The sequence below is a fragment of the Mauremys reevesii genome, unplaced genomic scaffold (assembly GCF_016161935.1).
Source record: "Mauremys reevesii isolate NIE-2019 unplaced genomic scaffold, ASM1616193v1 Contig24, whole genome shotgun sequence".
In the NCBI taxonomy this organism is placed as follows: Eukaryota; Metazoa; Chordata; order Testudines; family Geoemydidae; genus Mauremys; species Mauremys reevesii.
In genome coordinates, this window is record NW_024100834.1 from 377,585 (window position 1) to 449,673 (window position 72,089).

At 45.4% G+C, this 72,089-nt stretch overlaps 4 protein-coding genes and 1 pseudogene across 4 annotated transcripts; 2 read left to right on the forward strand and 3 right to left on the reverse strand.

Moving 5' to 3' along the window:
- Positions 1 to 10,560: 10,560 nt before the first annotated feature.
- LOC120393574 (olfactory receptor 6P1-like) lies at positions 10,561 to 11,541 on the reverse strand. The gene has a single exon (XM_039518205.1). It carries the CDS (start codon positions 11,539 to 11,541, stop codon positions 10,561 to 10,563), a length of 981 nt encoding a protein of 326 aa, XP_039374139.1.
- Positions 11,542 to 23,643: 12,102 nt separating this feature from the next.
- LOC120393575 (olfactory receptor 6N1-like) lies at positions 23,644 to 24,585 on the forward strand. The gene has a single exon (XM_039518206.1). The coding sequence runs from the start codon at positions 23,644 to 23,646 to the stop codon at positions 24,583 to 24,585; it is 942 nt and encodes a 313-aa protein (XP_039374140.1).
- Positions 24,586 to 28,859: 4,274 nt separating this feature from the next.
- On the forward strand, positions 28,860 to 44,644 carry LOC120393576 (annotated as a pseudogene).
- A 2,290-nt stretch (positions 44,645 to 46,934) lies between these two features.
- LOC120393591 (olfactory receptor 5V1-like) lies at positions 46,935 to 47,861 on the reverse strand. The gene has a single exon (XM_039518221.1). It carries the CDS (start codon positions 47,859 to 47,861, stop codon positions 46,935 to 46,937), a length of 927 nt encoding a protein of 308 aa, XP_039374155.1.
- Positions 47,862 to 63,194: 15,333 nt separating this feature from the next.
- On the reverse strand, positions 63,195 to 64,136 carry LOC120393577 (olfactory receptor 10A7-like). Its single transcript, XM_039518208.1, has one exon. It carries the CDS (start codon positions 64,134 to 64,136, stop codon positions 63,195 to 63,197), a length of 942 nt encoding a protein of 313 aa, XP_039374142.1.
- Between the last annotated feature and the right edge of the window lie 7,953 nt (positions 64,137 to 72,089).

Consider the following 72,089-nt stretch of genomic DNA (forward strand, 5'->3'; position numbering starts at 1 on the left):
GTATAGATAATAGGGCAGAAAATGTCATGTTGCCGCTATATAAATCCATGGTACGCCCACATCTTGAATACTGTGTGCAGATGTGGTCACCCCATCTCAAAAAAGATATATTGGAATTGGAAAATTTCAGAAAAGGGCAACATAAATTATTAAGGGTATGGAATGGCTTCCGTATGAGGAGAGATTAATAAGACTTGGACATTTCAGCTTGGAAAAGAGACAGCTAAAGGGGGAATATGATTGAGGTCTATAAAATCATGACTGGTGTAGAGAAAGTAGATAAGGAAGTATTGTTTACTACTTCTCATTACACAAGAACTAGGGGTCACCAAATGAAATAATAGGCAGCAGGTTTAAAACAAATAAAAGGAAGTATTTCTTCACACAATGCACAGTCAACCTGTGGAATTCCTTGCCAGAGGATGTTGTGAAGGCCAAGACCATAACATAATTCAAAAAAGAACAAAAAAAAATTCATGGAGGATAGGTCCATCAATGACTATTAGCCAGGAAGGGCAGAAATGGTGTCCCTGGCCTCTGTTTGCCAGAAGCTGGGAATGAGCGACAGGAGATGGATGACTTCATGATTACCTGTTGTGTTCATTCCCTCTGGGGCACCTGGCACTAGCCACTGTTGGAAGACGGGATACTGGGCTAGATGGACACTTGGTCTGACCTAGTAGGGCCATTCTTATGTTCTTATGTTCTTCTCTCTCCTCTCTTTTAAGCAAATGTAGATCAGAGAGATTCCCTGAATTAAAAGAGATGCAGGGACACTAGGATTTGGACCATATACAACAGCATCTATCTATCTATCTATCTATCTATCTATCTATCTATCTATCTATCTATCTATCTATCTATCTATCTATCTCTAAGAGAGAGAGAGAGAGAGAAAGAGAGAATAATTGTGGAATAGATATATGGATAAAGCATAGGATGTTCTTGCCACTATTATTCATGCAGGTCATAATTTTTATTGAAGCAGCAAAGAATCCTGTGGCACCTTATAGACTAACAGACGTTTTGCAGCATGAGCTTTCGTGGGTGAATACCCACTTCTTCGGATGCATCACTGGCTTGCATCCGAAGAAGTGGGTATTCACCCACGAAAGCTCATGCTGCAAAACATCTGTTAGTCTATAAGGTGCCACAGGATTCTTTGCTGCTTCTACAGAACCAGACTAACACGGCTACCCCTCTGATAATTTTTATTGTAAGTGATGAAGAAGAGATAAGGAAAAAATAATTTGATTTGAATTTTTTATGGAGTACCATTCACAGCGTAGAGATCATGGCAAAAATAAATAGGGCTGGGTGAATTTACCAGTCCCATGACCCTCACAAGTTGTGAGCCTGGTTCTACCACTTTTACTCATGATGGGTGGTCTCATCCACTCTAAGTGATCCCACTGCCGTTTGGTGGCCATTCTTTGAAATATTGGCCTTTTACCTTTAACACTAGGGATAATTCAATGGTGGAGCAATTTGACAGATGAGTTAGTTGATTCTCCAGCAGGTAAAACCTCCAATCAAGACCGGATGTCTCTCTGAATGATATGCTCTACCACAGCAACACATTTTTTGGAATAGATTCAGAAATTATCGGGCGGAATTCTATGGCTTGCGATATGCTGGACATCACAATGGTTCTTAAAACTACAATACCCACCTGCTGAAGTGAAAAAACAGATTGACAGAGCCAGAAGAGTATCCAGAAGTCACCTACTACAGGACAGGCCCAACAAAGAAAATAACAGGACGCCACTAGCCGTCACCTTCAGCCCTCAACTAAAACCTCTCCAGCGCATCATCAAAGATTTACAACCTATCCTGAAAGACGATCCCTCGGGAGACAGACCAGTCCTCGCCTACAGACAGCCCCCTAACCTGAAGCAAATACTCACCAGCAACCACACACTACACAACAAAAACACTAACCCAGGAACCTATCCTTGCAACAAAGCCCGATGCCAACTCTGTCCACATATCTATTCAAGTGACCATCTCTGGACCTAATCACATCAGCCCCATCAGGGGCTTGTTCACCTGCACATCTACCAAAGTGATATATGCCATCATGTGCCAGCAATATCCCCCTGCCATGTACATTGGCCAAACCGGACAGTCTCTACGCAAAAGAATTACTGGACACAAATCTGACATCAGGAATCATAACACTCAAAAACCAGTAGAAGAACACTTCAGCCTCTCTGGTCACTCAGTAACAGACCTGAAGGTGGCAAATTTGCAACAGAAAGACTTCAAAAACAGACTCCAAGGAGAAACTGCTGTGCTTGAATTGATTTGCAAATTAGATACCATTAACTCTGGCTTGAATAGAGACTGGGCATGGCTGAGTCATTACACTACTTGAATCTATTTCCTTACGTCTGTTAGTCTATAAGGTGCCACAGGATTCTTTGCTGCTTTTACAGATCCAGACTAACATGGCTACCCCTCTGATACTTATTTCCTTACAATAACTATCCTTACACCTCCTGTCAACTGTCTGTAGTTGCCCATCTTGATTATCACTACAAAAGTTTTTTTTTCCTGCTGCTAACAGGTCATCTTAATTAATTAGCCTCTTAGAGCTGGTATGGCATCTTCTCTCTCTCTCTCTCTCTCTCTCTCTCTCTCTCTCTCTATATATATATATATATATTCTTCTTATATGTTCCATTCTATGTGTAAGCAGAGTCAGGATGAGCTCTACCCTGACATCTGGTGGTAAATTATGAGGAGTGGGCAAAGGAATTTCAAGAATGTGAATTGGAGTGGGGAAAGGAATTTCAGGAATGTGCATTTGCATTGGCAAACCCACTCCACTTAGCATAGCTCACAGCATCCTGGGATGGTTATTTTCACAGCTGTGGGATCCCCAATTTCTTTGTTATTGGGGCAGGAGGAATAAAATGTTGTCACCCTGATTAAGTAAATGAGGAACTACAAAACTGTCTTATGATAAAGGGTTTCATTATCAACTAAATAGTACTTGCTAGACAAGGGACATGGGTTCCAAATCCCAGTGAATTGAGAGAGGCTGGGGACAGGTATCTGTACCTGGTGGTGCAGGCTCCTTGAATGAGCTGGAAGCACCAGCCCCACCTATGCCTCTCTCCATTGTGGAATATCAGAATTGATTTTTGATTCCCTTAAGAATCTAGATACAGGTTACTGAGCTCAACTCACTTTGGGCTAATGGTGCACTAGCACTGGGGCTCCCCTACTGTGAGCTGAAATCACTAAAGTGCTGGAATTGCTGAGCTGAGAGCACTGAGTACTGTGCTAACTAGTGGGGGAGCCTGAAGCTATACTGCAGAGCGGAGTGGAGCAGTTTGTGGAGCCACGGAGTGAGTGGAGCCGAGCAGTTTGCGGGGACGGCTGGTGGACCAGAGCAGCTGGCAGAGCGGAGCAGCTGTGTGACGGGTGGAGCAGCCCACGGAGCGAGTGGAGCCGAGCAGTTTGTGGGGACGGCTGGAGCGGATCACGGGACGGCCGGTGGAGCAGAGCAGCTGGCGGAGTGGAGCAGTTTGTAAGGACGGCTGGAGGAGCAGTTCATGGAAAAGGCGGGAGCAGAACCCCACGGACCACGTAAGGTGCCCCTTTCCACCCAGGCTGGGGGTGGGGACAGGGACCTCTGCAGATAGACTCTCGAACTCTGGGGCGGCACTGACCCGGGACAGAGACTTTTGGATTGTGGGATTGTTGGGACTGTGGGTGATCTTTGGGTTACTGGACTCTAAGGACATTTGGGATATTGGACTTTGGAGTCTTGTGGTGATTTGGGGGTTGCTGGACTCAAGAGCCCGTGGAGAAAGACATGGCCCAATTTCCTGGGGTGGATCTTTGCTCACGGTTTAATCTATGAACGCTAATTGAGGTGTTTTCTCAATTTAATGCTTGTGTTTATCTCATGTAATTAAACCTTTTCTGCTACACCGAGACTCTGTGCTTGCGAGAGGGGAAGTATTGCCTCTTCGAGGCGCCATGGGGTTTGTGTAAGATTTTCCCAGGTCACTGGGTGGGGGCTCGAGCTGGTTTCGCATTACGTTGTAGGGAAGGGACCCCTATGTATTGAACCCGGCCCTTGCTGCTATCAATTCGGCCTGGCAGAAGGGTTACATATGCATTCGATGAAGTGGGCTGTAGCCCACGAAAGCTTATGCTCAAAGAAATGTGTTAGTTTCTAAGGTGCCACAACTACTCCTGTTCTTTTTACGGATACAGACTAACACGGTTGCTACTCTGAAACCTGTCACAATAGCTTGTGTTAAACATTCAAACCCATGGTTTTGGCATAATTTTAAATTAAGGCCATGGTGAGTTATCCTAGTGTTAAGTATCAGAGGGGTAGCCGTGTTAGTCTGGATCTGTAAAAGCAACAAAGAATCCTGTGGCACCTTATAGACTAACAGACGTTCTGCAGCATGAGCTTTCGTGGGTGAATACCCACTTCTTCAGATGCAAGTGGTGATGCACTTGCATCTGAAGAAGTGGGTATTCACCCACGAAAGCTCATGCTGCAGAACGTCTGTTAGTCTATCCTAGTGTTAAAAGTTTTAACCCACCACAGGAACCTTTTATTTATTTTTTTTTGTAGAAAATAAAAAAATTCCTGTTTAATAATAGTACTTGTTTTTTACAGCACTTTTAATCCATTGATCTCAATGGACATTACAAAATTTGTGTATGATTTTATATGAGGTTTTATGTCTTTCATGGATATCTTGCATGGTTTTTTTTCTGTTTCAAATGTGTAAACACCCAACGCCCAGACATGCTCAAAATAACATATGTACACAAACACACTCAAATGTACAAGCACACCATCATGCACTCTCACAAATCCATACATACTAAGAAAAACAAAATACATACCTTCATAAAGCGAAACACATGCACAAACACACATTGCAGGCCGATCCTCAGGTGGAGTAAATCACTGTCGCTCCATTGACTTTCCTCGACTGGAGAGTTGACTCTCATTGTTTTGTTGTGTGTGTTTGTGTTTGTGCGTCTATGTGCAGTGTGCTTGTGTTTGTGAGATGTGGGTCTTACGAGTGGATGTTTGTGTTTACAGAAGATTTACACAGAAGTAGCCATGAAATGTAAATCCAAGCTCAAAACCTACCACACCAAAATACTGGATGGTGTGTTTCACTGATCCATTGACCTTCATAGAATCATAGAATGTCAGGGTTGGAAGAGACCTCAGGAGGTCATCTAGTCCAACCCCCTGCTCAGAGCAGGACCAACCCCAACTAAATCATCCCAGACAGGGCTTTGTCAAGCTGGGCCTTAAAAACCTCTAAGGAAGGAGATTCCACCACCTCCCTAGGTAACCCATTCCAGTGCTTCACTACACTCCAGGTGAAAAAGGTTTTCCTAATATCCAGCCTAAACCTCCCCCACTGCAACTTGAGACCATTACTCCTTGTTCTGTCATCTGCTATCACTGAGAACAGTCTAGATCCATCCTCTTTGGAACCCCCTTTCAGGTAGTTGAAAGCAGCTAACAAATCCCCCTCATTCTTCTCTTCTGAGACTAAATAATCAGCCTCTCCTCATAAGTCATGTGCTCCAGCCCCCTAATCATTTTTGTTGCCCTCTGCTGGACTCTTTCCAATTTTTCCACATCCTTCTTGTAGTGTGGGGCCCAAAACTGGACACAGTACTCCAGATGAAGCCTTACCAATGCCAAATAGAGGGGAACGATCACGCCCCTCGATCTGCTGGCAATGCTCCTACTTATACAGCCCAGAATGTCATTAACCTTCTTGGCAACAAGGGCACATTGTTGATTCATATCCAGCTTCTCATCCAGCGTAACCCCTAGGTCCTTTTCTGCAGAACTGCTGCCTAGCCGCTCGGTCCCTAGTCAGTAGCAGTGCATGGGATTCTTCCATCCTAAATGCAGGACTCTGCACTTGTCCTTGTTGAACCTCATCATATTTCTTTTGGCCCAATCCTCTAATTTGTCTAGGTCCCTCTGTATCCTATCCCTACCCTCCAGCATATCTACCACTCTTCCCAGTTTAGTGTCATCTGCAAACTTGCTGAGGGTGCAATCCACGCCAACTTCCAGATCGTTAATTAAGATACTGAACAAAAATGGCCCCAAGACTGACCTTTGGGGCACTCCGCTTTTTACCAGCTGCCATAGACATGGAGCCATTTTTCACTACTCATTGAGCCCAACAATTTAGCCAGCTTTCTATCCACCTTATAGTCCAATCATCCAGCTCATACGTCTTTAATTTGCTGGCAAGAATACTGTGGGATACCGTATCAGAAGTTGTCAGTACTCTTGTGTGTAGTGTGGATTACTCCGGGGTCAGATCCTCCAGACCTTAGTCGGGTAACATTACAATGCCTGGATCTGGGACTTGAGTGCCTCACAGTGGAAGACAGAACCGGGCTCCAAACAAGTTATGCTTCAAACATCTCTGTATGTTCTTATACCATAACATTGTCATGAAGCACCTCGGAGCATGTATCATAGCAACACCAGTAGAAAAGAGTTTTGCAAGGAGTATTTGGTTTTTAAAAAAATCTAAGCAAAAATAAAATGTTAGTAAAACAGTCTTGGGTGTCAGAAATATGCCTGAGATTTTCAACAGCATGAAGATTAATGGTGGATGAGAATTTTACAAATTATGATGAGAAACAACAGATTTTATCTCATTTTTTTTTTAAATGAGAGATACAAGGTGGGTGAACTCTCAAGCTACACAGCTCTCTTCTTCCTGTCTGGAATAAGCAATCAGAGTGTCCCAATTTATAACCTCTTTTGTCCAATGCCTGCACAGATGTTAATTGCTTACTTCACTCTGATTGGTTTCCTGCAATATGGTAACCCCTTACCTTTATCAGTTTGACCCACATTGTATTTAGCTGGGACATTCTGATTAGTTTGTCCAGACCTGAAGAAGAGCTCTTTTTAGCTCCAGAGCTCATCTGTTCCATTGAAATTGGTTCAATACAAACTATTAAATCACCCATCTTCTCTCACTCATATCCTGGGACCAAGCGGGTTACAGCACCACTGCAAGCATCACTTTATATCTATATATATATATATATATATTATTTTGGTTCCCTTCCCATCTTCCCTACTTAATTTCAAGTGCATCTGTTGAAGTGTTTTGTACTTTGAAAAATACTGTCATATTGTCCTGATAAAGAATCACAGAATCATAGGACTGGCAGGGACCTCAAGAGGCAGGACTAAATATTATCTAGACCATCCCTGACAAGTGTTTGTCTAACCTGCTCTTAAAAATTTCCAATTATGGAGATTCTGCAACCTCCCTAGGCAATTTACTCCAGTGCTTAACCACCCTGACCATTAGGAAGTTTTTTTCCTCATGTCCAACCTAAACCTCCCTTGCTGCAATTTAAGCCCATTGCTTCTTGTCCTATCCTCAGAGGTTAAGAACAACAATTTTTTCCCTCCTTGTAACAACCTTTTATGTACTTGGATTATTATTATTTAAGGTATATTAGAATGTTATGAATATAAAATATAATCAAACTCCCCTGGTTTCTATGAAACGACTGCAAATGATATCAGGCTAGACTACATGACTTTCAGAATCCAGATCTCTGAAATGTCCTATTTTACCTGCATTTCCTGTATGTAACCCCAGGAACTTTGTGTCCTCATGGTTCCAAGCAGCCAAATCCATCTTTACATAATGATCTATGGCTCAGGATGTGGGTCTTTTGTAGGTGTTAAAGTCCCACCACTCTACTTTCATTTCGGACAAAGGAGGCTGCTGTTATCGGATTTGAAGATTAATAATTTATTCCCAGAGGAGTCATGAAATAGACATTTATTACATTAGAGATTTGATGAAAGGAGTTTCTTGTTCTTAACTAATTACAGGTATTTCTGATTCAGTAATTAACCAAAAGTTTACCACTCATTTATCTTGGCACTTATACAGCACTGGCTCCCACCTTGCAGAGTTGGCGTAGGTAGTGTTACCCTGAAGAGCTTCAGCAGCACAGTTACAGCACTGCAAATGTGCCATAGGAACATTTCAAGTGTAGCCAAGCTCTGAGCCTCCCATCACCTCTAAGCAGTCAGAATATTATTATCATCTTCATCCTCATTTTTAAGGGAAAACTGAGGCACAAAGGGCCAGATATTTTACAGGTATATAGGCACCTTGTGGTATTATCTAAAGCACCTAGGCACCTAATTGCCATTAAAATGCTTTTGAAATTCCCACTTAAGTGCCTAAATATCTTTATAAACTAGGCCTGACATGACCTATTAAGATAACACTGTGACTGTGCTGGAGATGAGAATTGAACCCAGAATCCATTTGATCCCCAATACACTGCACTCTTTACAAGATGAGTATTTTTTCCCTGCTTGTGACTCAGATAGTTAAGGTCACTGAATGTCCATAAACACATTAGTTATGGCCTGCAGCTAGGAAAAAAATGCAACATGCATCACTCAAAGTTATTGCTGGGAGGCTGTCTGCAATCCAGTCATGTGTCTGGATCACTCTGCGCCAGCTAGCTCATCACATGGCTTGCTATTCATTCTTCACCTGCAGAAATTAATAAAGAAATTGAAAACCTCAGCCAGTTACAAACTTGCTCAATAAAAGAAAACAGATAGGTGTTTTCTCTCTGTTTAAGACAAGACTTGTAGATCTAGGGTGCTTTCTGAAGGGCAAGAAGGGGGCGCATTTAACTCTGGTGTTAACAGACACAACTCTTTGAAACTCCATAGAGTTACAGCCACTCACAGCAATGGCCACCTCAGGCCTGGAGAGCTGCTCTCTGAAACGTGTGCTCTCATGCCACAGCTGAATTAACTGGGGTTAGAGGCTGCTGCTCTGATAATGATACATGGGGATAGATTCTCAAAGGGACTTAGGTGTTTTGATACTGAGCTTGACAGCACCTAGCTTGTAGGGACCTAGAAAATCACTGTGATCCCCAAAGCCTGGGTTAGGCACCTCAGCTCCCTCTCCAATGAATGAGGAGAGATAGCTGCCTCAGAGCGGGATTCACACTAGCCAGCATGCTAGGCAGGGAGCCATCTAACTTATCCAATGGGAGATGTCAAGGAGGGGGTAGGGGGTGCCTCTGGATCAAGTGAAGTCCACCCTCTATCTGAGGGGAGAAAGGAGTAGAGGAGGAACCTCCCACCTCTGGGGTGGGTGTCCCAGCTAGAGGCCTATGGGATATCCTGCTGTGGGTTTCCCTCCATCTCTCTTGTTGAAGCTGTTTCACAGGCAGGTTTTGTACTTGGAACAGCTCAGCCATGCCCCTGCTGCCACTAGCAGTGCTGCTATGGCTATACTGCTCTTTATACTCCCGCTAGGGGAACCACACTCTCAACTCAGGCGGCAGATCCACCCAAAGAGAATAACTTAGTCCAGGTGAAATCATGCACCAATAGGCCTTAATGGGGCTAGGATTTCACTCAGGATTCCCAGATGATACGTTCATAGACACATTAGAAACAGAGAGAGAGATTGGCTAGATGATAGATATATTTATTCATTTACATTTATAATTGCAAATGACTTTTACAATAGTTAAAACATCTGCTTGTATACATAACTGTTTAAACTATGCAATATGGTATAACAATGCAGGAGAAGAGAATGGTCCAGCAGGGAGGTGTTCAGGTATCATGGGTGCAGTACAAGATCCTGGATGGACTGAGAGAAAGAGGATAGTCACTGTCTATGAAAGGATAGTGGATAGATTAGAGTGGCAGACAATAGACTGGCAGACAATTGAATAGATACAAGGCCAGATTTTTAAAGACATTCAGGAGCTCATGGGCTTTTCAAATGCACCTAGGCATCTAATACTAAGGGCTTGTCTTCACTATGGGGCTAAATTGGCGGTGCTGTGATTGATGTAGCAGTGTTGATTTAGTGGGTCTGGTGAAGATGCGATAAGTTTCTGGGAGAGCGCTCTCGTATCCACTTCGGTACACCATCTCAATGAGAGGCGGAAGCTATGCCGACGAGAGAGCCTCTTCCACCAACATAGCGCGGGGTAGACACTTCGGTAAGTCGATGTAAACTATGTCGACTTAAGTTATACAAGTTACGTAAGATACATCAAGTTACCCTGTAGTGTGGACAAGGCCTAATTAAAATCAATGACTTTTAGGCAGCAAAGTGCTTTTGAAAATCCTGCTATTTGCCTAAATATCTTTAAAGATATGTCCCTTGGACACTACAGAAAACAGGTTAGAAAGTCAGTGTGTGCATGTGTGTGTGGGGGGGGATATTTGCTTGGTGATAGATAGATAGATAGATAGATAGATAGATAGATAGATAGATAGATAGATAGATAGATAGATAGATTTTTTAATGCCAGATAATCATTATGATCATCTAGTCTGGCTTCCTGCATATGAGAGAGAGAGAGAGAGAGAGAGAGAGAGAGAGAGCACATAGTAAAATTAGTTAAGTTAAAAGGAATGAAACATATTGACTTAGAGGAATACTTATTTAACATCACATGCACACGTACTACCTGCCATACTCAGCTTCACCTTCCCCTCTATTACCAGCCCCCGTTAGAAATGCTCCCAGCCTTGGGCAGCGGCACACACCTTCCCATCACTGCTTTCCTCAGAGCTTCTTTAACCTCCTTGTTCCTCAGGCAGTATATAATGGGGTTGAGCATGGGCGTCACCACCGTATAGAACATGGACACCAGCTTGTTGAAGTTCACCGAGTCGTTGGAGTATCTGGAGGTCGGCCGCACATACATGAAGATCAGGGTGCCATAGAAGATGGCCACCACGGCCAAATGGGAGCCACAGGTGGAGAAAGCTTTCCAGCGCCCCGGGGCTGAAGGGATTTTCAGGATCGTCACGATGATGAGAATGTACGAGACCACGATCAGGAGGAAGGAGCTTACAATGATGCTGGTGGCCACAATGAAATTGACTGTCTCCGCCTCGTGGGGGTCCCTGCAGGAGAGTTTCAGCAAGGGTAGGGCATCGCAGAAGAAATGGTTGATCTCGTTAGGCCCACAGAATGGCAGCTTGCAGAGGGAGACCAGAGGTGGAACATTGACAACAAAGGCACCTACCCAAGAGCATATGGCCAGCTGAACACAAACCCTGTTGTTCATGAGGCTCGGGTAGCGCAGCGGGTTGCAGATGGCTAAGTAGCGATCATAGGCCATGATGGCCAGGATGAAGCACTCGGCAGTACCCAAGGTGATAAGAAAGTACAGCTGGGTGATGCAGCCGGCATATGAGATGGACCTGTCTGTGGCCAGGAAGACCTGCAGCATTTTGGGAACGATGTTGGAGGTGTACCAGATCTCCAGGAAGGAGAAGTTGCTGAGGAAGAAGTACATGGGGGTGTGGAGGCGGAGGTCAAGACGTACTATTGTGATGATGACAATATGTCCAGACAAGGTCATGAGGTAAATGATCAAGCCCACAAAAAAGAGCAAGAGCTGCAGCTTCTGGAGGCTTGGGAAGCCCAGGATGATGAAGTGGGTTACTAGTGTTGTGTTCCAACTCCCCATAGCTACATAGTGTCAGATCTGTGGGGTTAATACAAAGAAAAATACACAATGGCTTATTAGAATTAAACACATGATTAATTAAAGTGGCAGGAAAGTGGGCTGGAGAGAGAGAGAGTAGTAATAGTAGTAGTAGTAGGAAGAGAGCCTGAGACATAAGCCCTTGTATTAGAGGCCTGGTATGAGGCAGGACCTGCTTACAGAATTTGGCAAGAACAGGTTTGATATTGCAGAACTACATATTTCTAAGAAGTGCTAAGCACAGAGTACTTACGCTAACACATTCCAATATTAAGTGGTACGGGAACATTCTGATATCAAGGATGGTACAGAAACATTCCCCAAGGATAACAGGAACACACTGACCCCTCCTAAAAGACAAGGTCAGGATAACAGTATGTAATACAAATGTTTTAATTGAACCCACATGTATAAGGTGATGAGTAATAACTAACCAGGTCAGGGGGCAGTAACTAATCTGATTGTTTTGTCCAGCTGAGGGGGGAATGGAAAGTCCCTCCATTCACTGAGCTGTGTCCATTGTCACTGCCATACATGTCTTAGTATCCTTGTACAGTCTGCCAGGTACTATTACCATGCTTTGGCAACAATAAACCTGGCCTGGTGCTTTCGTACCTTAATGGATCTTGTGGTCATTGGGCGGTTTGCTCGACATCTGCTGTGCCGGCTGTCTGCGCAGAGCTGGGGCAGCACACAAAAAACACAAAACACGCAGCCAAACATCTAACAACAGAGAGAGAGAGAAAGAAGCGGGGTGGGGGGCATGCAAAGAGATAGATAGATAGATAGATAGATAGATAGATAGATAGATAGATAGATAGATAGATAGATAGATAGATTTGAAGCATTACACTCTTTCAGTAGGTAATGGAAAGAATGGATATCACTCTGTCCAGTCAAAACCAATCAACACATCTGATTCTTTATAATGAGTACCTAGATAGACAGATTGCTGCGAACTTAATTTCGTCTAAGACTAGAATCAGGCTTTTATCCACAACAGTGGTGATGTCATTCACTTCAGCGACTTCAGTGAAGCTATTCCTGATTTATAGCAGTGTAAATAAGGGCAGATTCATGTGCTCTGAATGACTGGTAGCAATTATATGAAGAATAATTCTGAATAACAAATCTACTCAAGAACACAGTTATCTGCTTGCAAAATAGGTTAAATTCTCTAAGGCATAAACTCTGCACTCAGGTATATCAGGTAAATCTGGAGGAATGTTATCAATTTCAGTGGAATTACTCCAGCTTTACATTGGTTTGACTGTGGCTAGAATCTGATCCTACATCTTTCCCTGAAGTCTAGATTCTTTCTCTCACAGTACGTTTGCCCTGGAGTAACCCATTGATTGCAGCTACACTATTCACAGGTGTAGGTACTACAGCAATGTGACTGAGTGTTGAACCTCTTCAGCTGTATACCCCTGTAATTCCATTGAAATCCCCAGTGCAAAACTGCAATAGTGGAGCGCTGGATCAAGTCCTTTGTGACAAGTAGGGATTCGGAACGTTTGTATTTGGAGATTTCATTTTCAGACACTTCTAATTTATGGGAAAGCACAGTAAGTATCTTTTTGTCATATCTTCTAACATTACATCCAACCATCTACAGTTCAGTTCTGCTTAGACTCTGCAAAGGGGAAGAAAAGCGTGAATAAAATCATGATCAGGAATGCAGGAATGCTTCATGGGATTGATTCTCATTTTAATTACCCTGGTTTACTTTGGGACTGTCGAAGGAACCTCTCAATGAGATTTAGGTGCTTAACTCACTGAAACGGCTTCAAAAATTGCAACCTTCATTGACTAAAGGCATTTTTTTAAAAGTATTTAGGTGCCTAGTGGGATTTTTAAAAAGCACCTTGGTGCCTAGCACCTGTCCTAGATGCCTTTGAAAATTAGGTCCCTAAATATCTTTTAAAAAGTTGCCATAAGTCTTTACAGAGAGATAAAACATACATTGCACCATAGTTTAGATTAAACGGAACTAGAAATATCAAAAAGCAGAGTTGCCAATTTAAGTACCCAGGCACACCTTTTGCATGTGTTGTGCAGATTTCCTTTGAGGATGAGGACCGATGGGTTGAAAATGGAGTGATCCCTTTGTGAAAAGTGTTCACCCACAGGCGATGTGGTGTTTTTGTCTTTTATCATTTTCCTGTGTGAGTTCATGCAAGAGCCTAGCAATTACTTGGTTTCACCCACACAGTTTTTATTGGGGCATTTGATGCACTAGAGGAGAACACCACATGGATATTGAAAGATGTGTCATGTGGGGTGTTGAGCCTAGGAACCTAAATTCAGAACTCTGCTTCACACTAAAGGGCATGGGCTGAACAGAGACACTGGCTTTATGGCTCGTTACAACAATTTGTAGCACACCTCACTGCCTGCAAACCATTAATTGCCCTCTTCGGTTCAAGTGGTCTCTTAAAGCTTGTGTGAACTCCTTATGTTTAACTATCTGTCCCACCTTGTATTCAGCTTGGACACTCTCGTTACCTTCTCCAGACCTGAGGAAGAACTCTGTAAAGCTCGAAAGCATGTCCTTTTCACCAAGAGAAGTTGGTTCAATAAAGGATATTACCCCACCCACCTTCTGTCTCTCTAGAAGTTCTTTGACTCTCTCCAATAATCAATATTCTTTAAAGCCTGGTCTACACAAAATTATAGGGCTACTATAGGTATGTTGATTAGAGGTCTATTTTTTAACTGATACAGTCATAGCTGTACAGCCCACAATATGGGTGCAGCTATACCAGAATAATGGTGATTTATACCAGTAAATCTTATTCCCCTTCCTGTGTGGCAATATCAGGTATATATAGAATATATACAATAATGGTGTAAGTGCATTTATACTGCTATAACTGCATCCACACTTGGAGTTGAACTGCTTTAATTATACCACTGTAGACAAAGTCTAAATTTCCCTTTCAAAACTGTCCATTTACTTCAATGGCCATTGGATTGGACAAAAGAAGAAGAGATCTAGGAAATGAGGTCCAGTGAACACTTACGCTTTCCACAATTTCTAAAGATCAGCTATCTTGCTGCAGTGTTGTCTGTCTCCCAAAGATGCACCTAAATAATAATAATAATAATAATAATAATAATAATAATAATTCAAAGACAATGAGGAGTTTTAACATCAAGAAGCATGTAATAACATCAGGAATTGATCAGAAAGGTTAGGAAAAAGTCTCGCATTCTCGCAATGGTGAACTTCAGAGAGAAACAATGGACATCACTTTGAACTATAGTATTCAGGCATAATTTAAGTGAAGCAACTTTTGTGAATAGAGAAGGTCGATGTTTCCTATTTAAATCAAAAGGAAACTGTCCCTTGTATTCAATGGCTGTTTCACTGGATTAAAAAAATGATGTTTTTAGAAAATGTTGTCAAGTGAATACTTACTTTTTTGAAAATTTAACAGATCAGATATTTTGAGGCAGTGTTTTATGCTTCATGAAGATGCACCTATAAAAACAGTTCAGAGCAAGGAATTTCTTCAAGAAACATGTAATATCAGTAACAAATCAGATAGGTTAGTGGGGGAAACCATGTATCCACATGATGTTGAATTTCAGAGCTAATTAAACAGGAGGCTTAAGAGATGATTACAGACCTTGCTACACCTAATTTGAAGTGACAGAAATGGGGAGCATATAATACTTTTTCTTCTAACTTCCCCTTGGGTCCCTCGTTCCTAAAGCACCATCGGATCATCATAGGAGGATCTAACAGTTAATTAGCTGTCCAATCAATGGAGAACACAGAGGGGCGGATTCTGAGCTCAGTTGCTCTGTAAAGACCCAGTCCAGTGTCTGCTGGAGCCAAAGCTCGTCCATCCATCTAAATCAATGGGTGTTGGAACAGCCCTAAAATCAAGAATAGCTGTGCTAGTCTCACTCACTTACTCCAGATTTATGCAAGTGTGAAAAGGCTCACTACAGGTGGGTGGGTGGCATCTAAGGGCCAGATTTTCCTCTAACTTACAGTGATTCAATACCACTACTGACCCCAGTGGAGCAACTCCTGATTTACAATGGGGTGAGTGAAAGGAGAATGAGAGACATCATGGTATCCTCCTACTAGATTTCTGCCTCCTGGACTGACTTGTGGACCTTTTCCCCAGTTAAACAAGCCAGCCAAGAGTAGGAAACCTGTGAAGAGACTGGTGGGATGTCATCTCAGCTACCCTGATACTTTCACTGGGTTTAGAGCCTTCTCTTCCCCCAGTATGATGTGTGAGATAATGGGAATGAAGGCAGAGAAGAGAACTGTCCTTGTGTGAAGGGGCATGTTAGTGGATGTGGGCATGGAGACATTCCATCCAATAAACTTACCAATACAGTACGGCTTAGTTCCAATGTATGTTTTATGTTCCTAAAAGCTTATGTTTCAGGGTTTCAGCCAGCCACCTGCAGGGGTCAGGAATGATTCTTTTTCCTGCAATGTATTCTGGGAGAAGGTTTTTTATTTTTAGTCTCCTTCCTTTGAAGCATCAGTGATGGCCACGGCTGGAGATGGGACATTGGATGGAGAAAGCCATGGCTCTGAGATCGCACCGAACATTCTCTCGCTCAGGAGCTGGGCTGGCTGGTTCTTGTTCACATGCTCAGGGTCTAACTTTTGGCTCTTGACACAGTCCCACATGATATTCTCATAAGTAAGCTGGAGAAAGGTGGTCTTGTGGGAACTACCATTAAATGGATAGATAATTGGTTAAAAAACTGTAAACAAAAAGAAGCTATTAATGGAATTGTGTCAGATTGGAGGGAGGTCTCAAGTGGGATTCCACAGGGATCTGTTCTGGGTCCAGTGTTGTTTACCATCTTTATTAATGACCATGTCGTAGGAATAGAGACTATACTGATCAAATTTGCATAGGACACAAAGCTGGTGGAGACGGTGAAAACACTTTGGAGGATAGAGCTAAAATTCAGAGGGATCTTGGTAAATTGTAGAATTGGACTCTAGACAACAAAAGAAATTTAACAAAGACAAATGTATGGTACTGCACTCAGGGAAGAAAACACCAAATGCCCAAATACAGACTGGGGGGTAACTGGCTTGGCAGCAGCACTGCAGAGAAGAATCTAGGAGCTGTGGTGGATCACAACCACAAAATGAGTCAGCAATGTGATGCTGTTCCAAAAAAAGCAAATGCAATTTTGGCTTGCATTAACAGAGTCATAGCATGCAAATTATGGGAGGTGATAGTATCGCTCTGCTTGGTGCTTGCTAGGCCTCAACTAGAGTACTCTGTCCAGTTTTGGTCACGAATGTATAGAAAGGATGTAGAGAAACTGAAAAGATCCAGAGGCGAGTGACAAAGATGATCAAAGGGATGGAATTCAAGCTCTATGAGCAAAGGCTGATTGAACTGTATGTTTAGTTTGGAAAAGAGGAGAATAAGGGGAGATATGATAGCAGTCTTCAAATACTTGAAAGGCTGCCATAAAAAGATGGAGAAAAAGTGTTCTCTCTTGCTACAGAGGACAAGACAAGGGGCAATATGTTCAAACTACAGCACAGCAGATTTAGATTAAATCTCAGGAAAAAATTCCTAACTGTAAGAACAGTAGGACAATAGAACAGAGGCCTCGAGAGGTCCTGGAAGCTGCTTCACGGAAGGTTTTCAAAAGGAAGCTGGGCAGCCACCTGTCTTGGATGGTTTAGACACAACAAATCCTGCAATTTGATTTTGTGGCTATGTCTACACTGCAATAAAAGACTTGTGACAAGTCCGCGGTTGGCCCGGGTCAGCTGGCTCAGTCTCTCGGAGCTCAGGCTGTGGGACAATAAAATAGCAGTGTAGCCGTTTGGACAGGGGATGGAGCCAGGGCTGTGAGACCCCCATGAGTGGGGAGGGGAAAGGGGCAGATACACTATATATGGAACAATATGGGGAAACAAATGGGAAAAGAGGGGAAGAGGCAGCTATACTGTATAATGGGCATGAGAAGCAGCAGAAGGTGAGGGGTGAGGAAGGGATGGCTATACTGTATAATGGGCACTAGGGGCAGCAGAGGGTGGGGTGGGGAAGAGGCAGCTGTACTGTATAATGGGCACTAGGGGCAGCAGAGGGTAGGGGTGGGGAAGGCGGCTATACTGTATAATGGGCACTAGGGGCAGCAGAGGGTGGGGTGGGGAAGGGCAGCTATACTGTATAATGGGCACTAGGGGCAGCAGAGGTGGGGGTGGGGAAGGGGCGGCTATACTGTATAATGGGCACTAGGGGCAGCAGAGGGTGGGGGTGGGGAAGGGGCGGCTATACTGTATAATGGGAACTAGGGGCAGCAGAGGTGGGGGTGGGGAAGGGGCAGCTATACCGTATAATGGGCACTAGGGGCAGCAGAGGGTGGGGTGGGAATGGGTGGCTGTACTGTATAATGGGCACTAGGGGCAGCAGAGGGTGGGGCGGGAAGGCGGCTATACTGTATAATGGGCACTAGGGGCAGCAGAGGGTGGGGGTGGGGAAGGGGTGGCTGTACTGTATAATGGGCACTAGGGGCAGCAGAGGGTTGGGGTGGGGGAGGGGCAGCTATACTATATAATGGATACTGGGGCAGCAGAGAGTGGGGGTGAGGGAAGGAATGGTTATACTGTATAATGGACACCTGGGGGAGGCAAAAGAGGGTGGAGGTGCTCCTCTAATTTCACATTGCAATATTTCCCTAAGAACAGTATTATTATAGTTTCATTATTTCAGTATTACTATCCATGTCTTCCACCACTTCTCTTTGGTCAAAATGATTCTATTCAGTTCAATGGAGCTATACCAGACTCCATTAGCCAGCTCAGTATGATTAACATCTAATTAATGCCCAGGAGCCTTTGGGTCTGTAAGTCTCTGGAGCTGGTCGTATATTTTCACATCAGCCACCTGCAGAGGCTACTTATCCCTTGAGCGCCTCACTTTCCTTTGGGAGGCAGGTGGAGATGGGGGGGGGGCAGTCAAGGGATGGTCATAAATGGTGTCAAGGGATTGAATTCTTCCGTTCCTGCCATTGTTAGCATGAAGCAGTGTAAATCCCTGTTGGCTGAGGCAATGACCATCCTCAGAACAGTTAAGAAGAGTAATTAATATCAAGAGAATTAATTATTCTAACAACATAGCTGAGCTGTTTCCCCTGCATTTGTGAGTGTGGCCAGGGCAAGAGACATTCCTGGACCTGGCATTGTCCCTGGTCATCCGTCCACTGTTCATATGGGCCCTGGTGTTGAGGCCTCATTGACTTCAATGGGAGCTGCAGCTGTTCTTCTGGAGAAGAAGGGCATGAATAATTCCCTGGGGGGAGCAGAATCTTTCCCTTCCCACAGTACTCCCAGGGTGTTTCATGTAGAACAACAAAGATGATGCAATGTTCTTTAGCTGTCGCCACTCAACATTTCCCTGCCAAGTTGTTGCTGTACTTTGTATCTCTAAAAACCAGCAGATAATCCCCTCCCTGCTCTTCTGGGTTTATTTGGAATCCAGAGATCATGTATGTTTGTCTCTGAAATTCACATGACCGTATCTGTACTTGCTTCACCCTAAACACTACAGTCACATCTCACTGGTCTGATTAATATTGTCTTGGGTTCCCATCACACAGGCAGTGGCAGGTCCAGGCTCCAGTGCTCCAAGCGCATGCCTGGGGCGGCAAGCCGCGGGGTCCACCCTGCTGGTCCCTGCGAGGGCGGCAGTCAGGCAGTCTTCGGTGGCTTGCCTGCGGGAGGTCCGCTGGCCCTGCGGATTTGGCGGCAAGTCAGTGGCGGGTACGCCGAAGCCACGAGACCAGCGGACCTCCTGCAGGCAAGCTGCCGAAGGCAGCCTGCCTGCCATGCTTGGGGCAGCAAAAAAGCTAGAGCCACCCCTGCACACAGGACCACAAAGCACTTTAGCAATGCATCAAACTGAATGTGGAATAGAAATGTACTTGGTGGTCTCTGGAACCGAGCCCTGAAATGCAGCCACCTCTTATGGGCAAAGGTAGGATTGCCAATTTGGGTTGGACATATTCCTGGAGGTTTCACCCAATGACAAGATCTTTAATTAAAGATTAATCTTTAATTCCTGGAGACTCCAGGACAATGCTGGAGGGTTGTCAACCCTAGGCAAACCAACACAACACTGTTAAATAGATGATTAAAGCAGAAAGGTGAGAACACCTGATGCAAAGTGGGAACTCTGCCTACTTCTATACTGAACATCTGTGGCTGGCCCAGCTCAGCTGACTCAGGCTTGCGGAGCTTAGATTATGGAGCTGTAAAATTTCTGTGTAGACATTCAGGTTCTGGCATGTCTACACATCGAGAGGATCCCAGAGCCCAGGCTCCAGCCCCAGCCCATACATCTACACCACAGTTTTTAGCCCCACAAGCCAAGCACCGGGAGCCTGAGTCAGCTGACCCAGGCCAGCTGTGGCTGTTCTGCAGGGCTTTTATTCCAGTGTAGACATATCATTGTCGCCCCCTGCTGGAAGAAACTATTACAAAATGCTGCCAGTAGCCAGTGCACACCGCTACACCTGTGAATAGCATAAGAGAAAACTTGGTGGCAATAGATGATTTTGCATTACTGTATCGTATCTAAGCCATATAACTTCCACCAGAAATAGCACTGTGACAGCATGGACCAGCATGTTCCAAACTGAACCCTCCACCCCCATTTCCTACAGCGCTCCACTGCCTGGAATGGTGCTGGGATGCTGACTTCAGCAGGCCCCAAGAGAGGGGAATGCCCCCAACTGATAGCAGTCTTCATCTACCTGAAAGGGGGTTCCAAAGAGGATGGACCTTGGCTGTTCTCAGTGGTGATAATTGACAGAACAAGAAGCAATGGTCTCAAGTTGCAGTGGGGGAGGTTTAGGTTGGATATTAGGAAACACTATTTCACTAAGAAAGTGGTGAAGCACTGGAATGGGTTACCAAGGGAGGTGGTGGAATCTCCATCCTTAGAGGTTTTTAAGGCCCGGCTTGACAAAGCCCTGGCTGGGATGATATAGTTGGGGATTGGTCCTGCTTTGAGCAGGGGGTTGGACTAGATGACCTCCTGAGGTCCCTTCCAACCCTGATATTCTAGGATTCTATGCTTTATTTACACACATACACCAGTTCTGGAACAGAGGTGGGGAAGCAGCATGCAGGGCCATTCCTTCTCCCAGGAATCTGGGTCCAAGAGCAATATCCAATACCCAGGGAGCAACTCCACCTCAAGAACTGACTTTGTGCCCAATGCACAAAGCAAACTCTCCTGCTCATGCAGTTCTTTCTCTCCTAAAGTTGCCTTCATGCCAAACCTTGCATTCCCAACCTTGTCTTCCCAAGAGCCAAAATTTGCACACACGCTAAGGAGAAGAAATTGGAAGACTATGGTGATGCCTGACATAAAATTTGATGATGATGATGATGATGATGATGATGATGATGATGATGGTAGCCCCTAGGAGCCAGGACCCCGATCTAGTAGATGCTGTACAAAAACAGAAGCAAAAGTCTCAAAGAGCTTTCTGTCCAATGTGTAGCTGGTAGAATCAAACCACCTTGTTTATGTTATTTAAGCTTCCATATACAAAGCTTTAGGGATTGTGTCTCCAGGGATGCTGATGATCTGAAAAAGATGCACTCCCTATAAATAGCTCAGATGACAATAGAATATCAATTCCTACGTGAAAGTGTTGCCATTTGTTTCTGAACACTGCTGAGAACATGTTGCAAAAATTCTGTGCTGTCTCCTTTTACATTTCTGTCCACCTCTCCCCACCAGAGGAGGTCACCTAGATATTCCTTCATTACCGGTTCCTAAAGAGTTTTCATTTCTTTCCCAGGGCAGATTGCGAAGCACAGCACCGGGTTCAAGTTGTCTATCTTGAAGCAGTTGTGGAATGTGAATATGTAAGTAATGCTGCATCCCTATGAAGAAATTTAAGAGCCTTGAACTGTGGTCCTCACCCAGCTAAAATGCTTTTGGGGACTTTTCCTTGGTAAGGGATACAGCATCAGGTCTTGAGTGAAGTAGAGTGGGGCGGTGGGGTGGAGGAGGTAGGGGTAGTCACTTAAGAAGACCAGAATAAAAGTGACTTATTTAGGCTTGGGGGAATTCAATTTTTATTTTTATATAACTGTGATGAGAAATACTGATGTTTATTTTTAAGCATTCCCTTCCCCCCGCCCCGTTTTTACTGATTTAAATTTTCACAGTTGTGGGAAGTTAGGGTGGGTCAGATAATAATCACTGAATGTCAGTAGAAGCTGAGTGTGACAGGGTGGATCACAGAAACCCCCTTTGGGACTGCCACCTGATGTGCTTTGACTACCTCTGAGCCTGTTTTCCCTGCCAGCTTAGGACTTTACTGCCCTGCCTGGTTTGAGCTAGATATGGTTGCCTGTCTCAAACCCAGCCCCAGGTCTGAACCATGTCCCCTAAAAGCTGCAGACTTAACTGAAAACAGCTTAAGAAGTGTTCCTCTCTCCAACACTCAGATGCCCAGCTCCCAGAGGGGTCCAAACCCTAAATAAATCCATTTTACCCTGTATAGAGCTTATACAGGGTAATCACATAAATTGTTCGCCCTCTATAACACTGATAGAGAGAGATGCACAGCTGTTTGCCCCCCCCCAGATATTAATACATACTCTGGGTTAATTAATAAATAAAAAGAGATTGTACTAAATACAAAAATTAGGATTTAAGTGGTTCCAAGTAATAACAGACAAAACAAAGTGAATTACTAAGCAAAATAATATAAAACACGCAAGTCTACACCTAATACAGCCAGACAATGATTACAGATGAACTCTCACCCTCAGAGATGTTCCAGTAAGCTTATTTTACAAACTAGCCTCCTCCTAGTCTGGGTCCAGCAATCACTCACACCCCCATGGTTACTGTTCTTTGTTCCAGTTTCTTTAAGGTATCCTTTGGGGTGGAAAGGCTATCTCTTCAGCCAGCTGAAGACAAAATGGAGGAGTCTCCAGGGGTTTAAATAGACTTTCTCTTGTGGGTGGCGACCCCCTCCTCTCTCCTATGCAAAATCCAGCTCCAAGAAGGAGTTTTGGAGTCACATGGGCAAGTCACATGTCCATGCATGACTCAATTTTTACAGGCAGCAGCCATTGCCCACATACTATCTTGAATATCTCCAGGAAGACTTCTTATGTTGACTGGAGTCTTCCAAGATCCATTGTCAGTTAAGTGTTTCTTAATTTGCACATTCCTTTCTCAAGAAGCTGACCAAATGCTTTACTAAGGCTACTTAAACTCAAACAAGTACACAGCCAATATTCATAACTACAAATACAAAAATTACACATGCATGCAAATAGGATGAATATATTCAATAGATCATAACCTTTACAGAGATATGTTACATGACATATGTAGCATAAAACATAATCCAGTTATGTCATATTTTCTTTCATACGCATATTTCCATAAAGCATTATTGGGGTGCAGCGTCACACTGAGATTCAAAAAGTTAAAAATTTATAATAATTAAAACACAAATTGTCAACATCACATGTCAAAATGTATTAAGTAAATATCTTTAAATCAAAATCTGCTAAATTCTCAAGCAGCATTTTATTTTTTTACTTTTCCTGTCTGTAAATTTTTATTATTATAGATGGAAAGATTTTTGTTGGTTTGTGTTCATACAGTAAAATTGATGTTTACCAAAAAATTCTAATTCTTCCCAGCCTGGCTACATTGGAGTAGTTCTCAAACTGTGCTCCATGGAGACTTTCATTTCGGTCCATACAATGAAACCTTGTGATAAATAAGTTGTGTTTGGAAGGCCTGGTTTAGCAGAATTAGATTATAACCCACTAGATTCTCCTCCCCTCACAGAGCTGGTGATGGAACCCAGGAGTCCTGATTCCCAGCCCCCCTCCTTCCCCTGGCTCTAACCCACCAGACCCCACTCCCCTCCCAGAGCTGGGAAGAGAACCAGAAATCCTGGCTCCCACTCACCCCCACCCGACTCAACCCTATTCCCTTCCCAGACCTGGAACAATATTAACAACTCTACCACATTTACACCGGCCACTCTCTTCATTTCTCCTGCAGGTGACATAGTCAGAGTAAGATGGAATGGGCAAACCAGTCCATTGTGACTGAATTCATCACCGCTGGGTTCCCCAACCTGAAGAAGATCAGGGTCCCGGTTTTCTTGCTGGTCTTGCTCATGTACACGGTGACCATGATGGGAAACATGGTCATTATCTTTCTCACCAGGACTGATCCCAGCCTCCGCACCCCCATGTACTACTTCCTGGGCAACTTCTCCTTCCTGGAGATCTGGTACACCTCGGTCACAGTGCCCAAGATGCTGGCTGACCTGTTGGTGGAAAGGAAGGTGATTTCCTTCAACGGCTGCATCTCCCAGCTTTATTTCTTCCTAGCCCTGGGTGCCACTGAGTGTCTCCTCTTGGCAGTCATGGCTTATGACCGCTACTTGGCTATATGCTGCCCCTTGAGGTACACAGCTCTCATGAGTGGCACGGTGTGCATCCAGCTCACCATCTGGTCCTGGATCACCAGCTTCCTCCTGCCCTTGGTGCCAGTGATCCTCATCTCCCAGCTCCGTTTCTGCGGCCCCAACGTGGTGGATCACTTCTTCTGTGACATCTTGCCCGTGCTGAGGCTGGCCTGTGCCAACACCCACCTCAACGAGATGCTCAGCTTCTTCCTCTGCTCCTCAGTCATCCTGTGCTCCTTCGTGTTGACCATGGCCTCCTATGGCAGCATTATCACCACCATCCTCAGCATCCCCTCAGCCGCTGGACGCAAGAAAGCTTTCTCCACCTGCGCCTCGCACCTGACGGTGGTGGCTGTCTTCTATGGCTCAGTGACCTTCATGTACGCCCGGCCCACAAGGGAATTCTCCTTCCAGCTGGACAAGATGGTCGCAGTCTTCTACTGCGTGGTCACCCCGCTTCTCAACCCCATCATATACAGCCTCAGGAACCAGGAGGTGAAGGAGGCCCTGAGAAAAGCCCTGTGTGGCAAAGGGAGAGCCCTAAAATGACACCGACAGAGGCAGAAAAGGCTGAACCAAATATGGGGAAATTGCCGAGCCTGCCAGTAAGGAGTGGAGGGTATGTCTGCTTTGTATGGGGAGTCCATCATGGTTTGCTGGTCTGACTGCAGACCCACCCCCCAAGCTGGGTGTTCCAAAGAAGCCTAAGGGAATTAGGAGAGTAGCTTCATTGGAATTTTGGTACTTAACTCCCTTCTGCTCCATGGAAATTCCCAACCTTCTTGCCTGGATTGAAATGTTTGTTCAGGCAGTATGACAGCACTGCCTTGCACTAGTCCTGCCTCAGCATGACAGGGTGGGCTAGACAACTTCTTGAGGGCCCTTCCAACCTTTCATCGCTGTGATCCTACAAAGCAAAGAGCGGAAGGCTAGTCCGGTGGCCTGGGCACTAGGATATGATGTAAAAGGGTTGGCTTCAAGTTCCTGCTGCTGGTGACTAATGGGAGTTAGGGACATAGGTGAAAATGCCACTGAGTGCCTAAATACCTTTAAAAATCTGCCCTTTGGGGGGCCTCACTTCCCTACCTCCTAGGGATGTTGCGAGGATAAATATGTTAAAGATTACAAGGCACTCAGGTATACTGTAATGGGGGCCAAATAAGTACGTTAGCCAGATATAACTATATTGCAATAACCCTCTTGTTATTTTTAACATCTAGTTCTATTGTCCTTTTCTACTTCTGCATATATATGTGCATATATGGTCTACAATATATATAACCCATCCCAGGTGGGCTGTTAATAAAGTTTGTCTCTACATTTGTTTTGTCTCTTCATTTGTTTTCCCCTTTGTTCTGGTGGTGATTAGTTTAAAATATCAGTAGCAACCCAGGCTGGAACTTTCAAAGGGACTCTAGATCCCATTGACAGTAAATAGGAGTTGGGGGTGGAGGCTGGATTCACAAACTAACTTTTAGGCACCTAGAAAATCACTGGGCTTCGCAAAGCCTGAATGAGGGTTGAATGGAGGGTTGAAATGAATCAATATTTTTTTTTCCCCAAGATTTTTACATTTGGCCATGTAATGATTCACTCGGCTCTAAGTGAGGGCTCTGGAAACTGGCTGTCTCAAGAAAGAGAAGGACTATAACAATGGTTCTTTATTTTCAAGTGGGAGATTTTCAAAGGTCTTTAAACTTCCTTTTTTTTTTTAAATTCCAGCCTGGAATTCCTGGTCTCTATTAGTTGAGCGAAAGCAGGTCTCCTTTAGCTACCAGCAGATCCCTTATTCTCTTCTGGGTCCAGCCCACAGAAGGAGACATACCGCAATTATGAACATATGACACAGTCCTGGCAGTTATGAAAAAGGCTAATATCAATCTGGGGTGTATTAACAGAAGTGTCGTACATAATCCACGGGAGGGAACTTTCTTGCTCTACTCAGCACTAGTGAGGCCTCAGCTGGAGTCCTGTGTCCTGTTCTGGGTGCTGCACTTAAGGGAAGATGTGGATAAATTGGAGAGAGTCCAGAGGAGCGCAGCAAAAATGAGCAAAGGTTTAGAAAGCCTGACCTGTGAGGAAAGGATAAAACAACTAGGCATGTTTAGTGCTGAGAAAAGAAAACTGAGGGGAGACCTGAGAACAGTTTGCAAATATGCTAAGGGCTGTTCTAAAGAGGACAGAGATCCAGGGTTCTCCATGTCCACTGAAGGCAGGACAAAACCCAATGGGCTGGATCTTCAGCAAGGGAAAGTTAGGTTGATATTAGTGAAAACTTTCTAACTCTCATGGAAGTTAAGCCCCCAGATTCTGGTGTGCTGACACAGGAAGGGTTAATGCTGTGCACTGCCTCTCCATGGGGCCACCTGGGGCAAGGCAGGCTCCTGGACGGTCTGCCTGGAACTAGGGGTTAGCTTCACAAAGGGACCTAGGCATGGGGATGCTGAGAATCACCCCAACTAACTTCTAGGTGCCTAGAAAATCACTGGGATTCCCCAGAGGGGCTTGATCTGGCAGGCGAGCTCAGAGCATGCTTATACGATCGGGCCTCACAGGTGAATAAGGTAGAGGAACCCCTATATTATCCTGTCACTCTGGGGCTCAGGCAGCTGGATGCCTGGCGAGGGACTGCAGTTCACATGCCCAGAGGCAGAAACATAGGTGCTGAGGGAACTTTCACTGCAAAAATTCAGATGCTAAGGGTACGTCTACACTACAAGACTATTTCGAATCTACTTAAGTCGAATTTGTGGAATCGACCTTATGAAGTCGAATTTGTGTATCCACACTAAGGACACTAATTCGACTTTATGAGTCCACACTAACGGGGCCAGCATCGACTTTGGAAGCGTTGCACTGTGGGAAGCTATCCCACAGTTCCCGCAGTCCCCGCTGCCCATTTGAATTCTGGGATTCCCCACAATGCATGCTGGGGGGAAAAATGTGTCGAGGGTGGTTTTGGGTAACTGTCGTCATTGAACCGTCAATCACGCCCTCCCTCCATGAAAGCGCCGGCGGGAAATCTGTTCGCGCCCTTCTCTGGTCGGTTACAGCGCGGACGCCACAGCACTGCGAGCATGGAGCCCGCTGCGATCATCGCTGCACTTATGGCCGTTGTCAACTCCTCTCACCTTATCGTCCACCTCTTCCACAGTCAGATGCTGAGAAATCGGGCGAGGAGGCTCCGGCAGCGCGGTGAGGAGAGTGGCGCAGACCTCTCACAAAGCATGGTACGCCGCGCAGTGGAGATCATGGTGGCAATGGGTCAAGTTCATGGTGTGGAACGGCGATTCTGGGCCCGGGAAACAAGCACGGACTGGTGGGACCGCATAGTGCTGCAGGTCTGGGATGAAACACAGTGGCTGCGAAACTTCAGGATGCGTAAGGGCACTTTCCTTGTACTCTGTGACTTGCTGGCCCCTGCCCTGAAGCGCCAGGACACCCGGATGCGAGCAGCCCTGACTGTGCAGAAGCGAGTGGCCATAGCCCTCTGGAAACTTGCAACGCCAGACAGCTACCAGTCAGTAGCAAACCACTTTGGCATGGGCAAATCTACCGTGGGGGTTGCTGTGATTCAAGTAGCCCACGCAATCGTTGAGCAACTGCTCTCAAAGTTAGTGACTCTAGGAAACGTCCAGGTCGTCAGAGATGGCTTCGGCGTGATGGGATTCCCAAACTGCGGTGGGGCTATAGATGGGACTCACATCCCTATCCTGAGACCAGCCCACCAGGCCAGCCAGTACATTAACCGAAAGGGCTACTTTTCTATGGTGCTGCAAGCACTGGTGGACCATAGGGGACGTTTTACCAACATCTACGTCGGGTGGCCGGGCAAGGTTCATGACGCGCGTGTGTTCAGGAACTCTGGTCTGTTTAGACGCCTCCAGGCAGGAAGTTTCTTCCCGGACCACAAAATAACAGTTGGGGATGTGCAGATGCCTACAGTGATCCTCGGGGACCCAGCCTACCCGCTAATGCCCTGGCTCATGAAGCCCTACACAGGCGCCTTGGACAGTGAGAAGGAACTCTTCAACTACCGGCTGAGCAAGTGCAGAATGGTCGTGGAGTGTGCTTTCGGACGTCTCAAGGGGAGATGGCGGAGCTTACTCACTCACTCGGACCTCAGCGAAATAAATATCCCCGTTGTTATTGCAGCTTGCTGTGTGCTCCACAATCTCTGTGAGAGCAAGGGGGAGATCTGTATGGCGGGATGGGAGGTTGAGGCAAATCGCCTGGCTGCTGATTACGCTCAGCCAGACACCCGTGCCATTAGAAGATCCCAGCGGGAAGCGCTGTGCATCCGGGAGGCTTTGAAAGCTAGGTTCCTCGGAGAGCAGGGTAACCTATGACTGTCCACTTGATTTACAGAGAAGCTGAACCTGAGCCTGTTTCGGTGACTGTTGACTTCGATCTGCGGTTACATACCCCGTTCTCCGGGTTTTCCCCCCTTCCAACACACGTTTTAAAATAAAGTTAATGGAACACAGATTATTAACAAAGTTTTCTTTAATTATGAATTCCTGTTCTACGGTTGAAACATGGACGCAGACTGTGCACAGATGTACAGACCGCTTCTACACTAGAGGAATGACAGACTCCTGCTCCTACAGTGGTCTCTGGGGGGAGGACGGTTGTGGGTGGGTGTGCAGGAAGGGGGGTGGGTTTGCAGGAAGGGGTGAGGGGTGCCGTCTTTGGGACGGAGTTTGGATGCAGGCTCTGGGCTGGGGGTTTGGGCGTAGGAAGGGGTGAGGGGTGTGTTGGAAGGGTGAGTATGTGTCCGTAAATGAGGGCTCTTGCTGGGACTCAGGGCATCGGAGAGGGTCATGGCTAGGGAGGAAGGGCATGGTAAGGCCAGCCTGCCTTGCCATTTGTGGATGGCAGGCGCTAGGACCCTGGGGCGGCATACACCTCACAGACTGACCCGGGGCAGCATACACCTCCCAGACTGACCCTGGTGCCTAGTGACTGCGGTCTGTGTGTGTCCTGCTGTTGATCCTGCCCCCAAGTCTGTACCCTGGTAATACCCGTTTTTTTCCTATGCAATTAAAAAAACCCTCCCCCCCCCTTCACACAAAGTCTTATGACAAGAAAAACGGGACGGAAACAGTGAATAACAACAAACTACTTTTAATACTCAACTACACAGTGGGGGGATGAAACTTGGATTTGGGACTGGGTGATCCAGGAAGGGAAGCACTTCTCAAAATTTATGGCATCAGAGCTGTGTGGTACATGAGCGCTCTGCTGGGGTGCAGTGACAGTTTGCACGGCCCCTAGCGCCCCTCCTTCTTGTGATTTTGGGTGAGGGGGGGACAGGACTTTGTGGCGGGGGATTGCGGTTGCAGATACAGTGCAGGGGGGCTCTCTGCTCCTGCCTGCGGTCCTGCAGAACATCCACAAGGCGCCGGAGCATGTCTGTTTGCTCCCTCATTAGCCCAAGCAGGGTTTGAGTCGCCTGCTGGTCTTCCTGCCGCCACCTGTTCTCCCGTTCAATGTGTGAGCGCTGGTGCTGACATAGGGTCTCCCTCCACTGTCTCTGCTCGGCCGCCTCGGCTCTGGAGCAGGCCATCAGTTCCGAGAACATGTCGTCCCTAGTCTTTTTCTTTCGCCGCCTAATCTGCGCCAGCCTCTGTGAGGGGGATGGCGGGGCAGTTCGTGAAAGAGCCGCAGCTGTGTGATGGGAAAAAGGAAGTGATTTCCTTGAAAAGATACATGTTTGCGAACACTGAACACAGTCTACTCAGTTTCTGTGAACAAGACCATACAGGGCACCTAGTCTCACGAGCTCTCAGGACAAGTTCGAGATTTCGGAATACGCTTTCAGTGGCTGCGGTCTTGCACCGGAGATCGGACAAGCGGGGCGGTACAGCTGAATCCGTTTATCTACCAGGCCTGGTAAGCCCTAGACTATAGGCTGCTTAACAGTTAATGGATAGCTGTGCCCTCCCGCAGAAGGCAATCAGGTAAGCATAAAGTCTGACCCCGTTCCAGCCCCTCGTGGCTGTGCCCGGGAAAGATCACTGTATGCTTTTCCTGTGCGGCCTCCAGCACGTGGCTGTTAAACGAAGGTCTTTGCTATGCAAAGTAAAACTCAAGCATTCACAGTAGTAACAGTACACTAATTGCCCTACTTAGATGCAGCAGTCGCCGAACGACATTACCCTGAGGCGGGTCACTCGGGCAGAGAGAGAGAGGATGCTGAGAGACTCCCTGCACAGACCAGGACCGTATGCAGCCATGCTGGTCGAGGCAATGATTCCTTTCTACTTGAGGATGGCCTGGCGCGGAAGAGTGTGCTTCAATGGAGCACCACATAAGGTACCTCTCCCCAGGAACCTCCTGCGGAGGCTTTTCGAGTACCTGTACGATAGCTTCGTGGAACTGTCCCAAGAGGATTTCTGTTCAATCCCTATATGTGTGGACCTTCTTTTTATATAGTTTTATATGGACAACTTTTTAGCTAGTTTTTATATAGTATATATTCCTGTTGTTTAATAAAGAAATGTTTCCATGTTTATAACACTTACCGACTGATCCTTCTCCTGATTCTGAGTCCATGTTAACGGCCGGGGACGGTTGGTAGGGGATCTCTGTGAGGGTGATGAAGAGATCCTGGCTGTCAGGGAAAGCGGTATTGTAAGCGCTGTCACCTGCGCCGTCCTCCACAAACCCTTCCTCATCTTCCCCATCGGCGAACAACGCCAAGGAACTGCCCGTCGACAGTATGCCATCCTCAGAGTCCACTGTCACTGGTGGGGCAGTGGCGGCAGACCCACCCAGAATGGCATGCAGTGCCTCGTAGAAGCGGCATGTCTGGGGCTGGGCTCCGGAGCGTCCATATGCCGCTCTGACTTTTTGGTAGCCTTGTCTGAGGTCCTTGATTTTCACGCGGCACTGCGTTGTATCCTGGCTGTATCCTCTGAGTGCCATGGCTTTGGAGACCTTCTCGTAGGTCTTTGCATTCTGTTTGTTGGAGCGCAGCTCCGAAAGCACAGACTCATCGCCCCACACAGTGATCAGATCCAGGACTTCCCGGTCTGTCCATGCTGGGGACCTCTTTCTACTCTGGGATTGCATGGACTCCTCTGCTGGAGAGCTCTGCATCGTTGCAGGTGCTGCTGAGCTCGCCCCGATGTCCAACCAGGAATTGAGATTCAAAATGGCCAGACAGGAAAAGGAATTCAAATTTTCCCGGGTCGTTTCCTGTGTGGCTGGTCAGAGAATCCAAGCTTGGACTGCTGTCCAGAGCGTCAACAGAGTGGTGCAGTGTGGGATAGCTCCCGGAGCTAGTAAGTTCAATTTGCATCCACACCTAGCCTAATTCGACATAGCCATGTCGAATTTAGCGCTACTCCCCTCGTCGGGGTGGAGTACCGAATTCGAACTAAAGAGCCCTCTAGGTCGAATTAAATGGCTTCCTGGTGTGGACGGGTGCACGGTTAATTCGAATTAACGCTGCTAAATTCAAATTAAAGTCCTAGTGTAGACCAGGCCTAAGTGATTTTAGGATCCTACAGATTTCAAGGGTAGCTGAGTGGGGGATTTGTGAATCCCAGTGGGGCTTGCTTATGGGATTTAGGCACCTCTCATGGTAGTGAGGTGCCTAATTCCTTTTGTGGTGCTATCCCTTGGTGCCTAATTCCCTTAGGCCCCTTTGACCATGACAGCCATACAGATGTCACACTAGTAACATGATTAAAGATTACCCCTAGGCGGAAAGGTTACAGAATCAATGTCTAACAGTGCTTCATAGCTGGTGAATGTCAGAGATTTCATTGAGGCTACCACTAATTTTAACTAGCTAGGAAGCTGGCCCATTGATACTAATGATGTGACACCAATGTACCCCAGTTGGGGTTCTGGCACCATTTACTCCAATGGAGCTACAGCTTATGGGATCTGGTTTCACTGATTTACACCAGTTTAGAATCTGGTTTATTAACATCAATGGAGTTTTGCTGTTTTACACCAGCTTGGGATCTGGTTCACTGCTTATTTTCTTGTCTCTACCCAGTTTTCAGATGAAGAATCTATGATTCTTTAGGGAGCTAGTCCCAAAGCTTACTCAAGAGCATAGATATACTCAGCATTCTGTCAACACAGTAGTCCTTTGAAAAGAGAGGAGGGAGGCTTCCTTGTTCCTACTTGAAGGTAGGTTAAGCATTTCTACCTTCCACACACAGCAGGTTCACTGGAATTTGCTCTGCTGACCTGTTCCTCCTTTCCTTGCATCTCATGTGCTCATTGACATCTGTGCAAAGTGGGTGGAAAACAACACCAAGTGAGAATTCTACCCTCATTTCAGCCACAGGAAGCATTTTATGATCTCTTTGCAAAGATGTACATGACACTGCACGGCAGAAAGTAATGAAGAATCATTGGCCCTATTCTTCTTTTAATTGCACTGAAGTAATCCCGGAGTAGTTCCATTAAAGTCAGTACATCAGATCCGACGTAAATCAACATAGCTTTATTTATGTCAATGGAGTTAAGTTGACTTAAACTAGATGAGGATCTGGCCCAAAAGATTTACTCCAGATTTAGGAGGTCATACCTACAGAATGAAGGACTGTATCCTGGAAATTATGACCTCCGAAAAGTATTCAGGGTCATAGTGGACAAGCCACTCAACATGAGCTCCCAGTGTGATGTTGTGGCAAAAAGGGCTAATGCAATCTTTGGAAGTACAAGCCGGGGAGTAGGAGCAGGAAGGTGATTTTACCTCTGTGTATGGCATTGGAAAGACCGATACTGGAATACTGCATCCAGTTCTCATGTCCACATTTTTAAAAGGCTGCTGAAAAAGTGGAAAGGGAACAGAAAGGAGCCACAAAAATGTGTGAGGGCTGGAGAACATGCCTGACTGACAATGAGAGACTTAAAGTGCTTGATCTAATTAGCTTATTGAAAAGATGGTTGAGCAGTGAATTGATATGGTATGCGCTTTTATGGGCGGGGGGAATACAGGGTACTAAAGCCTCATTAATCTACCAAGGAAAGGTACAACAAGAACCGATGGCTATAAACCAAATGTAGACAAATTACAATTAGAAATTAGGTACAATTTTGAGAGCAGTTTCTTAACCACTGGAACAATCTACCCAGGGAAGAGGTGGATTCTCCACTTCTTGATTTCTTCAGGTTCCTTTATGGAAGCCATGCTTTAGTCAAACCCAAGTTTTTAGATTCAGTAGAGTTGTAACTGGGTGATATTTAATGGCCTATGATATACAGGAAATCAGACCAGGACCCTTCTGACATTAAACTCTTTGAATCCATGAGCTTACACTGAGATCAGATTCTAGCCTTAAATGTTTTAAGAAACAGGATTTACTCTGGAATTACTCTAGTGTCACTAAGAGTGGAATGCTGCCCAGAATAAGAGTCAGACCTTGGGACTAGATCCTAAACCGGTGTAAAAACGCCTAGTGCCACTAACTTCACTATACCAATTTACAGCAGATGAATGAACATCTGACCCAACCAGCTGAGGATCTGACCCATTAAGTCTAACGTCTATTTTTACTCATCTCTTTCATAGCAGTGAAATATTTATACATAGTGGGCCAGATTTTAAAAGGTCTAAAGATGCATATAGATGCCCAGTGAGATTGTCAAAAACACCTAAACAGATTAGGCACCTAACTCCCAATGAAATCAAATGACAGTTACGCATCTTATCTGCTTGGGATTTTTAGAAATCCCACTAGGGCTCTATCTGTATCTTTAGGGGCCAACCTACCTTTGGAAATCTGGCTGTATCGACATATGTTACACAGTGGTGAAATATATAGTACCTAGAAAATTGCTCTGAACTCCAGTTAAGAAACAGAAGTAACATAAAGGAACCAATACAGGTGGAATTACAGGCCTGAGCTATTGGAAAAGATCCTTAGCTGGTGTAAATTGCAATAGTTCCATTGACCTCAGTGCAATAATGCTGAGTTACACCAGCTAATGGCCCAATATGGGAAAATGTTGAAAGACACAAATGAATTAGTTGCCCAACTCTCCTTGAACATTGATGGGAGTTGGAGGACTAGCTTCCCATGGTACCTTTGGAAATTTCTCTTTGCTCGAATCACGGTAGCGCTTTGAATCTCCCACCAAAAGGAGAGCTCTGTCCTAGGCATTGCACTGATCCAGGATAAAAGACAGTTCCTCTGTCAATGATTTTCATTGAATCATAGAAATATAGGCTTGCAAGAGAGAGGTAATCAAGTCCAGCCTCCCGCATTGAGGCAGGACCAAGTAAATCTAGATCATCCCTGATTGGTGTTTGTCTAGCCTGCTTCCTCCAATGACAAGGATTACACAACCTCCCTTGGAAGCCTTAGCTTTTATGATCTACTTCCTGAACTACATGGGCAAAGCTCAAACATAGGCCCCTAATGCTCAAGCTAAGGCTGGGAAATTCAGTGGGATTTGGTGGTTTCACTCTCTTAGGCTCCTTTGAAAAATCAAAGCCTGTAGTGTTAAGGTGGGAGCAGCAGCAGACTCATAAAGCTTTTATGTGAACTAGCCACTAGAGAAGGATGAAGTTGCATGGGTTACAGCAACATCCACGTAACCCGAGTACACCCCGTACCTGTAGTAGGATGTATTGATTTTATAAGTAAGGAAATATAATTAGCAACTACCTCTCTCTCAGTTACAAGAACAAACAACCTACTTTGCACATTGTATATAACCAATAAATACACAGGCATCATCCATCTTAGATACAGTACACACAGAAGGCATGTGAAAGAGCAACTAATTGGTATGAATGGTCCAGGGACTGGGATATTCTAGTCTGGCCCTTGCTGTAGAATACATATTGAGTGCAGTGGTCACATGGCACGGGTTACTGAAAGAGCAGAGAATCAAGCAATGATGAGTTATTTCCTTCTGTATCTGTCATTTGTTCATGCTAAACATTTTACAGCCATAGCAACTAAACAGAAAAGGCGAGCATGAGAAACCGATTCAGTGCTCGACTTTCATCTGATTTTTGGTGCTTATTGTTCACTTTCATGCATTTTCTTCTTCCTCTTGTCCATAATTTACCTACAGATGCCATATAAAAAAGAAGAACTGAATGAAAGCCAAACCGTTCTCACCGAATTCACATTTGTGGCTTTCTCCTACCTCCAGGAGCTTCAGGTTCTTCTGTTTCTGGTGTTTCTATTGATCTACCTCCTCACCATCATGGGGAACATAGTCATTATTCTACTGATAAAACTCAGTCCTTCCCTCCACACCCCCATGTATTTCTTCCTGGTGAATTTGTCCTTCTTGGAAATGTGTTACACAACCAGTGTGGTCCCACAAATGTTGGTGCACCTCCTTGTAGAGCACAAAAGAATCTCCATCGTGGGTTGTGCAGCCCAGATGTATGTCTTCACCATCCTGGGCCTCACAGAATGCTGTCTCCTGGCGACCATGGCTTATGACCGCTATGTTGCCATATGCCATCCCTTGCAATACACGCTGATCATGAGCAGCAGGGTCTGTGTCTGCCTGGCTGCTGCCTCTTGGGTCACTGGTTTTCTGGTGGAAGTAGCACAAACCACTTGGATCTTCACTTTGCCCTTCTGTGGCCCTCAACAAATTCACCACTTCTTTTGCGATATCCTGCCCGTGGTGAAGCTGGCCTGTGCAGACACCTCCATGAATGAGATGGCGCTGTTTGGGTTGTCCATGCTGTTCATCATGGGGCCGTTCCTGCTGATTCTGGTCTCCTACGTCCGTATCATCTCCACCATCCTTAAGATGCCCTCAGCTGAGAGCTGTCACAAGGCCTTCTCCACCTGCTCTGCACATCTGATGGTGGTGTCATTATTTTTTGGAACAGCCCTTTTCACCTACTTGCAACCCAGGTCCAGCTATTCGCCAAACACCGATAAGATGATTTCCCTGATGTACACAGTCGTGACACCACTGTTAAACCCTGTAATATATACCCTGAGGAATAAAGAGGTGAAGGGAGCCTTGAAGAAGACATTAGGAAGAAACTTCTGTCCCTGGCCGAGGTAAAATCAAACCCTGATGTTCCTCACTGCTAAGAACATTTCTATTAGGCACCTTGTACATGCAAATCCACAGAATAATAATGGACCAAATATTATTATTATTATTATTATTATAGCACCTAGAAGCTTCAGCTGAGAGCAGCGCTTCATTGTTCTATCCACAGTACAAACACACAAATAGTAACAGGCAGTCTCTGCCCTAACACATTTACAGTCTAATGCTTTGATTTCAAAAGTGTCCTTTATAAATTAATCAATGTTGAGTCCAGTAGTGATAATTAGATCAAATCTGTCCTGTGTAACACAGACCATAGGATTTCATCTGATTAACCCTGTATTGAACCTGAAAAATTGTGTTTCAAAAGCATACAAAAAGGCATCCTGTCTGCCTTTCTATCCATAAAATTCATTCCCTCCCTTTACACCCCCATGTATTTCTTCCTGGTGAACCTGTCATTTTCAGAAATGTGTTACCTAACCATATGTATTTCTAAAACATCAAGAGATGGGGAATCCACTTCCCTTGATAGTTTGTTCTGATGGTTAATCACCCTCCCTGTTTAAAATTTGTGCCTTATTTCTAATTTGAATTTGTCTGGCTTTAATTTCCAGCCACAGTTTCTTGTTATGCCTTTTCTCCATCAGATTAAAGAGACCTTCGTTACTCAGTATTTTCTCCCCATGAATGCGCTTGCAAATGGCAATCAAGTAACCTCTTGGTCTTGATTTTAGTAAACTAAACAGATTGAACTCCTTAAGTCTCTCTCCAAAAGAGATTTTTTTGCATCCCTCAAATCATTATTGTGGCTCTTCTCTGCACCCTCTCCAGTTAATGTGATTTTTAAGGAAACCTGTCTGAGTTAGGTGCCCAACTCTTGTTGACTTTGAATGGGAGCTGAGTGCTTAACTCCCTTAGGCTTCTTTGAAACATCCCAGCCTGGAGAGAGAAAGGAAGGGTGAAAGGAAGAGCATATTACTATTCCTTGTCCAGAGAAGGGAAATAGGGATTGAGCCCGAGATTTACAAGGACCCTGGAGGGATTTGGATGCTCAATTAATAGAAAGTGGGTGTCCAAATACCTTAAGCGAAACTCTCATCTAGCTAAATTCTAATGTGGATACTCTCAGCTCCATTCTCCCTTGCTTTGCTGCCTGTGTTGTCACTTGCATTTGTTCAAAGTGAGCACAAAGTGGAACTGAAAGCCTGGAATGGATGAGAGGAAGAATCTTCCCATTCTGGCACCATTTTAAGAACTACATGTCACTGATGTAAATTATCCCATTTGTGGATAATCATTTGTGGATCATCGGCAGCAGGGACTGGACTAAAGACCTCTGGATCTGAAAACATGAGGCCCCATTGCCTGAGCAAAAATATTCCACTATTAGCTAAAAACCAGCAGCAGATTCATATACCTCGATGTGGTCCAGCCACTAGAGAAGGATTGAGGCAGGGAGGATGGAACAGATCCACACTGTAGAAGTGTAACTCACACAAACAGTGGATAATCAGGTCCCAAAGTCCAGTGGATAATCAGGTCCCAAAGTCCAGTGGTTAGGGCAGTCACCTGAGAAATCCCCATTTAAATCCCTTCTCCCCCTCAGACAGATAGAGATTTTGAACTCGTGTCTCTCACATGAGTCTCCCAACCACTATGCTCAAGTTTATGAAGGCGCTCCACCAGCCATTTCACATGGAGTTAGACCTGGGTTTCACATTCCAAGGTGCAATCCAGATCCATGAAGGGTTGTGTCACCCTCTGCCTAGCTACACTGGGTGCCTCACAATCCTGTGCTGTTGTAGCTCCCACCTGGGGTGCTCACAAACAGCCTAACAGCACCTTTAGTGTCTGGTGAAACTGCAGTCCTGGTCCAGCAACTCTGACGCCTGCAGTCTCTGAGCCACACTCCATTCACACTCTGACCTCCGCCAACCTGGATTACTACTTGCAGGTTGACCCCAACATACTCTCAGTCCTGAATTTTCCCATAAGTGTGTTCTGCATTGTTCAGCCCTCTCCTGGAAAGTTCAGGTATTAAAGATCCATTGCCTCTGTGAACGGTCAATATTCAGCAGTCTACTTCTACAACGGGAATTACCAAACAGCTCAGTTTAAACACAGCACTTCAATTGTTTGGATAAAAGGAGAAAATAAATTAATTAACATAAAAGATATAATGGTTACAAGAGAAATAAAGATAAAACACTTTCTAGGAGCTTAAACTTAACAAGCTACACTTGGTTCAAGGTAAAATCCTTTCCACCAGTTCCCAGCAGCCTGGCTGACCAAATTCACAGGTCAGAATCTCCCTTGAAGTCGAAATGCTGGTTTCTTTATCTTCTTAGGTAAAAAAAAGAGAGAGATAGAGAGACAGGGAGAGATGTTCTGGGGATTTTTTTTGTTTTTTTATTTTTACAGCCCAGTCACCCTTTGAAGTGGATTCTTCTAAGGATTACCCCTCAAACAAAGATTATTCAAATAGAAAGAAGGTGACATGCAGTCTGGTGTGAAGGTGGCTCCATATTCATAGAATCATAGAATCATACACTATAAGGTCAAAAGGGACCATTATGATGATCTAGTCTGACCTCTTGCACAATGCAGCCACAGAATCTCACCCACCCAATACTGTATCAAACCTATGTCTGAGCTATTGAAGTCCTCAAATCATGGTTTAAAGACTTCAAGGTGCAGAGACTCTTCCAGCAAGTGACCCGTGCCCCACACTGCAGAGGATGGCGAAAAAATCCCAGGGCCTCTGCCAATCTGCCCTGGAGGAAAATTCCTTCCCAACCACAAATATGCTGATCAGCTAAACCCTGAGCATGTGGGCAAGACTCACCAGCCAGACAACCAGGAAAGAAATCTCTGCAGTAACTCAGATCCCACCCCATCTAACACCCATCACAGGCCATTGGGCATATTTACTGCTAATAGTCAAAGACCAATTAATTTCCAAAATTAGGCTATCCCATCATACCATCCCCTCCATAAACTTATCAAGCTTAGTCTTGAAGCCAGATATGTCTTTTGCCCCCACTGATCCCCTTGGAAGGCTGTTCCAGAACTTCTCTCCTCTGATGGTTAGAAACCTTTGTCTAATTTCAAGTCTAAACTTCCTGATGGCCAGTTTATATCCATTTGTTCTTGTGTCCACATTGGTACTAAGCTTAAATAATTCCTCTCCCTCACTGATATTTATCCCTCTGGTATATTTATAGAGAGCAATCATATCTCCCCTCAGCCTTCTTTTGGTTAGGCTAAACAAGCCAAGCTCTTTCAGTCTCCTTTCATAAGACAGGTTTTCCATTCCTCGGATCATCCTAGTAGCCATTCTCTGTACCTGTTCCAGTTTAAATTCATCCTTCTTAAACATGGGAGACCAGAACTGCACACAGTATTCCAGATGAGGTCTCACCAGTGTCTTGCATAATGGTACTAACATCTCCTTATCTCTCCTGGAAATACCTCACCTGATGCATCCCAAGACCGTATTAGCTTTTTTCATGGCCATATCACACTGGTGGCTCATAGTCATCCTGTGATCAACCAATACTCCGAGGTCCTTCTCCTCCTTTGTTACTTCCAACTGATGTTTTCCCAATTTATAACTAAAATTCTTGTTATTAATCCCTAAATGCATGACCTTGCAATTTTCACTATTAAATTTTATCCTATTACTATTACTGCAGTTTACAAGGTCATCCAGATCTTCCTATATGATGTCCTGGTCCTTCTCTGTATTGGCAATACCTCCCAGCTTTGTGTCATCCGCAAACTTTATTAGCACATTCCCACTTTTTGTACCAAGGTCAGTAATAAAGAGATTAAATAAGACTGGTCCCAAAAACGATCCCTGAGGAACTCCACTAGTAACCTCCCTCCAGCCTGACAGTTTGCCTTTCAGCACGACCCGTTGTAGTCTCCCCTTTAACCAGTTCCTTATCCACCTTTCAATTTTCATATTGATCCCCATCTGTAGCGGGGTGAGCACCTGCTCCAGCCCTGAAGTGGTTGGAAGAGCCCTGCAGAGGGCTGGGGCTGGGGAAGGGAGCAAAGCCCCGGCTAATTGGGTGAAGTGGCTGCAGCTGGAGCCATGCCCCAAACAGACTGACCGAGCCTTATGAGACGGCCAGGGCAGCCAGAGGCAGTAGTATCTCCTCTAGCTGTGGATGGAGACAGGCCCGGCTGCTGGAAGATTGAGAGGTACCTGGGAGTGAGGCAGGGCTGGGGAAAAGCCAGAGGAGCAGGGGAGCTCCAGGCTGGCAACTCTCCAGGCTCCAGGGCCTGCTTCCAGGCCCATACTGGTACTGGGTAGTAGAAGAAGGCAGCAGGTCAACCCCCCCTTGCCAGTGATGAGTGGCATACACTGCAGTCTGCCCCAGGGAACGGAGGCTAGTTGGTGACTGGCAGTAGCCTTACACTGAGCAAGGTGGGTATAGGGGGTGGTGGTTTCCCAGGGAGGGGAGACCCTGAGACTGAGGGGTGTACTGCTATGGGGCAGCACCCCAGATAACGGAGCACCAGAGTCCAGGGAGGGACACGGGGGCCAGCAATTGACCTCAATGTCCTTAACTACTTTCTCCTTCAATTTTTTTCCCAAGAACTTGCATACTACAGGTATCAAACTAACAGGCCTGTAGTTGCCCAGATCACCGTTTTTCCCTTTCTTAAGGATAGGAATTATGTTAGCAATTCTCCAGTCATATGGTACAACCCCTGAGTTTACAGATTCATTAAAAATTCATGCTAATGGGCTTGCAATTTCATGTGCCAGTTCCTTTAATATTCTTGGATGAAGATTATCTGGGCCCCCTGATTTAGTCCCATTAAGCTGTTTGACTTTGGCTTCTACCTCGGATGTGGTAATATTATTACTAGCACTTGTCCTCCAGTCTATACCTGGGAAGTTAAAGTCTCCCATGATCACACAATTCCCATTAGTATTTATTTCATTAAAAACATTAAAAAGGTCTCTTTCCATATCCAAATCAGATCCCGGCGGTCTATAGCACACACCAAGCACTATCCCAGGGGCGACTCTAATAGCTTTCTTCCCCAATGTGATTTTTGCCCAGACAGACTCTGTCTTATCCATTCCATCCCTTCTTATTTCTTTACAGTCTACCTCATCATTGATATACAATGCTGCTCCACCACCTTTGCCTTTATTTCTGTCTTTCCAAAACAGCACATACGCTTCAATACCTGTACTCCAGTCATGACTACTATTCCATCATGTTTCTGTTATCCCTATAATATCTGGTTTTACTTCCTGCACCAGTAACTCTAGTTCCTCCATTTTGTTACCTAGGCTCCTTGCACAAACATCTTAATTCTTGCTGTTTGGCTTCGCTCACATTCTTTACCCGATTAGGCCCAGACATTCTGCCCCCAGTATTGCCTATTAGAATGGTATCTACACTACCCTTCCTCCGTATGTCCATTCTCCTACCCATGGCTGTATCCTTTCTTACTTCATTTTCTTTCCTCTCAATGTTAATATCTGGCATGGAGATTACCTGGACATCTCCCAACCATCTCCCCCCAATTCCTAGTTTAAAGCAGGGCCGCCCAGAGGGGGGGGGCAAGAGGGGCAATTTGCCCCAGGCCCCACGTCCCGCAGGGGCCCCCATGAGTGTTTTCCGGGGCCCCTGGAGTGTTTCCCGTCTTCCCGCAGCTCCGGTTGAGCTCCCGCAGGCATGCCTGCGGCAGGTCCACCGGAGCCCGGGACGAGTGGACCTGCCGCAGCCATGACTGCGGAGGGGGCGCTCGTCCCGACTGCGGCAGGTCAACCGGAGCCGCGGGACCACGGCACCCGCCGCAGTCATGCCTGCGGCACGTCCGCTCGTCCCGGGCTCCGGTCAACCTGCGGGAGCTCAACCGGAGCCAAATGCCGCCCCCAGGGAAAGGGCCGCCCCACGCGCCTGCTTGGCGCGCTGGGGTCTAGAGCCGCCCCTGAGCGGGGGCCCCCCGCCGCCGAAGACCCCGGACCCCCGGAATTCTCTGGGTGGCCCTGGTTTATAACTCTCTTAATCAGTTGTGCCAGCCTCCATCCTAAAAGTCTATTTCCCTCCCTACTCAGGTGAAGTCCATCCTGAGAGAACAGTCCTCTGTCCATGAATGCCTCCCAGTGGCCATACATCCCAAAGCCCTCCTTATAGCACCAGTGCCTGAGCCATCTGTTGATCATCATAATCTTGTCACACCTTTGTTACCCCTCTCTAGGAACGGGCAGAATCCCACTGAAGATCACCTGAGCCTTGATTTCCTTAAGTGTTTTCCCCAGCCTGGCATAGTTTCCCTTGATATGTTCCAGCGAGAATCTAGCCGTATCATTAATTGCCACATGAAGGACAATCTGCGGATTCTTTCCCACTCCCATTAGGATCCTCTTCAGCCTCAGGTCCACCTCCCATATCTTAGCACCCATCAAACAGCACACCCTTCTGTTCTCTGGATCAGCTCTGGTTACAGGCCTGTCTATTTTTCTCAGTAAGGAGTCTCCAATCACGTAGACCTGCCTTTTCCTGGTGATGGTGCGATTCTCCAGTCTATCCCCTGTTCCCTCTGGCTGAAAGTCCTCTCGATTCCTATTCGCCTTTGCAGTCCTTCTCAACCCATCCCATATCCTCCTGGGGCTCATAGTTGGTGCTGTTATCTCCATTGACTCTTCCCCTCTTCCTATAGGACTAGCTGCTTTTCTCTTCTTCCTTGGCCTCTCACCTTCAGCGACCACCTGCTGTCTCCTTCTTCATTTTCCAACCTTGCAAACCTGTTCCTGAGCTCTATTTCTCCTTCACTAGCCCGTCTTTTCCTCTGCCTGGTTCTCTTAGTCACATGCTTCCACTGTCCACTTTCCTCACCCAGCAGTCTCCTCTCAGAGTTCTTTGGTCCTGCTTCCATCTGCATGTCTGAGCTTTTCCCTTCAGACTCTGCAGGTTTTTGCTCCATCATCCACTCGAACCCCCTTTTAAACTCAACCAGAGTTTCCACCTGCATCTCCAATCTTCTGATCTTTTCTTCCATCAGCTCTATCAGGCAGCACTTCATACAGATGAAACTTTTTTCAGGTGCCTAAATACCTTAAAAAATCTGGCCCGTAGGCAAGTAAACCTGGGGGTTTCCAATGTGCATTACTTTACATTTATCATCATTGAATTTCATCTGACATTTTTGTTGCACAGTTCAACTTCAATGGAAATAAGCTAACATCCACCAGATGGAGATCTAGCCCCATATTTCCATAGGCCCATGTCCACAAAAGTTCCGAACCCCCAGGTTTAGTTGCCAGGGCCGGCTCCAGGCGCCAGCCGAGCAAGCTTGTGCTTGAGACGGCAGATTCCAAGGGGCGGCATTCGCTGCTTCGGCCGCCCGCGCAGGTTTTTTTCTTTTTTCTTTTTGGTTCTCTGCTCCGGCCGCCCTGTAGGGGGCAGCAGTGCAGAGGAGGGGAGCGCCCTGCTGGGAGCGGTGCCAGGTCTGTAGCAAGCACGGCAGGGCAGCCCGCGTCCTTCCCTGCCCGCCGACTGCAGCGGCGCGGAGCCCTCCTGGCAGGCAGCGTGGCGAGCGCCCCATTGAAGGAAACCCTGGCTGTCCCCCTTCTCTCCCCTCTCCCGCTGCCCGGGGCACATCTGCAGGGCTGGGAGTCCCCCTGCACCCGCGCTCCTTCCACCCTGCAGGTTTGTTTGTCCCCCCCACTTCGCTGCTCCGGCCGGCCCACAGGTTTGTTTGTTCCTCCCTTCGCTGCTCCGGCCGGCCCGCAGGTTTGTTTGTCCCCTGCACTTCGCTGCTCCAGCCGGCCCACAGGTGTTTTTTTGCTTGGGGCGGCAAAAAAGCCAGAGCCGGCCCTGTTAGTTGCCTATGGGCCAGATTTTTTAAGGTATTTAGGCACCAAGGCCTAATCTGCTTGACACCAGGAGAAGGGTTCTCTGCTGTGGATCACAGAGATGGGTGCCTCCCTCCAGCCCCAATGTAGGCACCAAACAATTGTGAGTGGGCTGGGGCTCAGCTAGCAGCAACCTTGTGTGTCATCAGTGTCTTGGTGGAAATGGTTCAGACCACATGGATCTTCAACCTGTCCTTCTGTAGCTCCAACTGCATCCACCACGTCTTCTGTGACATCCCATCAGTGGTGAAGATGGCATGCACGGACACCTCCAAGATCAAGATCATTTTCTTGGCCATGTCAGGGCTGTTCATCATGAGCCCTTTCCTGTTGATAATGCTGTCCCACATCTGCCTTATTGCCACCATCCTGAAGCTGCCATTGGCAGAGGGAAGGCGGAAAGTCCTCTCCACCTGCTCCTCCCACCTCATGGTGGTCACTTTATTCTATGGACCTGCCCTTATTACCTATCTGAGGCCCAAGTCCAGCTACAGCCTGGAGAGTGGCCAAATGATTTCCCTCATGTACACAATCATGACGCCAATGTTGAACCCGGTAATATACACACTGAGGAACAAAGAGGTGAAGGAAACCTTTAGGAAAATGGTAGAGAAAAGCATCTTTTCACATAGCTGGAGAAATTAGAGAAAGAAACGTAGAGTTAGTCAGAATGGGAAGAATGGGAGAAATCCACTAGCATTTTATTGATTCCCCCCACCCCCAGCTCTTATTTATTCATTGACCTGTTGCTATTTGCAGGGAGGAAATGACCTGTTCTGTAGGAAAACAAGTAGGAAAAATTATGTTTAAAAATATCTACTTTTCTAATCTAAATGTTAAGGATTTTTGTTTACCAAACTTATGAAATTCAAAATCTTTTGACCAGATTGAAAGTTGATTGAAAAAGAAATGAGAGTATATAGTCAAAATGCTGTCTCCAAAATATATCTTCACAATTTGAAATGTTAGAGGAAAAAATATACATATGTGGTTGAAAATGAGAAGCGTTTCAGAACATCTCCGCTTTGTGTGTGGTGTAAACCTCACAATTTTAATCAATATTCCAATAGTGTAAAAATTCCCACCAGTTCTATGGTGAAATCCATTAGGCTTTCTCTTTTCCTGCTCTGTCACTCTGGTGCAACATTTTTTGGCTATCTCTTGAAAGCATTTCCCCAGACCTCCCTCTGACCCAAGTCTCAGGACTTGTGAATGACTTTCTATCTAATATTCTGATAGAACTTTACAAGCCTAAATTATGTGTGCCACACAATGGCTCTGTGAGGTAGATCTTAATTTCCATCATGTTCTGTGCAGGTGCAGATGTCTATGCTAGCAGATCTGATTTTAGCCTCAGGATGTATATCATAGATTCCTTGATTTTAAAGCCATGGGAAACCATTATGGTCATCTAGTCTAACCCCTGCCTACAACAGGCCAGAGAATTTCATTCAGTCCTACATCAAGTATGCACCAAATATACTGTATATTAGATATATGAAATAATGACTATGTTAAATACTCTTCAAACTACTTGAGGGTCTGAGTATTACAATATTGCACTAAATAGCTGTGTATACTGTACATATCTGTATGATAATTATCTGTGTATATTCTGATGTAGAGTGCTTGTCTACCTGTGTCCCCACCTACAGGTAACAAATACCACATTTAAAACCTCTGTACCTCGCTGAGCATTCATGTGTATTCCTAAAATGAATTCATAAGCAGCTTAAAATGTACGCCCACATGAACAAACTGACGTGAATTGCCTGTCAATATATGATTCTTTTTATTACTATGCATTGCAACAAGCAGGGCCGGCTCCAGGCACCAGCTCAGCAAGCAGGTGCTTGGGGTGGCCAAGGGGAAGGGGCGGCATGTCGGGCTCTTCGGCGGCAATTCGGTGCCGGGTCCCTCGGTCCCTCTTGGAGGGACCTGCCGCCGAAGAAGAAAGTGGTGCGGTGGAGCTGCCGCCGAAGTGCCACCGATCGTGATCACGGCTTTTTGGTGTTTTTTTTTGGCTGCTTGGGGTGGTAAAAACCCTGGAGCTGGCCCTGGCAACAAGCTAGGTGGAGGCAGAATTATTAGTCTATCTGAAATTCTAACTGAGGGTTTACTGTAAATATTTGTTTCCAAAGATACAAACACCAGAGTTTTGGACTTACCATGTGGAACCAGAAGTAATCAGGCAGCAGCAACACATACACACACACATACACACACATGCACACACACACACAGAGACACACACACAAGCAAGCAAATACTTTACTGCCTCAGGGCTTTAGAGGGGAGGGGAGGAGTAGGGCAACAGCCTCAGGGTGAGAGAGGTCAGGGCTCCAGGGAGGGAGGGAGGGAGCGTTCAGGGCTTTAGATTTGAGGGGAGTGCTGGGGCTTGGGTCTTCAGCCCGCAGGTGGCGCCGGTGCTAGGGACTTTAACTATGAGGGGAGCGCTGGTTTTGGCCCCAGCGTTGTCCCCATAGCTAAAGCCCCGAGCCCCAGAGCCCCGCCCACCAGAAGCGGAGCGGTGAGAAGCCCCCAGCTCTGCTTCAGCCCCCTGGGTCCATTCCCATCTTTGTTCCTACTGTTAACATTAAATGATACTTTGTCTTGAGAAATATGGTCACTGCATTCATTGCTGGTGGCCACAGCTCCTGCAGTCAGACCTGTTTGTGTGTACAGTGAAATCCACGTTTACTGACATTTACCAATAAAAATGTAGCTGTAATGTCTTTGTGTCTTCCGTGCAATGCACTCAACATTCCTTAGAATTTGCCATGCTCGTGTACAGAAAAGAGAGAGTAAGAAATGAACACAAAAATTAAAAACCCAGATACAGCATCATGTTCCCAAATGAATAAGAATTGAATCAATGCTCTTTGTGGGTTTATACTATCAGTTATTTGTAAATATTTGGATGATGATGGTGCTGCAGAAGAAGAAGATGAAGAAACTGAAGGCAGCAACAGGAAATAAAAAGGCGAATAATATTCATTCACATCCTATGTATCACGTATTTCAAAGCTTCTTTCACATCCTTGTTCCGCATTGTATAAATGATGGGGTTTAACATTGGTGTTAAGATGCTATATAATACGGAGATCAGTCTGGCGCTACTTGGTGAGTAACTTGAACTGGGTCTCAGGTAGGAGAAGATAGAGCTGCCATAATCCAGAAGGACCACAGTCAGGTGGGATGAACAGGTGGAGTATGCCTTCCTCTTCCCCTTGGAAGAAGGCATCTTCAGTATGGTTGAGATAATGTAAGTGTATGATAGAAGAATGCAGGCAAAGGGGGTCCAAGCTATGAAAAGGCCAATGCAGAACAACAGAAGTTTGTTGAGAGAGGTGTCCCCACATGACAGCTCCAGCAACGGCGGGATATCACAGTAGAAGTAATCAATACGGTTGTCTCCACAGAAGGGTAACCAGAAGGTGAAGACTGTGTGTATTGCAGAGTTAAGGAAGCCACTTACCCAGGAGGCAGCTGCCAGCTGGAGGCAAATGCTTTTGTTGACGATCAGTGTGTAACGCAGCGGGTTACAGATGGCAACATAGCGGTCAAAGGCCATCACTGCCAGCAGGAGGCACTCGGTGCCCACGAAGGAGAAGAAGAAGTAAAGTTGCAGCACACAGCCTGTGTAGGAGATGTTGCTCTTCTCTGAGAGGAGATGAACCAGCATCTGGGGGATGGTCGTGGTGGTATAACAGATGTCCAGAAAGGACAGGTTCCCAAGGAAGAAATACATGGGAGTGTGGAGTCTCTGGTCCACCAGCGCAAGGATGATGATGCAGGTGTTCCCAAATAGGGTGAAGAGGTAAGTGAACAAAAACCCACTGAAGAGTGATAGCCACATCTCCTGGAGGCTGGAAAATCCCAAGATGATGAACTCTTTCAACACAGTTTGATTTCTTCTCTCCATGCTTCAACATTCAATGGTGTTCCTGCCAAGAAATGGTAATAAAATTTTAACAGTAATCTTGTTATATGGTATACAAATGTTCTACTTGAAAACACGAATGTACCTGAGAAATGATTATTTTTGCAGGGGGAAGTCATTACAGAATATAGGTCACTCAGATACATTGGTGATGAAACTTGTATATTAATACCTGGAACTTATAGAGCGCATTCCATCCAATATTTTTTTCCAAAGATACAAACACCAGAGTTTCGGACTTACCGGTCAACTAGACACCATGTGGAACCAGAAGTAATCAGGCAGCAGCAGTAGCAACACACACACACACAAGCAAGCAAAGACTTTACTGTCTCAGGACTTTAGCCAGGGGGGAGGGGGTAGGACACATTATCCCCATTTTACCAATGGAAAAACTATGGCAAAAAGAGGTGACCTGATATAAACAAGCTCATAGAGCAGGCCCAGTGTTCCTTCCACTAGATCACACAGCTCTCCACTGCCTTTATCCAACTCAGTGACAATCCTTGCATAGGATTCAGTGGGCTTTGTATCAGGCCACTGGTAACTAAGTAGAGAGACAGCAAGAAAGAAAAAGCAATATACTAGATAGATAGATAGTGTGACATAGTGGGGATTTTCCCTTGTTATGTTGTATGTGAGCCTATGTGAGTCTTATTGTTTTGCATGAATGCTGTGTGTGCCTCAGTTTCCCTGTGTATTGCACCAATGTCTAGATGGTGGGAATAAGGGTGTGTGACTATTGGTTATGGGAGTGATCCAGCTGCCTGCACAGATGCTATGGCCACCCCTTGTTAACCTGAGACCCAGGAAGAGGATGTGACCAGGTGACTCTTGGCCTGGGAAGTGAGACAAAGGCCGGAGGAGGAGCAACGGGCAGGGCAGGGACCAAGCAGCTGGAAGCGAGACAGCCTTGGGTGGCTTGGGGCACATAGGAAGGACCAGAGCTCTGGCTCTGGGCTTCCCTCCCCCCATGATGGACTTGGCTGAAAGTCACTAATTTCTGTGCTAACAAGTTCTGTTCTACACTGTGTCCATGTTGACTAATAAACCTCCTGTTTTACTGGCTTGCTGATAGTCATGTCTGACTGCAGAGTTGGGGTGCAGGGCCCTCTGGCTTCCCCAGGAGCCCAGCCCAGGCAGATTCGCTGCAAGAAATGCACAGTGTGGAAGGGGATGCTGAATACTCTGAGGTCAGACCCAGGAAGGTTGAAGCTGTGTAAGTTTCTTGGCCTGGAGACAGTATGCTAGGAGGCAGGAGGCATGCTCCAGCAAAGTCCTGACTGGCTTTATATGGAGTAGTTCCAGAGCACAGCCCTGGTGACTCCATGATAGATAGATAGATAGATAGATAGATAGATAGATAGATAGATAGATAGATGTGTATGGGTATAGCTAGATAGCTGGATTAAAAGTGCAGTGTACCATGTATGCTTGAGTAGGGTTTGTGTTTGTATATTTTTGTGTGATTGTATTATCACTGTGGGTGCAGTGTTTGTTGTGTAGGGTGCATGGAAAACTGTGTTTTATTTGACGATGTGTATACTTTGGTGTGTATCTGTTTACAAAATTTGCACTTCATTTTTTGTTGTTGTGCAACTGGTCACGCCACAAATTTCTATTTACGTTGTATAATTTCTAAATTATCAAGATACCTAGTGAAATTGAGAACAGAATTTAGTCCATTGTATCCACACACATGCACACACAAAATACATAAAAATACACATACACACACAACAAACCTAGAGAGTGACATCTACACAACACCCACATTCTCAGGGAAGTCCTTTCAGGCAAAGAATAAAAAATCCTGCTCAAACACATTCCCCATGCAGAGACTTAAATAAAACTACAGGTGTACAGAGATGTTCAAGTAGACAAATGTACAACAGAAAACCCAGCAGAGTCACAAATGGAGCCAAGACCATTGTAGCTGCATTTACACCAGCTATGGATCTGGTTCATCAAATTCAACAGAGCCACACTGATTTACCTCAGCTGGGGTTCTGCCCCGTTGTATTCCTTTACCCACTAGCAGACACCACTAGACTTAGTCATACATTATGGGTATGGCTGGTTGAAAGATATTCATTGACCTTTTAAAAAAAATAATGGAAAACTGGGTTTTCAAAAACAATGAAAAGGTTAATGGGAAGTTTCTGCTTTCCTGTAATTGTTTTTGATTTTTCACTGGGGGTGGGAGGAGTGGGGGACCTACAAATTTCCAGAAGCTTTACATCAGCCACCTTTCCTCCTGCTCCTCCTGCTCCTGCTCTGTGCCTGTTTCAGTGCTAGCCCGCCCCTTTCCCAGCCTGCACTGGTTCCTGCCTCAGCCAGCTGCCTGCTGATTCTGACACCCTGTCCCACACTTACCTCAGGAACATCGGCAGCTGCTGTGTCCGCTCCGGGCCACACCTGAGAAGCACTGAGACCCCGGTCACTTGGTCACAATGCCTGGAGGGAGAAGCTGAGCCCAGTCCAGAGGAACCAGAGCTGCAGGAGCCAGGGCCGCCCAGAGGTGGGGGCAGGTGGGGCAATTTGCCCCAGGCCCCACAGGGGCCCCCATGAGAGTTTTTCAGGGCCCCTGGAGCGGGGTCCTTCACTCGTTTCAGGGGCCCCGGAAAACTCTCATGGGGCCCGGGCCCCCGGAGCTTCTTCCGCTCTGGGTCTTCGGCAGCAATTCAGTGGCGGGGGGTCCCTCCGCCCCACCACCTGCTGCTGAACTGCCCCGAAGACCTGCGGCGGGGGGTCCTTCCGCCCCGGGACCAGCCGCCAAAGTTCCAGGTCTTCAGCAGCAATTCGGTGGTGGGGGCCCCCCGCCGCCAAAGACCGCAGGCCCCCTGAATCCTCTGGGTGGCCCTGGCAGGAGCCCCCACTGCCACATGAGTCATGGAGACACACAAAAAAGTCATGAAGAAATGGGAAAATCACCATCTCTCTGACTTCTTTCCTGCTGTGACAGCCTTGAAACCCTGTGAATAATGATTAAAGAGCACCCCCACATTTTAACCACTTCCCTACCTCATACAGTGCCATTCCATGAGTGAGAATGAAATCTCAGAGTGCCGAGAGGAAAAGCACTAGCCAAACCAACAACTAACAGCCCAGAGACATGGTTCATGCTGTCTAGTCAGAAACTTCTCTGCCAGCCAATGCGGTTAGATTTACCTCTCACATGTTGGAACACAGGTGGGCCAGTTCCTGTTCTTCTAGACAGCCAGGATTCTCTGGTGTGTCTGAGGGATTCTCAAATATGTGCGGAGACAAGAGACAACCCCATCGATGAAGATATTTTAGATGTCTTTGAAAATTACATTGCAAATATATAGTCAAGAGGCAGATCGATGAGACATTCATTAAGATGACTAACCTTGATAGCGAGACGTGATGCACAGTATCTTATATAAGACTGAGAGAAAAAGATGAGGGACAATTCTGTAGATTAGATCCATAAGAGTAAGTTAGAGTGAGTGATAAGATCTGAGACAGAGAGAAAAAATTCTGAAGACAATTTAGGTGTTGATGGCTCCAGAAAATGAACTTGGGGGCCATAACAGTAACATAGGAAAATGCCCCAGACTGTCTCGTACTTACCTTCCCACTTGTGATCCACTGCTTCGTTTCTGAAAATCATTAACCTGCAGCAGAGAAGCTTCTCTGCTAGAGAATCTCAGACATAGATCCTTTCTGTATTTTTCAGTGACCACTGGGATCAAATCTCCAGGGTTCTCTCTGACTATGGGTGCCCAGGAGAATTAGTAATTGCATTGTGTTTGTAAACATTTTGATCAATTAAATCAATTCAGCAACGCAGAAACAACCATTCCATTCAGAAATGGCCTAGTCCAGATTGCAAGGCCAATTGCACTTGTTGATCAAGGTGAAGGTTGATCAGTTCTCCAAGCATTTCCTGTAAACATATTCTTCAGCACTGTTAAACTGTATTTGTTGCACTAAAGATCTGAGCCCCTAGAGCCAGGACTATTTACCTAAACTTCTCAGGTACAAGTACATGTCATAAGGATGTATCATTTATATTTATAGATCTCAGGAAGAAATATAATTGATTGCTAGGCCAAAAGCTTTTAGCAATAACTGTCAGTGACATCAACAGCATAGCCCTTGGTGGAACTGGTGTGAAGTCTGACTAGGCTGTAATGGGACACTGTGTCCACTTCATCATGACCAAACCATCATGCTGGGAACTAATTGCCCTACTTTGTTGGCACTCTCAGGATGGAGCTGAGAACTCACTGGACCATGGGTAGTTCTTAACTCCCCTTTCAGCTTTATTCCCCCTAACTCTTTAACCAGCGAGCAAATATGAGCATTCAGGGAAGTATAACTATTAATAAGTACACTCTAATTAAGTATTAACCACACTTTGCACATAAGGTTAAAGCAAAAATATTAGTTGATAGATTTGAGATTCACAGAAACAGACAAATATTTAGGCACACAGAGAGATAAACTCATCTCTATCTATCTATCTATCTATCTGTCTATCTATATCATTTTATACTTCTACCCATCTCCATAGCATCTGAGCGCCTTTCCCATAAAATCAGTAGCAATAGAGAAGTACCTAGTTGACTTCAAAGTGTTGGATATTCCTCCCTTTTTGAGATACCAGCTCGTCTTGTGGAAGGTTTTCTTGGTTTTGGATTTTGGGAGAGAAGGAGTAAAGTCGAAGTAGGGGACACATAATCCTACATCATAGGGTAGAAGGGGGCATTGTGTGTCAGGTATGAGGATTGTGGAAGTGGGAAGGTGGAAAAGCTTTCCCAAAGGTTTTGCAGTGTTTCCTAAAGACGGAAAATGGATTCACCTCATCTTACCCTGGAAGCTCCTTCCACTACCAGATTCCCCCATCCAAGAATGCCTTCTCCTAAGTTCTCATGCATTTCATCCTCAGCTTTGTGATTTTGAATATTACCGGGCTCCTAGGTGCTACAATAATACTTAGAGAAAATTGAATGCATAGACACAATTTGAATCAGATACAAATCTACACACACAAGCACAATGGTGCATGCACAAACACAGACAAACAAACAAATGTCTACAGACCCACAAACAAGTATAATGGAATGCATAGACATGTCAACATACAAAGACATAAAGCTGTGATCTTCAAAAGACTCCAGACGAGTTGGGCATTCAGATCCCATAGATTTTCAGTTTGATTCAGGCACCAGGGGTATTTGAAAATCCCAGTTTCAACCTACATGTGCAATCACACATACATCGACAAGCACACCGAAACTGACCCAGAAACACACTCAAATGGCCATACAGATATGAATATACAATCCCATAGGAATGTACAGTCAGAATCTCTTTCATGATCATGAATTGGTAAGGAACAAATTTGCTGGAAGTGACAAGTGAAAACTTCACTATTTTACAAAGCTAGAAATTAGAGCTATTATAACTCTATCTCTCTCTCCATTGTCTGGTTAATATATCATACCTGTTGCTTTGCCTGAGTGCTGTACTCCCTTGTGGGGAGAGAGTACAGAGGAGAGCAACAAAAATGATCAAAGGGTTAGAAAATCTGACATAGGAAGAACGGCTAAAGAAACTGGGCCTGTTTAGTCCTGAGAAAAGACAGCTTAAGAGGGACCTGATAACAGTCTTCAATATGTTAAGAGTTGATACAAAGAGGACAGGGATCAATTGTTCTCCATGTCCATTGAAGGCAGGACAAGAAATAATGGGCTTAATCTGCAGCAAGGGAGATTTAAGTTAGATATTAAGAAAAGCTTTCTAATAACATGGGTGGTTAAACTGTGGACTAGGTTTCCAAGGAGGCTGAGGAATCCCCATCAGTGGTGGGTTTTAAGAACAGGTTGGACAAACGCCTGTCAGGGCTGGGCTGGGTTTCCTCGGTCCTGCCTCAGTGCTGGGCACTGGACTTGATGACTACTTGAGGTCTCTCTCAGCCCCACATTTCTATGAATCTCTGACAGCTACAACTGGGATGATTTAGTTGGGTTTGGTCCTGCTTTGAGCAGGGGGTTGGGACTAGATGACCTCCTGAGGTCCCTTCCAACCCTGAGATTCTATGAACTGTCTAAATGACTCCTCATTCCCACCAACAGTATTTTCTGTTAAAAAAAAACAAAAACAAAAAGAAAACACCTGGGATATTCACTGACACAAACTTTATGAACGCATAGTTATGGTTGTACGGGGCCGGTGATATATCCGGCCTTTGTGCTTTAGCAATTTTGTGATTGTCACCTTCACTGAGACCTTTGCTTTTGATTGTAACCTCCTTGTTGGTTTAGGACACCCAGGTGCTAGTGAAAACAAGTCCAGTGCTGACAGCATCAGTCTTTTCTGAAAACTGCTGCCCATGCTAGGGAGCAAGATGCCTTGTAAAGCGCTAAGAGGGAGAAATCCATGACTGGCCATCAACGTGGACTAAAAATTCTGTCCTGGAACAATAGGGTTTCTACTGGCAGGCCCGCTGACATTCATTGACTCTCAATGCAGAAGCAAACAGGGGTAAGATCCAGAGCTGGGAAATTCCCCCGGCCCAAGCACATGGAAACAGGATGTGCCAGAGAGACTGTGCTTACCTATGGATGCTGACCAGAACCAGGTCTGCTGGGGTGGCGAGATCAGACTGACGGGGATGCATCAAGGATGTAGTTTTCCTAAGATGTGTAACTCTGGTGTTGTGTTGTAAAGAGTAAAGTGTATGCATCTCTCGCTTTCCTGCTGCATTGTTCCAAAAGGGTGTGTCTGGACTCCAGGTGAGGGGGAAGGTCTATACGTAACTGGATGACGGGAGAAATTAGACCATTGTTTTGTTGTCTAAGCCAGTTGGACTGCAGACTCCCACTGCCCAAGTAGGGTGTCAGAGACTCACAGACTCATAGACTTTAAGGTCATAAGGGACTCTGATGACCCTCTAATCTGACCTCTTGGCCATGTGCTATGGCTGGCAGTTGGATGCTGTGAGCTTCAAAGGAAGGTTTGAAAGCTAGAAGCATCTGGTAATTGGCTGAGCCTTAATCAGTGGATGGGGCATTCACACAGGCCAGGGCTTTATAAAGCCGCGCACAAGTGACCAGGCAGCTTTCCGAACAGGGGCTGCTAACAAGGAATTTCGCAAGGGAGTTTGGAAGGGGAGTGGGAAGGAAGCGGAGGTCCCTTGTTGGTTCTATCTGTGCCCCTTTAGTCCCCTTAAAACCTATAAACTAAACTCCTTTCAAAACGTCTTGCTTTAAACAACCCTTACATTAACTAAGAGGCAATGCAGGCAGAAGCCCAGCAGCAGAGTGGGGGCTATCCAGTTTATTGCGCTGAGTGTTGCATGTATGATTACCTGCCCTGTGGGTGGGTGGCATATGAGTGCAGTCGGTGCAAGGAGCTCCTGGCCCTCAAAGACCACATACGGACTTTGGAGGCCAGGGTGGTGGAACTGGAGGAGCTAAGAGAGGCAGAGAGGTATGTTGATGAGGCTTTCCGGAAAACTGTAGAATTTTCCCACCTCCAGTCAGACAGCCCCTGCTCTGTTGAGGAGGATGAAAGGCCCAGGGAAGCAGAGCAGTCAATGGGAGCAGAGGGAAACCTTCCCATAGTTGGGACCCTCCTTCCAGCTGGTGCTGGGGTTGCCTCTCGCACTGAGGTTACCTCTCCGGGGGAGGGAACTCCAGTTGCTAGGAAAAGGCAGGTGTTAGTAATGGGAGATTCGATCATTAGAAACGTAGATAGCTGTGTTTGTGATGACTGGGAGAACCGTATGGTGACTTGCATGCCTGGTGCAAAGGTTGCGGATCTCTCGAGGCATCTAGACGGACTTATGTGTAGTGCTGGGGAGGAGCCAGTGGTTGTGGTACATGTAGGTACCAATGACATAGGGAAGGGTAGGAGAGATGTCCTGGAAGCCAAATTTAGGCTGCTAGGGAAAAGACTGAAATCCAGGACCTCTATGGTGGCATTCTCAGAAATGCTCCCAGTTTCACGTGCAGGGCCAGGTAGACAGGCAGAGCTTCAGAGTCTCAATGTGTGGATGAGACGATGGTGTAGAGAGTAGGGGTTTACGTTCATTAGGAACTGGGGAAACTTTTGGGATGGGGGGACCCTATACAGGAGAGATGGGCTCCACCTAAACCAAAGTGGAACCAGACTGCTGGCACTAAACATTAAAAAGGTTGTAGAGCAGTTTTTAAACTAGGAGATGGGGGAAAGCCCACTGCTGCAGAGGAGCATGTGGATCGGACACAGACTTCTCTTAGGGAAAGTCTAATGATAGAGAATCTCCAGGTTATAGTCAGGAGCAGAGGATGGAAGAGGATAATGTAAGGACCAGATCAGATGATAAACAGTCACATAAAAAGAATCTGACACATCAGAAAAGGGCAGACAAATAAACAGGGACAAATTTTTAAAGTGCTTGTACACAAATGCTAGAAGTCTAAATAATAAGATGGGTGAACTAGAGTGCCTCGTGATAAAGGAGGATATTGATATAATAGGCATCACAGAAACCTGGTGGACTGAGAGCAACCAATGGGACAAAATCATTCCGGGGTACAAAATATATCGGAAGGACAGAACAGGTCGTGCAGGGGGAGGAGTGGCACTATATGTGAAAGAAAGTGTAGATTCAAATGAAGTAAAAATCTTAACTGAATCCACAGGTTCCATAGAGTCTCTATGGATAGAAATTTCATGCTCTAATAAGAATATAACATTAGGGATCTATTATCAACCACCTGACCAGGACAGTAATAGTGACGATGAAATGCTAAGGGAAATTAGAGAGGCTATCAAAATTAAGAACCCAATAATAGTGGGGGATTTCATTTATCCCCATATTGACTGGGAACATTTCACTTCAGGACAAAATGCAGAGATAAAATTTCTCGATACTTTAAATGACTGCTTCATGGAGCAGCTGGTACGGGAACCCACAAGGGGAGAGGCAACTCTCGATTTAATCCTGAGTGGAGCACAGGAGCTAGTCCAAGAGGTAACTATAGCAGGACCGCTTGGAAACAGTGACCATAATACAATAGCATTCAACATCCCTGTGTTGGGAAGAACATCTCAACAGCCCGACACTGTGGCATTTAATTTCAAAAGGGGAACTATGCAGAAATGAGGGGGTTAGTTAAACAGAAGTTAAAAGGTACAGTGACTAAAGTGAAATCCCTGCAAGCTGCATGGGCGCTATTTAAAGACACCATAAAAGAGGCCCAATTTCAATGTATACCCCAAATTAAGAAACACAGTAAAATAACTAAAAAAGAGCCACTGTGGCTTAACAACCATGTAAAAGAAGCAGTGAGAGATAAAAAGACTTCCTTTAAAAAGTGGAAGTCAAATCCTAGTGAGGCAAATAGAAAGGAGCATAATCACTGCCAAATTAAGTGCAAGAGTATAATAAGAAAAGCCAAAGAGGAGTTTGAAGAACTGGTAGCCAAAAACTCCAAAGGTAATAAGAAAATGTTTTTTAAGTACATCAGAAGCAGGAAGCCTGTTAAACAACCAGTGGGGCCCCTTGATGATCGAGATACAAATGGAGCGCTTAAAGATGATATAGTAATTGCGGAGAAACGAAATGGATTCTTTGCTTCAGTCTTCACAGCTGAGGATGTTAGGGAGATTCCCAAACCTGAGCTGGCTTTTGTAGGTGACAAATCTGAGGAACTGTCACAGATTGAAGTGTCACTAGAGGAGGTTTTGGAATTAATTGATAAACTCAACATTAACAAGTCACCGGGACCAGATGGCATTCACCCAAGAGTTCTGAAAGAACTCAATTGTGAAGTTGCAGAACTATTAACTAAGATTTGTAACCTGTCCTTTAAATCGGCGGTACCCAATGACTGGAAGTTAGCTAATGTAACACCAATATTTACAATGGGCTCTAGAGGTGATCCCGGCAATTACAGACCGGTAAGTCTAACGTCGGTACCGGGCAAATTAGTCGAAAAAATAGTTAAGAATAAAATTGTCAGACACATAGAAAATATAAACTGTTGAGCAATAGTCAACAGGGTTTCTGTAAAGGGAAATTGTGTCTTACTAATCTATTAGAGTTCTTTGAAGGTGTCAACAAACATGTGGACAAGGGGATCCAGTGGACTTAGTATACTTAGATTTCCAGAAAGCCTTTGACAAGGTCCTCACCAAAGGCTGTTACTTAAATTAAGCTGTCATGGGATAAAAGGGAAGGTCATTTTATGGATTGAGAACTGGTTAAAAGATAGGGAACAAAGGGTAGGAATTAATGGTAAATTCTCAGAATGGAGAGGGGTAACTAGTGGTGTTCCCCAAGGGTCAGTCCTAGGACCAATCCTATTGAATTTATTCATAAATGATCTGGAGAAAGGGGTAAAAAGTGAGGTGGCAAAGTTTGCAGATGATACTAAACTGCTCAAGATAGTTAAGACCAAAGCAGACTGTGAAGAACATCAAAAAGATTTCACAAAACTAAGTGATTGGGCAACAAAATGTCAAATGAAATTTAATGTGGATCAATGTAAAGTAATGCACATTGGAAAAAATAACCCCAACTATACATACAATATGATAGGGGCTAATTCAGCTACGAGAAGTCAGGAAAAAGATTTTAGAGTCATTGTGGATAGTTCTCTGAAGATGTCCACGCAGTGTGCAGAGGTGGTCAAAAAAGCAAACAGGATGCTAGGAATCATTAAAAAGAGGATAGAGAATAAGACTGAGAATATATTATTGCCCTTATATAAATCCATGGTACACCCACATCTCGAATACTGTGTACAGATGTGGTCTCCTCACCTCAAAAAAGATATACTGGCACTAGAAAAGGTTCCGAAAAGGGCAACTAAAATGAATTGGGGTTTGGAGAGGGTCCCATATGAGGAAAGATTAAAGAGGCTAGGACTCTTCAGCTTGGAAAAGAGGAGACTAAGGGGGGATATGATAGAGGTATATAAAATCATAAGTGATGTGGAGAAAGTGGATAAGGAAAAGTTATTTACTTATTCTCATAATACAAGAACTAGGGGTCACCAAATGAAATTAATAGGCAGTAGGTTTAAAACAAATGAAAGGAAGTTCTTCTTCACGCAGCGCACAGTCAACTTGTGGAACTCCTTACCTGAGGAGGTTGTGAAGGCTAGGACTATAGCAGCGTTTAAAAGAGAACTGGATAAATTCATGGTAGTTAAGTCCATAAATGGCTATTAGCCAGGATGGGTAAGGAATGGTGTCCCTAGCCTCTGTTTGTCAGAGGATGGAGATGGATGGCAGGAGAGAGATCACTTGATCATTGCCTGTTAGATTGACTCCCTCTGGGGCACCTGGCATTGGCCACTGTCGGTAGAGAGGATGCTGGGCTAGATGGACTGACCCGGTACGGCCATTCTTATTTTCTTATGTTGCAGGCCATAGAATGGGATCATGCACAGGGTCTGCACCTGGCAGTATGCCTGAGAGTGACCCAGAGCTAGGGACAGTGATCAGTCACTATCTAGACCCAGAGAGGTTAGAATCACATGGGAACCACAATTTGGGTCTGAGTACAACAGATTGGTGCGTGCCCAGAGGAGGGACAGAGCCAGGTAGTCACAGCACCCATTGAAATGTAAGAATCAATTCACACTTCAGAGGTATTGTGTCAGGCCCTCTGCAAACTCAGACAGACCTTGCCACAACGGTTTCACTCAGGTCATCTTTGCAAGGTTGTCTTTGCAACCACAACCTCTGGAGACTTTGGGCTAGATTCACAAGAGCGATTTAGGTTCCTAAAGCAGCATTTAAACACCATTGACATTCATGAAAACCTGGCTACCTTGCCCTATAGGTGCCTAATCTCCCCAGGTACTTAAGTTTCCACCAGTAAAGTCCCAGAGATGCCTAATTTTTTGCCAGTGGACTTGTGCAAAGCCACCAAAGTACTGACACCACTGAGCAGCTCAGTAGCTGACTCACACCACCTCCCCAGTAGGATTTACAAACTTGGTGTTCCCTCACATGTCTGAATTCTAGGGTCTAATCTGGGAGGTGTGCTCAGAGGTCTCCCTCTCTCAATCTCTCTCTTGTTGAAGTTGTTCTACTCGGTCTACCTACTTAAATCTTCATTGGAGCAGGGAGTGGAACACAGGTCTCCCAGGAGAACATTCTAGCAGGTAGCAGCTAGTATTATAGAGTCTTAGAGTGGGAATAACTCTATAGACAAGTGTCTAATGCATTCTCCTGAGAGAGCCAGGTTTTACTCTCAGTTTCACAGAAGATTTGGAAAGGTCTACAGTACAGCCGCACAGCTACAGTGCTGCAGCTGTGCTGCTGTAACATAGACACTTTCTTCTTTAGCGGAAAGAGTTTAGACACTGATGTAGTTAATCCACCTCTCTGAGAAGTGGTAGAATTCTTCCATCAGCCTAGCGATTTTCCCAATGGGGGCTTTGGTCGGCTTAAATATATCACTGCCTGGAGTGAATTTTTCACACCGCTGAGCAACATGGCTAAATCTAGGTGTTCACTGGGCTGTTAATTTGGGGCAGAAAGTGGGACAGCTTCAACAAGAGGGATGGAGAGGCACCCACCCCTGAATTCCATAGTAGTGATCAGGACCCTTTCCTAAGAGGTGGTGGGCCTGGAGCCAAATTGGTGCTGCGCATCAGGCAAAGGGTGGCTTTGAAGCCAGATCTCACCTACCCTGAGTAACTGCTCAAATTGCTCAGTGCTTGGCTGGTGGCTCCCCGTTCAGCTTGTTGGCTTTTGTGCAGTCCTGTTTTCTCCCCATATATTGTATAGGGAGCCTAGGGTCCAGATCCACCAATGGATCTAGGTGCTAACTGCCAGTGTAGGGTCCTAAATCCCCTGAACCCTGTAGGTGCCTAAACTCACTAAGGATGGAGAAGACCCCCCCGTTCAAGTCCCTCCCCCTGCCTGACAACAAGAGGTCATTTGAACAGAGCTCCGCCACCTCTCAGGTGAGCGCTGGAACCACTGGGCAATGGAAGAGTCTGATGTGGGATCCCTCTCCTGGGGAAGCTGTTCCACTGTGAAATATTCATTGTGGGAAAAACACAGAGAAGCAAACCTAAGAATGACTCTGCAAAGCCTATGGGTTGGAGCTCTCGCCTGGCACACCCAGGGTTCACTCTCTCTGCTCCAATACCCCTGTTTAAATTAGTTAGCCACAGTGCAGGAGCTTCAAGAGAAGAGACTGAGGTGACCATGCCTCAGAATATCCCACAGCCCATTGGCTGTGGCATTTAAATGAGAGGTGGAAGGTCACTGATCAAATCCCTTCTCCACTTCATGTGCGGGGGGAGGGGTCTTGAACCAGAGGTTTCCACATCCCAGGTGAGCACCCGAACTGCTGGGCTAAAAGTGAAGAGGGAGCTCTTCTTGCCCCCTCCAAAATGATATCGGTGCCTAACACGAAGGGACGGTTGGCAGCTGAGAATCTCAAGCAGAGGGAGGTACCGCCCTGCCAATGGGACTTAGGAATCTGTCTGCAAAGAGGGGCTGGGGAAATGATGACTTTGCTTTAGGTCCGCTCAAGATTTAATATGGTGACAAGCAACACAAAACAATGACAGATTGATTCTCATCGTAGTGCAATGTCAGATAATTCCAGTGATGTCAGAGGACTCACACCAATGTATGTGACTGAAAAATTATGCCCAGTGTGGCCGTATGAGCATCAGACTCAATATTAGATACTAGTGCATGGTCCCTCTACCAGGATTGGTTCAAAAAGGAACTTTTTGTGAAAAAGGGTGACAACATGTAACTATGGCATTGAGGTTGAAGTTTTAATTACATGACCTTCATCATAATTCAGATTCCCAAAGCAAATGTAACTCTATGACCTTGCTAAGGAGCAGCAGAAGCAAATATGGTATTTCATGAGCACGGAGAAATTTCTACACATTTTTTATTCCCCCTCACACACAAAAAAAAGAAAGGAAAACAAAAGAAAAGAAGTGTTATATAAGTGTTCATTATTTTAAATGTCAAATTAATGTAGATTTGATGGGTAGACACAGAGCTAGATGATACAGAGCAATTTAATTAGAATACTGACTTTCAAAAGGGTCCATTTCCCACTCATTTTATTTCTTTATTATATTTATCACTGGAAATTACAGTTGCCTTTCAATCAAATATAGGTCCCAGAGGTTGCATTGCCATCTGTCTTGGATGGTTTAGACACAACAAATCCTGCATCTTGGCAGGGGGTAGACTAGGTGATCCTTGCAGTTCTTTCTACACCTGTGGTTCTATGATTCTAGCCACCTTCTGGGTCTTTGAAAATGTCCTGCTAGATTCAAAGAAAAAGTCATACACAGAGAGAGTTGAGAATAAGTATTTCTCCCATTGACATTGATCTGAGTATGAATTTCCATTGTCAATGACAGATATCAATGATCAATAGGGATTTGGGCTGGCATTTTCAAAATGGACTAAGGGTGTATGGTGCCCAAACCCTATTGTACATCCATGAAAGTAGGGTGCCTCCCTGTCTGTGAAAATCCCCTCATTTTCCATGTGGACGTCAGTGAAAATTCAGTAGCTAAACCCTTTAGGTTGCTAAGAAAACAAAAGTCTATGAAGTCAATGGGGGTTTTACTTGATTAAATTCAAGAATGGTCTCAGGAGTTGCATCTTATGGTATGACAATTGTAATCATAGAAACATAAGGCTGGAAGGGACATCCAGAAGTCAATAAGTCCAGCCCCTGCACTGAGGCAGGAGCAAGTAAAACTAGACCATCCCTGATAGGTGTTTGTCCAATCTGTTCTTGAAATCCTCCAAAGAGGGTGATTCCACAACCTCCTTTGGAAGCCAATTCCAGAGTTTAAGTACTTTATTTTCTTAAGACAAAACATGCCCAGTTGTTTTCACCTTTCTACATAGTTTAGGCTTTCTAAACCTTTGATCATTTTTATTGTTCTCCTCTGGATTCTCCCATTTGTCCACATCTTTCCTGAAGCAAGACTGTAATAAAATACATTCAGATATTGAATGTGAACTTGGGAAGAGAAAAAAAAACTTAACCGAGATGATGTGACTGATGACCCAGATATTGTTGTTTTCGCCCCCTGAAATGGGTAGATCAGAAACTGACTTATCTGAGTGGTTGTTTTCCACGATGGCTTCCTTACCAGCTCACTTTACAACCTCCTTTGATTTGACTTTATTCATTCAGTTGGGTGGCACTATGAGCTTGAAAAGGGAAACCAAGTCAGATACGACATTTCTAAACAATGACACAGACATTTTCCCCTTTGTGACACCCCCCAAGTTGAGACATTTCCATGTGGCTCAATGACCAGGAAAATAAACTATTTTTTATGAAAACAAAGAAATCCTACTCCTGGCCAAGAGTTTCCTCAGAACCTCCCTAACTTCTTTGTTCCTCAGGCTGTATATTATGGGGTTGAATGTCGGAGTGATGATCGTATAGAAGAGGGAAATTGCTCGATCAATGTCCACAGAGCCATTGGAACTGGGTCTCATGTAGGTGACAAAGGTGCTGCCATAGAACAAGCTGACTGTGATCAGGTGTGAAGAGCAGGTGGAGAAGGCTTTGCGTCTCCCTTCACCTGAGCGCATCTTCAGGATTGTGCGGATGATGCTGGCATAGGAGGCGATGATCAAGAGGAAGGGGATGACTATGACTACCACAGTGAGGAAGGCAAGAATGGCCTTGATGAGGGATGTGTCAGTGCTTACCAATCGAAGTATTGGGAGGACGTCACAGAAGAAATGGTTGATTTTATTTGACCTGCAGAAGGGTAAGGTGAAGATGGCCACCGTTTGCTCAAATGCCACCACGCTGCCGGCAATCCACACTGCAGCTGCCAAGCTAAGGGTGACTTTTCTGTTCATGATGAGTGAGTAACGCATGGGGTTGCATATGGCTACGTACCGGTCATAGGACATAATGGCCAGCAGGCCACACTCCGTGCTGCCAAAGAAAATGAAGAAGTACATCTGGACTACACAGCCTAGGAAAGAGATAGTCTGCCGCTCTGACAGCAGGTTGGTCAAGGTCTTAGGGATTATGACCGAGGTGTAGCAGATCTCCAAGACTGACAAGTTCCTGAGGAAGAAATACATGGGGGTGTGGAGGGCCAGGTCAGCCACCGTGACAGCGATTATAAGGCCATTTCCACTCAGGGAGATGAGGTAGATGAGTAAGACGAGGACGAAGAGAAGGGACTGCAGATCCTGGAGGTCTGAGAAGCCCAGAAAGATAAACTCTGTCACTGCAGTTAGGTTTCTCTCCATAGCTCTCTCCTGTGGAGGTCACATAGGTATTTAGATACCTCAGAGTCTTGCATGGTATCACATAGATAGAACATAAGAACATAAGAACGGCCGTACCGGGTCAGACCAAAGGTCCATCTAGCCCAGTATCTGTCTACAACAGTGGCCAATGCCAGGTGCCCCAGAGGAGTGAACCTAACAGGCAATGATCAAGTGATCTCTCTCCTGCCATTCATCTCCATCCTCTGACGAACAGAGGCTAGGGACACCATTCTTACCCATCCTGGCTAATAGCCATTTATGGACTTAGCCACCATGAATTTATCCAGTTCCCTTTTAAACATTGTTATAGTCCTAGCCTTCACAACCTCCTCAGGTAAGGAGTTCCACAAGTTGACTGTGTGGTGCGTGAAGAAGAGCTTCCTTTTATTTGTTTTAAACCTGCTGCCTATTAATTTCATTTGGTGACCCCCTAGTTCTTGTATTATGAGAATAAGTAAATAACTTTTCCTTATCCACTTTCTCAACATCACTCATGATTTTATATACCTCTATCATATCCCCCCTTAGTCTTCTCTTTTCCAAGCTGAAGAGTCCTAGCCTCTTTAATCTTTCCTCCTATGGGACCCTCTCCAAACCCCTAATCATTTTAGTTGCCCTAAATAGATAGATAGATAGATAGATAGATAGATAGATAGATAGATAGATAGATAGATTCACAGTTAAACAGTGAGCTTCACCCCCTCCCCTCTCTCATCTCTCTGAATACACAGAGATCAGTTGTTCTGTTTCTTGGATCTTATTCATCTCTGGTTGACATCTTGTGAGTTTTCTTCTCCTGCCTGTTCTACACTAAAAAATGGGACCAACCAAGACATGTCACTCAGGGGTGTGAAAACTCCACACCATATCGCAATGTATCTTAGCTGATCTAGCCAGCTGTGTGGACGGCACTGGGTGGACAAAAGAGCTCTTCCAACGACCGAGTGGCTATGTCTCAGAGTGATCGATTACCAATGCAGATGTAAGGACCCCGGCCATAGCTTCAGCGAGTGGCTACACTGAAGCACTGCATCGGTGCAGCTGTGCTGCTGGAATGTGATAAGTGTAGAAACACACACTGAGAGTAGGACCCGCACACACTGTCTTGTGCACCTAGTTCCCACCACCCTGCAGGGCTGGCTGGGGCAGGCAGTTCAGGCAGACGGTGTTTTCTTTTCCTTACATTCTCCTAGCAAACCCAGCGCCACCCGTGTGTCTGTCCAGCTCTGAATCTGGCTCCCAAGCTGACGCACCCTGTTGAAACTGATTTGGGTGCTTCCCACAAGAATGTGCAGGAGCCATTGAAGCCACGGTCTCTGGCCCTGTCTCTTCATGGTACTGAAGCAGAAGCTGCTGGGTAGCTCTTTTGCGAGGATCCCCTCTCTCTGCGTAACTCAATGCACATAAAAACCTGCAGTTCCGAGCATCAGATCCTTCATCCACTGATTTGTGCTGACAGAGCTCATGTTGCAGGATTAAAAACATCAGTGTAGAAGTTCCCACTCTGCTTGGGGCTGGGATCAAAAGCCCAGAATTCCTGGGAGGGTACAGACCAATAATGTCTGTATTGTCCTATTCCCCAACTTAGCGCAAGCTCCGCATTCCCCAGTCATAAGTTCCGGGCTCTGAGACACGGTGCCAGGGGGTATTATTTGCTGGGTAGCTGTACCCTCTGTGGCTAGGTGGGTGGACAGGGCCTCAGGGTGAAACATCTGATCCATTGTGGGGTACAGACACACCTCACCCGTGGCACAGCTAGGCACACTATTAATAATTAAGGCTGCAGATTTGTCATGGCATTTTCTATCCAGAATCACAGGATGGCAGTCTCGATAAATTTGCTAACAGCCAGGGATTTAGTGGCAGCTTTAGGAGGTGGCATCATCCACCCGGAGCAGTGCCTGGCACCCCAGCCCTGTGCAGAGGGGAAGTCTGCATCAGCCGGCCCTGCCTCCTGCTCCTGAACTGTGCCTGTTTCTAAGCTAGCCAGCCCCTTTCCCAGCCTGCATTGGCTCCTGCCTCAGCCGGCTGCCTGCTGAGTCTAACACCCTGTCCCACACTTACCTCAGGAACATCGGCAGCTGCTGTGTCTGCTCCGGAGGGGCAGTCGGCCCACACCTGAGAGGTGCTGCGACCCCGCACACTTGGTCACAATGCCTGGAGTCAGGAGCTGAGCCCAGTCCAGAGGGACCACAGCTGCAGGAGCCCCCACTGCCGCATGAGTCACAGAGACACACAAAAAAGTCACAAAGAAATGGGAAAATCACTGGATCACTGACTTCTTTCCTGCTGTGACAGCCTTGCAGCCCTGAGAATAATGATTAAAGAGCACCCCCACATTAGTCCCCACTTCGCTACCTCATACAGTGCCATTCCGTGAGTGAGAATGAGAACTCAGAGTGCTGAGAGGAAAAGCATTAGCCAAACCAACAACTAACAGCCCAGAGTTACCTTGATAGCGTGACATGATGCATAGTATCTTATATAAGACCGAGAGAAAGAGATGAGGGACAATTCTCTAAATTAGGTCCATAAGAGTAAGTTAGAGTGAGTGAAGTTAGAAAGAGAGAGAGAGAGAGAGAGAGAGAGAGAGAGAAACAAATCTGGAGACAATTTAGGTGTTGATGGCTCCAGAAAATGAACTTGGGGGCCATAATAGTAAAATAGGAAAATGCCCCAGACTGTCTCATACTTACCTTCCCACTTGTGATCCACTGCTTCGTTTCTGAAACCCATTAACCTACAGCAGAGAAGCGTCTCTGCTAGAGAATCTCAGACATAGATCCTTTCTGTATTGTTCAGTGACCACTGGGATCAAATCTCCAGGGTTCTCTTTGACTATGGGTGCCCAGGAGAATTAGTCATTGCATTCTGTTTGTAAACACTTTGATCAATGAAATCAACTCAGTAACTCAGAAACAATCATTCAGTTCAGAGATGGCCTAGTCCAGATTGCAAGGCCAATTGTACTTGTTGATCAAGGTGAAGAATATTGGTTTACTGTCAGTTCTCCAAGCATTTCCTGTAAACATATTCTTCAGCACTGTTAAGCTGTATTTGTTGCACTAAAGATCTGAGCCCCTAGAGCCTGGACTATTTACCTAAACTTCTCAGGTACAAGTACATGTCATAAGGATGTATCATTTATATTTATAGATCTCAGGAAGAAATATAATTGATTGCTAGGCCAAAAGCATTTAGCAATAACTGTCAGTGACATCAACAGCATAGCCCTTGGTGGAACTGGTGTGAGGTCTGACTAGACTGTAATGGGACACTGTGTCCATTTCATCATGACCAAACCATCATGCTGGGAACTAATTGCCCAGCTTGTTGGCACTCTCAGGATGGAGCTGAGAACTCACTGGACCGTGGGTAGTTCTTAACTCCCCTCTCAGCCCTAGAGTGACTCCTTAAGGACAGAGTTGAGGCAGATTGGCAGGGAGTCGGTGTAGGGAAATTCACAGAGCCCTTTTCATGCTGTATGTGACCTCCAGAAAGCCAAGGACAGCATCCTACAGAGATATCAGCTCTTTCTACCATGAATTTCTAAATCTCCACTTCAGATCTGTCCCCTGGCAAGAGTGACTGCAGTTTGTTACCACCTGATGGCTCTTCGGTGTCTCATGTGAAACGCATACACTGGGTCTCAGACCAGCTCCCAATGGACAAGTCTCCATGTCTAAAATGTATTCACCAATGGCCTTGGAACTCATTTGAACACCTCTTGGTCCATTCATGTCACTGGCCAAGAGCTAGTGGCAAACTTCAATCCAGTGCCATTCCCACTGAGTGTGACTTTCAGTGTGAACTGGACAATCATTCGAATATCCCAGCCTAAACCTGCAAAGGCCTTGACTGGTGCACAGGCCTTGAGTGTACTTGATGCTGAAGGGTCATGGACCTTGAGGCAGCCTGGGACACCCGGATGCAGGCTCCCCAAAGCCGGGCTGAGGCAGATTGGTGAGACAGTGTGTTGGAACTGTCACTACTTCAGCTTTCGCCCAATCTCTTTGATGAGCCACAGGAGAAATTCAGTCCTCATGTGCAGAGCTGTGCTTGTTGGATTAGGGTTTTCTTTACCTCCCTCTGAGACATTGGATCTTGGCAATTGACAAAGTTATGACACTGACAGGAATGGTCTCACCTTTTAGAGACAGTCTTTTCTTGCCTGTGATTTTTGCCAGTTTTGATTATTAAGTAGAACTGGTATAAGAATAATGAAAACACTCTGATTTATAAACTTGTTTGTGAATGACATAGTAAGGACACTTCTCCAATCATTGGAAAAAAGCCTGTTTCAAGAAGATTGACTGTTTAGAGCAGGTAACTGAGCATCAGCTTTTCTGGATGCAATTCCTCGCTCGGAGAGAGGAGTGGGTGTAGCAGTTAAAGTGTGCGGGGTGGGTGGGAGTCTAGATTCTGGGCTAAAAGGGGACATCGGGGAGCTGGTTTGGCGTACATATGAATATTGTAATCTCTCTCCTCCTTCCTGTGGAGATCAACTATCTTCTTTAATTGACAGCTTTTCAGGGAAGGGATCCTATTGTCAAATAAACCCTTGTTATGGCCATATCAATAGAGCTCCTGTCCTGATTGGAGCCTATGAGCATTGATCTCACTCCCTCCATGGTTGTAGACTTGGATTTCCAAAGGAGACTCGTGGAGTTAGGCACCCAAATTGAATTCAAAGCCTACAGGAGTTGGGTGACTGACAATCTCAGCCTTCATTATTTTTGCCATATGGTCAAGGTCTACAACAATGACTGTGAGTGACCACAGATGGGTGGACAGAGTCTGTGATTGCTTCCATTTCCCTGAAGAAGGGTTCAGCTTTGAACAAACAGAGAAGCACTGGGCAAAGGGATGAGTATTCTGAGACACGATGCCATTAATATACGAAGGCGAAGATTTGGAGTCAACCAACTCTCATTGACCTTAAGCACCATTTGAGAGTCTACCTCAATTAGGAGTCTTTGAAACTCCAAGTGGGGTGTCAATGTCGTTATGGAATACATCTTTTGCACACCTAAACAAATTTCTTCACACCCTGGCTGTCAAACTTTTGACACCCCAAATGTCAAAATCAGTTCTTGCCCCCTTAGGGATGGTTGGCTGGGGGGAAGTGCTAAGAGACTGGTTAGGGGTAGCACTATGGAGGACATTATTTCGGTACTGCACCCACTGAGCATCTGCTCTGGAGCACAAGCAGGCCTTTCTGTGGTAGTTCCTCCTCTCCCCCTGACCAATCAACACTGAGATGTGTTCAGAAATCAAGTCCTATGAGGTCCTGAGTTGTCAATGAGCATGTACAACACCTTTGGTTTCATTCCAATCAGAATTGCCCCTCCGAAGATTTCACTTTGTTTTCTCATTTTGCCCCAAGTTATGTCACCCAGCCAGAGATATTGGCCACCCACTGTGACAGTATGAACCCCTATGTTCACCCTTTTACAGGACTCTTCTGTACAAAGTATGTCTTGTGAGGAATCATTTGGAAAATCATACATTGCTGAGCATTATTGTCCATATGGCACTATTGTATGTAGAGTTATAAGATGCATCCATATAACAATGCTAAAACACATTCTAAGGCTAGGGAATAAGTCCAGACAGATCCTCAGAGGCAAAAGGAAGGCTTGAGACTCAGCCAGGTGTCACCTAGGACTATCACCTGTTTAAGTGGCCATTCATCAGGCAGGAAAAAGGATGTGGGGTGAAAATCCACATTTTGACAAGGAGATAATTGTGGTTCCTGTCAAAAAGCAGACTTGCTGGTGCCTGAACCCCAGCATGAGATGGTTCTCAAAAAAGAAAAGAAATAATAAAAGGTGGAAAGGACACTCCAAATGACTCCTTCTCCCTTCCTCTCTGCCCATGGCATCCATGACATCTTATGAACCGAGAAGTGGGGGTGAGGGGCCCTTGCTGGAGGGTACCTAGCCAGTAGGAATGCAAAAGCATATGGTGAGAAAACCATTGTTTTGAATGCTTTTAACTTGTGAAGTTAGATGTTATTTGCATTTTACCTTTTTTTTTCTTTGTAACCAAATCTGATTTTGTGCCACATTGCTTGAAATCATTTAAAATGTATCTTTTGTGGTTAATAAACTTGTTTTCTTGTTTTATCTACACCAGTGTGTTTGGATTAAGGCATTTGGTAAACTCCATTTTGGATAACAAGGCTTGTGCATATCATTTATTATTAATAAAATGATGGACATTGCATGAGCTTTTATTATCCAGATTGCACCCTGGGGAATGTCACACCCACTCTCCACCCTTTCATTCTGGAAGAGCTTGATTTTGCAAACATTAGCTTTTGAAGCTAGTCTTGCTGACATGAGATTTCTCATTGACTGCATTGTGACCACTTATACAAGCACAGATTTCTCCTCAGAATGGGAGCTGTGCAGAATCCCACTCCAAAGACCATATTCCCTGCTGGTGGACACTGGCAGAGCTGTGGTGATTTCAAGGGAAAACTGGCAGAGCTGTGGTGATTTCTAGTTGGCATCATCTGAAGATCTGACCCCTGGAGATTGGCTCTATTTTGGTTTAACCTTAGAGCCTTACTCCAGGCTGTCTAAATTCTTGTGACGGGCACCAATTTACTGAGAGCTTTCCACAGGGCCTCCTTCACCGCGTTGTTTCTCAAGCTGTATATCAGGGGGTTAACCAGGGGAGTCAAGATGGTGTAGAAGCCAGAGAACACTTTGTTCAGGGATCTCAGCCTGTTGGTGTCTGGGAGCATGTACACAATGATTAGGGATCCATAGTAAATTGTCACCACGCTGAGGTGGGAGGAGCAGGTGGAAAAGGCCTTTGCCTCCCGGTGGTGGAGGGGATTTGCAGGATGGCAGCAATGATATGAATATAGGATGCCAAGGTCAATAGAAATGGGGGCAGGGTGAATATGGAGGAAGATATGAAAGCAGTAACTTCCAGAAGGTGAGTGTCACTGCAGGAGAGTTTTACTATGGGGCGAAATCACAAAAGAAATAGTCGATTCCATTGGAGTCACAGAAAGTCAACTGTGACAACAACACTGTCAATGTGGCAATCGCTAGGGAGCCACTTACCCAAGAGCCAATCGCCAGCTGGAGGCAGAACCTCTCATTCATACGGGTGGTGTAGTACAGGGGTTTGCAGATTGCTAAATACCGATCATACGACATTGCAGACAAGAGAAAACATTCAGTAGCTGCTAAGCATCCAAAGAAATAAAATTGTACAAAACAAGCAGTAACAGAAATAGTCTTGTTGCCAGTCAGGAAACTTGACAGCAACCTGGGCAGTATTACTGAGGTGTAGCAGATCTCCAAGCAGGACAAGTTTCCCAAGAAAAAGTACATGGGGTGTGAAGGTTCTGAACAGATACAACTAGTGCCAGGATGAGGATGTTCCCAACTATGGTCACGATGTAGATCACTAGAAAGAGGAGGAAGAGAAGAGTCTGCAGCTCCGGGAGATTTCCAAATCCCAGGAGGATGAATTCTGTGATGGATGTTTGATTTCCCTCTTCTGTGTCTGCCATGGATTGTGCCTACATGAAATTGGAACTAGAATTGAAGGGAAATAAATGTATATGTTAAGAGATGTTCAATATGTTTATTCCATACACCCATTTCCCCCTCTGATAATCACAAATTCAACATCTTATGATACCACCCAAAAATTAAGGCAGACAAAACCAGTTGTCACTTAAAAATATATAAAACTAGGAGGATACAACATCCTGAAACTTTGGTTCTATTCATTCCCAAACCCTTTAACCAGGAGCAAACATGACCATTCAGGAAGATATAACTATTAATAAGTACACTACAATTAAGTATTAACCATACTTTGCACATGGGGTTAAAACAAGTATATTAGTTGTTCAATTTGAGATTCACATAAATAGACAAATATTTAGGCACACAAAGAGAA

Coding starts and splice junctions, on each gene's coding strand:
- LOC120393574 (XM_039518205.1), bottom strand. CDS start 11,541: ATGGGGAGTTGGAACACAACACTAGTAACCCACTTCATCATCCTGGGC.
- LOC120393575 (XM_039518206.1), top strand. CDS start 23,644: ATGGAATGGGCAAACCAGTCCATTGTGACTGAATTCATCACCGCTGGG.
- LOC120393577 (XM_039518208.1), bottom strand. CDS start 64,136: ATGGAGAGAAACCTAACTGCAGTGACAGAGTTTATCTTTCTGGGCTTC.
- LOC120393591 (XM_039518221.1), bottom strand. CDS start 47,861: ATGGAGAGAAGAAATCAAACTGTGTTGAAAGAGTTCATCATCTTGGGA.